Source organism: Cucurbita pepo, chromosome LG19 (assembly GCF_002806865.2).
Source record: "Cucurbita pepo subsp. pepo cultivar mu-cu-16 chromosome LG19, ASM280686v2, whole genome shotgun sequence".
NCBI lineage: Eukaryota > Viridiplantae > Streptophyta > Magnoliopsida > Cucurbitales > Cucurbitaceae > Cucurbita > Cucurbita pepo.
In genome coordinates, this window is record NC_036656.1 from 70,014 (window position 1) to 137,497 (window position 67,484).

A 67,484-nucleotide genomic window follows, 5' to 3' on the forward strand; every position below is an offset into this window, starting at 1 on the left:
GAGCTCAAGTGGTAGTCACTTGCCTAGGATTTTGCAAAAAGATCAAGAGTTCAGGGTTCATTTTTATCTCATTTTATTTTATTTTAATCATTACAAGTGGGTAGTTTTATATAGTACGGCATGTTTTGGTTGGCAATGTTGTTTTGAGGCCGGACACAGATCCTTTTCAATCAGTAATCCGGAGCTATATGATGTGTATATGTCTTTCTTCCTCTTTTTCTTTTTAAACGTAAAACTGTATATAGCTGCTTGATTTATCATTTGTCCACCTTCTGCATATATAGGTTCTTGCAGATAAGTATGGCAATGTTGTTCATTTTGGAGAGCGTGATTGCAGCATTCAGGTTTGCTTAGCCTTATTATTTCATATTTTTCTTTTCTTTTTAAGATCGCTGAGCTTGTTTCAAGATTTGTGTGCACTTATCTAAATCCAAACAGTTCATTCATTCATTGATAAGAACAAGAATGTATTTGGAGTAAGCACACCAAAAATTCCTGTAACTGGGAAATAAGAAGAAAATTTAAATTATGTTTATGAAAAAGGTTTCTTAATGGAACTTGGGGAAACTTCGAATTAAAAGAGAGTGAGAATGCCGAACTTCTTCCTTTCTAGAGGAGTTAAGGAAAGGTCTTCGATTTATTTCACTTGAATTTGGGAAGAGAATATTGATGTATTTCTTCTATATTATAAACCAAATGTAAGTTCTTATATGGAGGAAAGACCCACCACCAGTAAAGAAAATTTCTTTTAGATATATATGACAAATATACAAACAATACATATCTAATATTACAAAATATAAAGAAAATTCAACCCTCCCTCAAGCTAGTTTGTAGGTGTCTTCCAGATTCAGGTTGTTGAGAAGTTTTTCGAATTGTCCTTTTGAAGGGCCTTTACTTAACTTATTAGTCCTTTGTTCTATCGTCAGAAGATAAGATATGCATATTATACCTGCGTCAATCTTCTCCTTTATGAATTGCTTGTATCATGTAGAACTGGATTATGACTACGCCTTGTTATCACAATAAACCTGTATAGGTGTCTCTTGAGATATTTTCAGTTCTTCAAGGATCCTATTAATCCATATAGCTTCCAAATTCCATGTACTAAAGCTCTAACTGAATGTATGTTGTACGTGAATGTACCTCTGACTTGCATGAAGATCCTGAGTTTACAAATATGACCAAGTTTGAAATAAGAAGATTATTACTTGATTGTACTCTGCAGAAAGTTTATATATAAATTATTTCACTATTGTAGAGACGGAACCAGAAGCTTCTAGAGGAGGCACCATCTCCTGCCTTGACCCCGGAGTTGAGGAAAGCTATGGGTGATGCAGCAGTTGCAGCTGCTGCCTCTATAGGTTACATTGGGGTTGGGACGATCGAGTTTCTGTTGGATGAAAGAGGCTCCTTCTACTTCATGGAAATGAACACTCGGATCCAGGTTAAATTGAAATCTTATTCTATAGACCAATATATCTGTTAGTACAATGAGATGACATGCCTTTTTTTTTTTCTTTTCTTTTTTTATGGGTTATTGATTACAACAGGTGGAGCATCCTGTGACAGAAATGATATCCTCAGTTGACTTGATTGAGGAACAAATTCGCGTAGCTATGGGAGAAAAACTTCGATACAAACAGGTAGGCAAAAGGATATTTTGTAAGTGAAGGTTTGTTTAAGAATGGCTTGTCAACCTTTGGTCTATGGTTATCTACAGGAAGATATTGTGCTTCGCGGACACTCAATCGAATGCCGCATCAATGCAGAAGATGCCTTTAAAGGGTTTCGACCTGGACCAGGTATGATGCTACAATGATGTACTACAGGTTATCCAAGCTCTTCTGGTACCCGCTTAGTGCATGTGTTGCTTGATTGCACCATATTCTTGATCGTGTCTTTTGAAAATATATTCTAGATTGGCAGTCTGTCAGCTGACTTTCTGATTTTAACTTTGAAAATGAAAATTTGATGAAGCAATAAGGTTCGAAGGTAATTATAGGCATGATTTTCCTCTCAATTGACAGGGAGAATTACAGCATACTTGCCGTCAGGAGGACCATTTGTTAGGATGGATAGCCATGTTTATACTGATTATGTAGTGCCTCCAAGCTATGATTCTCTTCTCGGAAAGGTTTGTCTGATTATTCCTTTTAATTTCCGAACTTTTTTTTGCCTGATATTTGCTCTCGATTTGAGCTTATGTTATTTGTAGCTTTAGACTTGGACGACACGGAGGGCTCCTTATATACGCATGCTTCTAGGAGATCAGTGTTTGTGCATAGAAGAAGAGGGCATTTATTTTATGATATATTGTCCGGCTTAGTTAGGCTTCGCCTTCTATATCATAGATACAGATCTTTACTAAAACCGAATAGATGTTTTAAAATCACACGAATGTTTTGGGTTGGGTTGGGTTCTCCGTTTGAAATATAATCTTATTTACCCAGAGGTTAGGCAGGCTTGATTTTTCAGGCCATGTTCATAGAATATTTGAAAATTTGTCATGTATATTTGAATAGTCAGCTAAGTAGTTTACTAATGTGTTGGTGGTTATTATTATAGCTTATTGTTTGGGCTCCAACAAGAGAGAAGGCAATTGAGCGCATGAAAAGGGCTCTTGATGATACTATTATTACCGGTAATGGAACCAAGTTTGTTATTAATTTTATTATTTATTTTTGGTGTGTACTAAGAGGAATAGGTTTTTGATGGACATTAATTAGTGGTGCTGAATCTATTGGTGTTATTTATTGTACAGGTGTTCCTACAACCATTGACTACCACAAGCTGATTCTTGATGTAGAGGTAAAGAAAAATTTGGATTCTGCATTTGTAAATTTATTGGAAATTTTGTTAGTTTTGAACTTCAATGCCATTTTGCGATCAAATGATTTTCCTCATTTGCGTTGATTTAGCACTCACTAAATAAATAAGAAATGCTAACTAGCCAGGGGTATTAATGGGTTAAGTTTGGTTTTATGACCAATAGTAGATTTCTATAACTTGAACAACCCTCGTCAAGTTATGAATCCAACTCAAATCAATCCATAACATTTCATCAGGTTTCAAATACAACTTTAACTAGGAGTTTTAAGAAAAGTTGACTACCTGAAAAGTTTGAACAACCAACCTAATCCATACGATTTGGATTAGAAGAAAGAAAGAAAAAAAAAACCTTGGTGGGAGTTTTCTTTGGTCTTAGTTCGAACAACCAAAAAAATTATAAAACTAATGATTATATTTAACACGGGTTTGGTCGGGTTGGATGGGTTTCACTTGGTAGACCCGACCCAAGGATCGTATCAGCGGATCCAGTTTAGAAAAATTGAATTGAATCGTCATAGTTTGGGCATGGTTGGTAGAGTTTCTGGATTGTCAAATTTTTGAATGCCTCTGCTAACTAGGATTACTGCCATTGCGTTGCATTGTGTTGCAGGATTTCAAAAATGGGAAGGTGGATACTGCGTTTATTCCTAAACACGAGCAGGAATTAGCTGCGGTAAGCTGTAATTTTTTGAAGGTTTAATTAGTTTTCAATTAAATAATATGAATACTTAAATCCTCTTTTTTCTACTCGTGTGTTTGTGTTTGAGCAGCCTCATAAAATGGTGGTAGCCAACGTAGTTGCTTGAAAAAAATGATTCTTCTCAGCTCAGTTCAAGTTTATTTATGGTTGTTAGAAGCTTTTATTGGTCAGATTTTGGTATTAGTAGAAGGAGTTGCTCCACTTTTTGTTATTATTATATATAAAAAAAAACCAACCGTTCCTCGTGGGTGCTGTATGTGGGATTTTTGTTTGTGTATTATTCCTCTTTAGTTTGGTACTAGAAAAAGGTTGTTGGTTCTAAAATAGTATTTATAAGATACACCCATTCAGTGCCCTGTTTAAACACAAATTAATGCAGTTTTAATTGGAATAATTATTTGGTAGTAGAATTGAAATTGATTTTATGCATGAAGCACACACACACTGTGTGGGCTCTGGAGTTGATGTATCAAAATGATTGCATGCGTAAATTGTTTATGATACACATAATATATGGGCAATTACATAAGACTTCTAACCTTACTTGCAATCAAGGTTGAAAAGGAGAAGGATCCAATTCATATGCACAGGCTAGTGCCATACACATGCAAATGAATCACATTTGAATTGAAAAATACTCAAAATATTAATACTAATTTTCTTTTTCATAAAATATATATTTTTTAATATTTTAAAAAGCCTTTTAAGAATATTTTAAAAAGTTAAGTATGAGATGTACACAAAATAAATAAATAAAGTAGTAACCAAATCTTTGGAATTGACCATCTGAAACACGGGAAAGCCTCTTTCTTTTTCTTTCTTTCTTCGATTTCATTTTCCTGTCTCCCGGTAATAGGAATTGTGGGTAACCCGGTAATACGAATTGTGGGTAATAGGCTATGTATATTACACAGAAAACCAATAATCCGCCACTCCAAAAACACCGAAGGTGGGTTATAAGCTTTTGTGGGTAATAGGCTATGTATATTACACAGAAATTCAATAATCCGCCACACCAAAAAGAGCGATGGGTAGCCACTCCAAAAAGAGGATCTTGCACACCGGAATGGAGGTCGTGTCATCCCGATTGTACATGCGTCCAACTGCCTGATTCCTTGCGTTAGCTGTCTGATGAGATGGGTCTCAGTGCTAACATTTTCAGCAAGTTAGAGTCGTTCTCTAAGGGTTAAGATAATTAATTGAAGTACTAGTTGTGAATAGTATTCTATTTATCTCATCCTGTTGAGTAGTCCTCTAACGGTAATGTGTGATCCTGTCTCCTTCAGCACTTGATCAGAGTAGTAGGGCGTTGTAAGAAAAACGCCTGTGATCCTAACTACCTTATCTGAAGTCCGGCGTAAATAGAGGTCACCACAGGTCTATCTTTCCGTGTTTCACTGGTCTATCTTTCAGTGTTTCGTCTATTGTGGGATAATTTCATTAGTTTGATATAACTAATGCACCTTTTCCCGAGACAGGATCGTGTTCTATATTGAATGATACTAGAGCCCGAGGACAATTATTTGTTGTTATTTGTACTTTTTATGTTTTTTGAGTAAATTTAGTCGTCTCCCATTTTCAGCTAGTTGAGTGGTGCTGAAGGGGTTAAGAGACTTATTGAGTGTTTCAACGAGTTTGTGTAAGTGTGCGTGATGAGGTATTTGAGTAGTATTTTTTGCTTTGTTGTTGGTGTTTTTCAAGGCCTATGTGTTGAGAAAGTAGTACTCTTGTAAAAGAAGAGTCGTACTCTAAAGGGTAACATATTTTTGGTGCAGTACTCACAAGTGTGAACCACAGGCTCTGACCATGGCGTCTCTCCCAACGGCAGCTGCAATCGCTAATGTTACAAAAACTGCCACCAATGCCCGTTTGCTCTTCTTCTCCTCTTCCTTCTCTTCTTCACTCTCCCATAAATTCGCCCATTCTCGCCCTTTCTTTGCTCTACGCCCATATCTTCATAAGGATAAGGTCCCCTCCATTCAACAAACCAGAGGAACAATCTCGAGAAGTGGTGCGCGGTTTCCATTCTCATTTTGCACTGCCTCATCGACTGAGCCTGCCACTAGCGACGCCCCCATTGCATCGTCTTCATCATCGTCGGATAAGGACGATGGTAATGACAACGATGATCCGGAAAAGAAGATCAAGGATGCGGCCGACATGCTCGATATTAGGGTTGGCCGAATCATTAAGGCTTGGAGACATCAGGAGGCTGATTCTCTTTATGTAGAAGAGGTTGATGTTGGTGAACCCGAGCCGAGGCTTATTTGCAGTGGCCTTGTTAAATATATCCCTCTCGATCAACTTCTGGTACTTAAACTTTGCCCTTTTCTAAGTCTTCAGATGGCCGTTTCAGTGAACTAATGATGAATAGATGCAATTTCTGATTGAGAAACGAAAAAAAAAAAAAAAATGAAAATCGTGGGTACTTTGCTAAAACAGAAACTCTCCTCATTTCTAATTCAACAGCAAAACTTGATACTCGGTGTAGAGATGCCTATGTAGTGTATATTCATTTTGTTTCTTGACTTATATATTCATTTCCTTGGCATGTAGTTCATTGGAGTCTTTTCTTTTTCCTCCTCTCTTGTAAGCTGTTTTATTTTTCAACATTGAAGAGGAAACAATCTTCCTCTTTGGACAATAAGAAATGGAAAATTTCGGAACTCCTTCATATAGCAAACATTAGATATCAGTTTCTAGAGTAGAAAAGCTAGAGGAAAAACAACAGCTCCCTCATTTTTGTACTTCAGCTTTATCATCTTACTGAAATTTCATTTTTTTCAAAAGGATTTCAAAAGGGTTATGAAGAATTTCAATGCTCATAAAGCGTGTAAATGAATTCCCCCTCTGCTATATTTATGGTTTTTTTTTTAATTGGTCTTGAAAACTCGTAAGATTGGATGGATTATAGATTAAATGGGTCTGTCACAGATAATATTGTTAAATTTGTATCAAGTTTTTATTTTATATATGGTTATTGATATCCTTTTCCCGCGTTTGATGCAAAAATAACCAACAAAAAGGATAGAAGAGTTGTTGTCCTCGCAAATTTGAAGCCAAGAAATATGCGGGGCATCAAGTCATCTGGAATGCTAATGGCTGCTTCTGATTCATTGCACGAGAACGTTGAGCTTCTTTTGCCCCCTGAAGACTCTATTCCAGGTGAAAGAATATGGTTTGGATCTGAAGATGACAAAGAAAAACAACCCGATGCTGCTACGGCCAACCAGGTATAGAATTTTTTTATTTGTTTTTATTATTTTTTTTAAATTGAATCCTGCAAGTCTGAAAATGCCATTTTATAGTGTACATATTTCAGTGCGTAGTCTAGCATAAACCTCACTGAGAAATCTACGACCCTTAATTACCTAAATTATTTTAACTCTGGATTTCAAAACCATTACATGGAGGCTTTCCATCTCTGCATGTGGTAGATTTCTTTTTTCTTTTATTTTAAAAGGAAACAAAAAATTTCATGTGGTTGATAACTAGTGTGTTTATCGTAGCTGTGCTTTACATCTTCTCTGTATTCATGTCTGATGTGCTCCGACTTTTTATGACCCTGTTGTTATATCAGAGAGTTCTACCTACTACACTAAACATTTTGTTTTGAACTAAGAAAGAGAACTTTCATGAGAATAGATGAAAGTGTAGAAATTCACTGAAGACACCAAAAGGCTTGAAAGCTGCCCCCACAATTTATCAACAAACTCATATATGAGTAATAAAAATATACCATTTCCAAATAAAAATAACAATTACGAGTGTCCCCTATTGTTCACAGTAATAAAAGAATTATCTCTATTGGCAAGGTAAGTGGAAGCCAAAAGTGAGGCAACGTGTTGAATAGGATTCCAAATCTCTCATCCAAGAAAGTATTGGCCTTAAAACCATATCATGGTGATGCTGTTGATATCCATCCCGCAAGTCTTGGAATATGATTAGACTAGCCACCACATTGAACCATAAGACTTTAGCTTGTCCACCAAAATTTCCTTGCATAAGCTAAAGCTAACCATCTGAGGCAGTATTCACGAAAGACATACGACAGATTGAAGACGTTGAGGAGCTTATTCCAGCTTGTTGCTGCAAAAGAGCAAAAGAAGAACAAGTGCTTTCCATCTCCCCAATCTGATTCTATAATGCACTAATTCATTGTTTCCCTCACTCGTGATGAGATCACATATTGTCATAAAAAAAAAAGAAAAAAAAAGTTTGTGATCTTCTTGTAATTCGGTTGGAGGAGAACTTGCATCTTAACGACATTCTCTTGTCTGAGTTATCCTATTTAGCTCCTTAACACTCCTAGTTTTATAACCAAGACGCCTTTAACTAATTACCGGTATTCCATTATTATTAACATACCGATCTTTCCCACAGAGCCCACAGCATACCATACTAGTACTCTGACAAGATAATCACCTGGGCTTATTAAATTTAGTTGTCAAGAAGCTCACAAGATTTTATTGTTCTTAGTGAAATCTTCTCTACATGCAGCCACCACGGAGTTCTAATCTATTTCCTCAACCCCTGGTTGTGTAGTTTATTCTTGTAGCTGATGTATAGTTTATTCTTGTAGTTGATGTATAGTATGCACATATATTTTTGTTACAATTATAAACACCTCTTGTGACGAATCAACAATAAGCTGTATAATTTGTGCTGCTGTGTTTCATTATATATGGACGGATGTAATGTGGAGAATGGAGATTATTGTTGCGAAATTAATTCCACAGATTCAGAAGAAGAAAATATGGGAAATGGTGCAGCCTCATCTGAAGACAGATGCTTCTTGCACTGCTGTGTTGGGTCCCCATCCGATGCGGACCTCCGCCGGCCTGGTCACCGCTACCTCCCTAAAACACGCAAACATCTCTTGACTCTATCACTTCCATTCATCTCTGGTAAGATTACATTAGTACTATTGTTTTATTTCGATGTTTCGTGCTTTGGGACAAGTACTTGAAAAGAGTGCTTTCGGCTCTTTTGTAGTTGTGTTTGATGGTAATAAAACCATACCATCTTTCTCATGTTATTCTTTTTTGAAAACTGGGCTTGTTTCAAGGCCTAGCCAGCAATATTTATTTTCACCCAAAGATTTGATCACACGAGCACTGAGTAGACGTTACTAAGAGCTTTGCAAGTCTTAGCCAGCAATATTTATGTAACGTTATTGGATTAAAGATAGATAAGAAATCAAGCATTTGTATAATGGGAGAAGGTATCCTACCCTTTTGTTTTTCTTTGTAATACAACCCTTTTCAGGCTTTAAACATTTTGCTTAACAAGTAGAATGTTTCCCTGTTCTTTCTGATTACATGATATCTTTGGACCTTTTAGGTCACATTTACTAGAAGAGAATAAGCATAAGAATAAAAGAATGAGGTGATTTTCAGTTCTTTCTAAACATCTCATCAACCCATTTTCATCTCTCATTTTGTTCATGAATTGCTCAATAACCTTAATTAAAAAAAAAAAAAAATCATTTCTAGATGTGTCTTTTTTCACAAAATTGGGTGATTTTATTTCTAAAGTAATATCAATTAAAATTTCAAAATATAATTCATTTTTATTAATAAACATAAAAATAAAAATTGAATAAAGAAAAGTTCATGATTTACTACATTAAGTTCAAGTTGCATAGGATCATTTTGTAAAATACTCATCAATCTTTCTCCAATAATAGATTTATGAAGAAAAATTAAATATTTTTTTTTATATAAGCGCATAATATAAGGTATCCCAAACAAAACATATATGTTCGATCAAATCATCTATAATAATTACAAAGTAGTATTATATCACCCCATATAAGATCCATTTTTAATTCCATTTAGTAAATGGAAATTAATGGCATAAAAATACTTTTATAGCTCGAGAGATGTTTGTAAAATATTACAAAATTTATCATTATTTACTACTAATTTAATCTATATGTTGAATTTAATATTACATCAAATTATACTTATAGTCACTAAATTTGTGTCTTTAAGGGTCCTTAAAAGACTACTAGAAAACTAACTTAAAGACCAGGGGCCGCTTGGGATATTTAGCTACTTACCACAGTTTTAACATAAAATTTTGCAATTGTTTTAAAAGTTGTGGTCTTGAAGTCCTTCAATTTAGAGTGAAGCGTGGGCCAAACTCCTCTTCCACCTTCCGATCATCTCTCGTCCCTGTCATGAAATTTCCGTTAATCATACTCAACATTCAGCAATTGCAGAACATGGATAATGTTGCATATTCCCAAGTTTAGCCATAACACTCAAATAATCTCCAATAGAGCTCATTGTGCACCTGACTTCCTTCCTAGATGTAATATTTGTATATTAATTAGACAATTTTTAAAGTTGAGATGCCAAATAAAACCTTTTTTTTTACCTTGCGAGGTGGGATGGCATGTTCATTGTCCTTGATAAGTACAGCCTTGAAGCCCAATGGAAGTAGTACGTCCTCGTACCTATCAATATTCAATAGACCATGTAGTTATGAGCCAGGTTTATGGAAGAGCCACACAGACATACGAGGGTAAGAAACATATATTTTTTTTCTTCAGGGAAACTTGAGATAATATCATTTCAGAGGAACCATTTATAAATGAAAAACGGAAGATAAGATGCACTCCTGAACAGAAAGACAATGAAGATTACAAAAACACACTTCAACTTGTCCCCCATCGGGCTCTAAAAGAAGCAGAAAGCAGGATAAGAAAAAACAATCGATTCCACCAATTGATCTCTCACCGCAAACCCACTTAAGACCTTTCACAGAAAATATTTCTCTCATCTTCAGTATCACCCCATGGATAAGGATGCTTCCATCGGCCACCTACAACTAACTCATCTTCATTTTAATAATGGTTAAAAATAGGTACAAAACAAGGAAAGATAAGGAGCCTGATCTCTAGTATTTATAACCATGAATTCTTTTTCAAAGACAAAGGAGTGAGATTCTAAATGGAAAAAATGGAAAACATCTAGATAAATATTTGAACTGAAAGGAGAAATTAAACAAGTAGGAAAAGAAATTCCAAGTGAAGGTTGAGAATTACTCTGAAACTGAAACTTTGTACGGTGGTCCACCAATATGGTTATCAATCTGCCAGCCAAAAAATTGTATTTAAAACATGAAATAAAGGAAAGAATCATAAACAGATATACAAAATAAAATCAAACAAATGACTGTTTACTTAATGACGAGAAAATGTGTCGTAACATTTTTACAATTTTGTTAAAAGAAAATTATTGTAATAGAAATGACAAGGCAGTCCAAGAAAAAGAATTATACAGAAAGATAGAGAAGACAAAAGTGCCCTAAAGTTACAAAATGTCATAGAAAAGAAAATTCAACTTTAGAAGAGAAACTTCCAGTGAAATATGAGGTGAAATTTTGCGTTCTAGGCTTGTAAAAATAATCCATAGAACATAAAAGGAAAGAATGTAAGAGAATATTTGTGTTTAAGTAAAGAGGATTACTGGAAACATTAGTGTTATAAGCTCTCCATTTGGTTTTAATAGCATCTGCATCTGTTGTCCCCAAGCTACTCTCATGGCAGGTTCAATAGCAGAAAAGAACCTGCACGGCTTCCAATAATCATCATGTAGGATTCTTCCAAGAAAAAATAAGCTTGTCATTAACTCTAACTTACGTATAATCAAAAATGAGATCAAACAATTCCTTAGGTCTCCAACTGAAAAAATCTTCCTTTAAGAAGCTAAAGTATCTAATCTTTGGCGATGAGGAAGATAGCTGCAGTTTGTAAGGGAAAAACAAAAAAGAAAAAGAAAAAAAAGTAGAAATGAGATTACTTTCAAGTGTAACAGAGAGTCTGGAGGGAACACCTCAGTTCAGATAATATAAGCAGAATGCAAGTGTGTAATCTCCATTATTTGATATCCATTCATGAAAGGAAATATTTGATGCACACTCTCAGTATTCTTATAACATCATTTTTCACGTGGACGAAATGAATTACCCAAAGATCTAAGAAAAGTGAAAAACTATCACCACATCTTGATTATATATACCCATTCGATTGAACTTCTGAAATTTGTTATATATCCCGCATACATAGCATACTTGAAAAGCCTCCTGAACGGATATGTGGTAGGAATACAAAGCATGCTTGGAGTTGAATTCTTCAAGCTTCTCATCCGGAATACTTTGGTAAGAACGCCAGAAATTTGATGCTAGATGGAACATAGTTTAGTACCACTATGCAATTGGGCATTCTTAGATATGAAATGACGATCTATCTTTATGTGCTTCGTTCTATCATGATGTAGAAGATTCCTTATTATGTTCATTGTTGCTTGACTATCACAAAACATTTCGAATGAACTCCGAGTTTCAACTTGAGTTCTTTAAAAAAACTTCTAAATCCACATCCCTTCACAAGTTTCCAAAGCTAGAGCTCGATATGCAGCCTTTGCACTGCTTCTTGCTACAATTGCTTACATTTTGCTTCTCCTAAGTGACTTTTTTGTCCCAAACACGAGCAACCTCAGCTTGAACTTTGATCTATGAAAAACATGTTGAACTGCTGTGATGCACGTTTCCCAAAAAATGAATGAATTGAACTCTAAAAATGAATGTAAATGTAACCAATGTTTAGGTCACTATACTATGCTCTATTCATGATTTATTCACATACATGATTTTTATGCGGTTATACGGGGATGATTAGGGGTTCATTAGCTAGCCCCTAATCGTAAACCTGACTTGATTGTCAGGGGTCTGGATAACTATAGAACTGACTTATGATTTTATGATTGTACTCTATGGGGATTATTAAGGAGTTTGCCACTTAATTTCCTCTTAATGAACCTGTCACGAGCGGCAAAAGTCCGCAGTAGTACCTTGAAAGTTGGCTGAACATTATTCATACATGAGATGTTTATACAATTATACGGGGACGGTTGAGGGTTCGCCAACTAAGCCATAGTTGTAAACCTGACTCAATTGTTAGGGGTCCGGATAACTATTGAATTGACTTATGATTCATGACGGTACTTTGTGGAAATTATTAAAGAGCTTGCCAATTAATTTCCTCTTAGTGAACCCATCATAGCGGTAAAGGTTCTTAGTAGTACCTTGAGAGTTGGCTAAACTTTAGAAGAAATAAACCTTATGAAAACTTATAACTGAGTTTGCGCCTCGAGGTTCCACGATATATATGATGATGATGAAAGAGAGTAAAAGACCTAGAGAGCTCAAGAGAAATTTGAGGGTTGGAGGTCTAAATTGGATCAAGAACTAAGAACTTGAATTATCTTCGCTAAATTACCTCAAGTTGAGCTTGGGTGGAACAAACTAACCAAGAGTGTAACGTAGGAAGAACTTATTATTAGGAACAAACTTAACAAGCTCTTAAGACAACTTAAAAATGAATAATGAACTACTAGCAAGCTACTTACTGAGTATTTTTATACTCAACCTTACTACCTCAATTTTCTTTTCAGGTGGAGCCTGATGTAGTGGTCGAGATGGAGGCACATGTGGGCTATCGACTATAGGGCGTTTGTCACATTTGAGCCTAGAGGAGTTACTCAATCCGCCTTTTCATAATCCTTTATCTGCCTCTTCGTGAGAAAGAAAGGTTTTTGTGGGAAGCTGGGGTGTGCACTTACGGTGGGAACTTTGGAGTGAGAGAACTTCAGAGGTATGGTGTCTAGCAAGGTTTAATGTTTCCCCTTGGGCGTCAATCTTTTTTGTAATAACTCTTTAGGTCTTGTCTTACTTGATTGAAGTCCCTTCCATTAATGGAACTTTCTTTTGTGGGCTCATTTTTTTTTAATATCCCCTTCTTTCTTTTCTTTTTCATTTGGGTCTACTCTAAAAAAAACAAAAAAGATCGTAAATTATGATAAATGTGACTAAATGACTCTTGGACACTCATGCCAACCCTAAACTCAATTTTAAGGTAGCCTAAGTACTTAACCATTGTAAAGTGATAAGCTCACGAGATTAAAGTATGACGGTATGGCGGCCTATTTTCTTACATGAAATCTGATACAATTAAACGGGAATGTACTCCTTGTTTTGAGAAATATGATAAACCCCAATAAAGATGAGAAGTTGTGTTTTATACGCCCTAATGAAAGTCCATAATGTGCGGGTGGGAGATGAAAATTACTCAATTTCAATAGCTTATGCCACAATTTCAACCCGCCATAACCTTTTCCATTCCAAACCAAATTAAGCATATGATATATTGTTTAAAAAGTTTTCAAACATGCTTTACACGTAAGCTTCATATGCAAGAGGCAAGTTAATGAAAAGTAATTTGCAAGTAAAAAAAAAATTGTAGCACAATGGTTCACGTTTCAGGAAAATAACTCAATATACTTGACCAATGTGCACGAAATTTTGCAGAGACTTCATTCTTATTATACCTAAAATACAAGCAAAGTTTCATAGCATTACGAAGGATATAAAAATGATTTCATTAAATAATTCTAAACATTCGAAGTTTAATTTTAAAGAATAAATCATAAACAAAACTAAATCCCCTTTCAACTTGGATCTGATATCAATATTGGAATATTAGAGAAAAGGTAACCAATTATAGTATAGCGAAATCCGCAAAAATCCAATATAACAATTGGAGAATAATCATGAACGAAAAATTCCCACTAAACCTAAGTTCTTCAATTCAGAGATGCAATTATGAATTCAGGTGACTTGGGGAAAAGATTGAAGACAAATAAGGTAGCAGAAGCTACCAGGGAAATGCTAACTAAACAATATACTATAACTAACATTTAAGTATAATAAAAGTTAGAATAAAATAAACCTCGAATAATTAATAGAACAGATAAGAAGAAATATCAGCTAAGGTTCCAAAACTACATTCACAATATAGTTCTCGTACAAAAGTTCCCAAAAGTCCTAAATTTCCCTTTGTTTTTTCATTATGTTGGCTCTGGAAAGAAGCTAAATGCAGAAATATAATATTATTACCTCTCTTGCCTTTTGTATGGCATTGTTTGATATGTCCAATCCAATAACATAGCGTTCAGAGCTTGCCATTTGTACAACATCATAGCCCTGTCATATTAAAAACTTTGATGTTTTCTATAAAAGAAATAGCATGATTCTAGCTAATTGCTATGCACAAAGGGAAACATCGCCCTTATCCTCAGGCTAGGTTCAGAGATAAGGAATGAATTATAGAATGTAAATAATTTAAAGTTTCCGTGTAATGAAATCTCTCCAAAATATATTCCTCTGTTAATCTCTTGAAAAGAAAGCTTAATACATTTGAATGCCTCGTTTCAGTTTCTACTTGTTAATTGGTTCAAGCTACAAGTTTGTTTTGGTTTTGAATCAGCCGAGGATCCTACTTTTTAGGGAAGTTGCTGATATGTTTAGTTGTCAATTGAAGTTGCTACTTTTTTGAAATTAAGAGTAAGTTTCTACTTTTGTAGAGTTGGCTAACAATTCTTGCCACCTGGGTTGATCGAAGTTATCCGTTTTCACCACGAAGTGGGATCCCAAAAGATATTGTCTCCAAACTCTAAGGCAATGGACAACGGTGAACATTTCATTTTTAGAGACAGTGTACCTCCTTTCTGCATCGTTGAACTTCCAACTTTCATAGGTGATGGGGTGACCTTGGATAAGGACACCCAGCAAAGTCGCATCCCCCTATAGTACGTTTTGAGGCGATTCAGGTCTGACAAATTTAGATGTGATTTTGCCGAATAGTCAAACAAATTCAGGGGAGGAGTTGACAACTAGTCACACCCCCATATAGTACATTGTGAGGCGAATCAGGTCTAGCATGCCTAGACATGATTTTGCAAATAGTCATACAAACAGAAAATACAATGGCAAGACAATACAACATGAAATTAAATAAAGGGTTCGGTGTGGCATGCAGCCACAGACAACACGCCCTGGACGAGCATGACCGTGACACTCGGCCCCTCACTTCCTCTATAAAATTATATCAACCCCCTTCAACCTGCTAACTTTTTTACTCTTTCACTGATCACTCCTTCATGTTCAAATGTCACTTGAACCAAAGGTATTATTAGCTCTCTCACCACTAAGGATTCTATCTCCTTTCCAATTGTTAATGTTATTAAATCTAATGAAGCATTTGAAATTAGTCTCAGTAGTGAGGAATCTGAAGCACATTTAGTTGACATACAAAATGATGAATTTTAGGTTGAAGACTCTTTTGTAGAAGCATTTAAAAGTCCTTCTTTGGTTTTGATAAAAGCAATACACTTGAAGTTTCACAATCACTAGCATCATCCGTTTTTATTGTTCAACAACGAGAATTACTTCTTGGTAATCTAGTGTTTTGTCTTGTTTCCTTGAAGACTGTTTTCAATTTCAATTCTTTATTAATTTTGGAGTTCCGAGGTGGGTCATTTTTGTAAAGCCTTTTTCTGAGAGATTATAGGGATGTTTATTTGGTGGTTTGGATTTTTGTACTCTTGGGTGTATTTGAGTTGGTTTTGAGTTATTAGATGTCTTTTCTCCTTTTGGAACAAATGTGCATAAATAAATGTTCTTAGTTGCAATATATCTTCCTTCCCCGTCAGTCTCTTTTGCTCGGAGCTAAGTGTTTTTAGCGTTTATTTCAATACTTCGATTGGATAATTATTTTAGGCTCTTTATTGAAGAGGATTTAGTATTACTTGACTTGTTTTTTATACACTTATTTGTAATCCCTCTTAGTTGTTCTTTTCCACTCTTCTGCGGAGTTTTGTGTCTTTTAAGCATTAGTCTCATTATTTCAACAAAAAGTTTTCGTTTGTTACAAAAAAAAAAAAATAATAATAATAATAATAAATAAATAAAATAAAATAAAATTATAAAAAAAACGAAATGACATACACTTCCACATCCAGGCACAAGGGCACGACCATTTGGAAGATCTCCCATTGCACAGAGATGACTAATTACAGGAGTTGGTTGTCCCAGGTCCCATGGTGTCAGCCCTTGCTCCCAGCATGTCTCCCAACCACCTAATTAGTAAACCTTCAGAGCATGAGCACAATGGATGCAAGAATGAAAATATCAAAGTCGATATCGAGATTTCAATTTATGGATATATCAATAAAATATCAATATTGACAAATATTCTAGTAAACCAGTACATATGTATTATGGAGAGAGAGAGAGAGAAACAGCCGAATTTTATTGATAAATGAAATGATTAAGGGGAAAACCCCAAACACCCAATAAACAGCATTAAATAAACTAAATCCATGAAGACTTCAAAAGATGATTGAGTATCACCAAAGACCCTTCCATTCCTTTCACACCATAAAGACTAAAAGAAAACAGTTGAAGGACAGCCACAAAACTTTCGCAACTGCTTTGGATGGATGTCCTATGAAAACAAGGATAATAAATCTTGAATGCTTCAAGGCATAATCGTATTTCAACCAAAACCACCCAAACAAAAGTCCAATCTTGTAAAGCAAAAGTGCAAGAGCCAAATAGAGATATTCATAGGTTCTTTACACTCCCTATAAAATTATAAAGTGCCTTTAGATTAATAATTAAGTAATTTACCCTCCATAGAGATATTAATAGATGTTTTGCATGAAGTGTTTGTGGTGGTTAAAAAGTCATTAAAAGGTTGTTGTCTCTTGCATGTATCTTCAAATTTAATGGGTATTTTGCTTAAAGTGCCGTTGGTGCAAGTTGATTCTTTTAATTTTGTTTAGTTGGTTATGGCAGAATTTTTACTACGGTCCTTTGTGTCACTATCCATGGAGCGATTATGCCCCAAGAAAGTCATCAAGGACGACGACTAGTTAAGTGTGGGAGAATATCACAACCATACTATGAAGATAGTAGGTTGTGACTCTCACATCGAGACAAGCAAATCAACGACCCTCAAGTGGCGCCCATCCGGCCATGTGAAGGCCAAGACAGACGAGTGCCATGATGCAACCGAGGAGGACGGTGCATCATCTAACACACCAAAGAGATGTGCATTGAAGTCAAGTTGAGGCATAAGTAAGACAGAGGCAACGATGTCAACATGAAGGACAAAAATAGGCTTGATAAAGGGTCGGGTAGGACTCCGGGCCTTAACCTCGAAATTCGGGGTTCCATAAGGAGTTTGGGCATGTGGCTCTAGAGTTAACTCCGTCCATATGAAATATGAAAGTTCACCAAATATGGTGTCAATTGGACACTGGACGGATGCTCCACGATACCGTATGACTGTCCGCCAAAATCATGTCTACATCTGCTAGATTAGAAATGCCTCAAAATGTACCTTAGGGGGAGGCATGGTGTTAGTTTTCCACCTCCCCTAGGCATTGTGGCTTAAGCGAGCTACCCTATAGCACATACGTGTATCACAATGAGGGCGAGAATTGCGAGACGAGTGTCTCAGGCGACTTTCTTTGAAATTGGTCTTTCAAGGATAGTGTCGGATGGCACAAGTGAGCTGACATGCACACCAAGCATTTGTTGGAGGTTGGTATATGTACTCGCTATCTAGTATAGAGTCCATAAATGATATGACATGGACACGGGAGGGTCCAATGCCCCGATAGAGTCCGGATGGATGGACGTTCGGGAGGTCCTGATAATATGAATGACACATGGGCCTGTTCTTGATGGGCAAGACCGAGTGAGCTATGATAAGACCGAGTGAGCTATGATAAGACCGAGTGAGCTATGATGGCCGATGACATCCCGGGACTTGGGATGGCATCATGACATGAAGGCAGTATCAATCGGGAACTAAGATGAGAATTGAGATGCAACGTTACATATGAGAGACTTTGGCCTCAAGTAGAGGCAACGTCAAGCCAGATGATTTGGCCTAGTGTAGAAGCAAGTCGGTGGGGTAGCAAAAGATTGAGCATGCATGCACGGGCGGCATGTGTGGCTGAACAAGCTTGAATTCCACACAAGTTATATTCAGTTGGTGAAGAAAAACCTCTTCTAAGGTCCAACGAAGCCACAAAGGCAGGCGAAAAATGTATATAAGGTTGAGTTCCTCTCTAGGTTAGTCGTGAGCGTGTCAAGATCACGAAACTGCAAGGTTGAAAATGTACGACCCTGACACTTTGCAGGAAGAGTTGGGGGTGGTTGAAGATTAATTAATGTTGTTTCTTTGTTTTAGGTTGAGCTTTGAAAAGGTGTTTGGTTGAAGATCAATCAATGTTGTTTCTTTGCTTTGGGTTGAGCTTCCAAAAGATGTTTGGTTTGAAGAGTTCTAAAGTCGAACAATTCTATAACAATTATTGACTGCTTAAGCTATTCAAAAGAGTTCTAAAGTCAAGCAAATATTATCAATCGTTTCATCCAATCCCAAAACCAATCAACGAAAATTCCTGAAATGGAACCGAAAAAAATCCGATTCAAATTATGTGCTTGTCCCTGAGTTACACTATTCATCCCGCAAACGGCAGTATATCACATAGACGAATCTTCAGGGCCAAAACATGACTGAACAGGTATAAGTAGAATAGGAAATGAGTTGAAATTCAGCATTACCAGTGTGGTCGTCGCGGATAACTTTCGAAAACTTATCGACGCGCGATTGATGATTGGAATTCGAAGCGTTATGTTCAGAATTATGTTGGCCCATCCTCAATTTCGTTGGCAAACGTCGATGGCTTTGCAATGGAGCAGCTCCAAGTATTGAAGGCAATTTCCTAATGCCGACGATCATACCTTCTTTCAATCTTTGCCTAATGGAAATATTATATATATATATATATAATTAATATAAATATCAAATTAGTTAAAAAAAAAAAAAAAAAAAAAAATTTAAAAATACTCCTCCAAATGTTTCAAAAATTTAGTTAAATTTTTTTTTTCTTTTAAAAAATGCCTACTGTTTTTAAAATTTTCAAAAACTCCTTTTTAACATTTTTTAAAAAATCTTAAAAAATACCAAAATCATGAATACTTTTAAAATTTTATAAAAAAAAAAAAATTAAAAGTTTTAAGTGTATGTATTTTTATCTAAAAAACAATGGTAAGGGTATTTAATTTTTTTTTTTTTTTTTAAAGATTCTTGAAATACCAGTTTACACATTTTTAAAATAAAATAAAAAAATTAGAAATATTTTTATTAATTTAGGCCAATATAAATGCTAAATTTTTTCGAACTCTATGAGATTCGAAGCTCTCCATTTTTGTTAAACTAAAAGAAATTAGAACGGTACAAGTCTATTACACTTATATATGTATATAACTTGATCATACTTATAATACACTGCGTTCCATCTCTTCTACCTACTTACACTCAAAGAAGTTCGATCAGCCACGTGTCTAGTATGTGTTCTATCATGCTAGAAATGTCGAGATCACCGAAAGGATAGATTTTTTTTTTAATCTTTCCTTTCATTTTGTTGTCACTTATCAATCTTGTTATATTTTACTTTTGAAAGACTACCTGAGAAGTGCAATATTTGAAACAATGAACACTCTTCTAAAGGATCCCTTGGTGACAAACTCCTCAAAATAACAAATGTTAGGAGTAGAGATGGAGAAACAAGAACACAAAAATTGGGCGACAAGTAGAATGATTCAAGTGAAGCAACAAAAATGATTGAGAGTGAAATTTGAAGATGAATGAGCTCATAAATTATGCAATTACTTGTTCATCTGTGCTTCCTCAGAGACGATGGCCTTCCAGTTCTTGACGACTGACCAGCCACAGCAGCATAAGCTCTGAGTTTCTTCAGAATCATCCTCTCGCTCTCACATAGCATCCAAGAATGATATAACTTCCTATCTTGTACGCTACATACCATCTCGACGTCTTTTTCTAAACATCTTGAACCGTATAAGCTTTCCCGCATATCTGCAAGCGACACGAGAGCTCTGCGAACGTCTTTAGTCAGCAATACATCCCGGGTAAGTTTTGAATCTTCAACCCAGATGGTGTTTCCTTTTTGATACAACATAACGCCACTATAATTCCCTGATACTGATGTAGTCATATCAAAGTGATTAAATGCAACCTCTGGTAGCAACATTATGTAAATTAATATCAGTAGTTCAGTTTGTGGTTCCCCATCGTATGATATCTCAAAATATTCAGTGTCTTCATTGCCACAACCACAGTACTCCAACTTTCTCCATAGTGATACTCTTACTCTACTGTATCGCCTCGAAAATCGAGATGAACTCCAATCAGTAACCAGCTTCAAATCAATGTTAACGATATCATAGGGATTATCTGCTTCTGTAAATCCGTATCGGTGTAGCAAAGCAGCGTTACCGAGCAAACCATATGTATTGAACACCTAATGTCCAGCAGAAGAAACAAAAAAGTTATTCCAAACCCCTTCAACTGAACGTTTTCATGGCAACCACAGAGGTCGACAAGATTTGGTTACGAGTGAAGAGAAAAATCTCTCATTTAACGAAACGAAAAACTAACCTCATTACCAGCTTTGACATTCTTCACCATGATCATCTCAAGCGTGGTGGGATCACCTCCGAGTTCCGAAGAGCTTGAGTCAGTATCACATGCATTGTTTAGCTCAGTTAGAAGAGAATCTGGTTCTTCTTTGTCCGGAGGAGAATTCCAGCATTTGGACTCATCGTCATATGGATGTACATCGTTTAGGCCAGAAGTACTATTATCAGACTCGACATCAGAAGACACCAAGGTAAAGTGTACATCCTCAGCATTCGTCTTGTGGTTAAACCTAGGTTTCAATGAATTGAATGAGAGATGATAAACACCGAGTTCTTAATTCAAACTGAATCATGATGATTATTCAAGTTCAAATTCCAATTTATTCCTTGAGCATCATACTTATTCTAATATAGATTTTATATTTATAAATACGAGAAAATTTCAAGTTCTAGTCCTCAATGAATCTACCAACACTCACCAATTTCAAAATAATAATAATAAAACTAAATAAATAAATAAAATCTAACCAAAATTTCATCCTTCTTCAAAACAATTTCATAGAGCCTTTGATCATGTAGTCCATTGAACACATGTCAGAATATTTTTCTTTTTACTGATTCTTCAAACAAAAACCTAACATAATGTAAACATCATGAAACTTAAATTTAAAGTCCAATTTGATTAAATTAAAAGTTTGAGGTAAAAATTGACCCACTATACCAAATTCAAGAAGTTTGTCTTCAAATATTTTCTTTTGATCATGGATGTTCCCAAAAAATTCTTAACTTTTATACCATAGTTAAATTGGACACTGGCAGACTAAAGATTTTGTAAATATATATATATATATATATATGAAAAATTAACCAGAAGATCAAAATATAATATTATAAAAGTTAAGACAAACAAAATATTCAAACTAAAGTGAAAAACACATAATACGTAAGTTTAAGGATCAATAATTCAACAGGTATAAATAATTCATAACAGGTGCCTAAATCCTAAGCATCTCCAATACCTAATTCGAGACGAGACAAAGACACATGACAAGAAAAATGAGATGAAAAAACAAGTCCTTGATAGGACTCAAAGCTCCTCCACCACTTTTAGGTAGATCCTTTTGAGAAACAAGTCCTTGACAGGACTCGAAGCAACTCTATTTGCTACTATTTAGTTTAGAAAAAATAGTTACCATTTGGCCAGACTTTCGATAAGCTTAGTACCTCTCCCGCACTCTAGAGGCCATATATAATGCATAGAATTGAAAATGGTAAGTATATATATTGATAACAAATTAAAAGAAGGATTAACTTACAGATCTGCCAAAGGGACCATCCCAAACCCATGAAAGTCATCAATCTCGAAAGATCTAGAAGAAATGAGGCTCCTCACGGAAAAATATTGTTCAACGCCGAAAAATTCTGGACTGAACATCAAAGGTGCAGACATCATAAGAGGCACGATATTCTCTTTCCAGTCCTCAAACATAAGGGTCTTGTCTTCTTTTACCGTCTGCCTAAAAGTGTAAGAAAAATCATCTACATAGATTACACTTAAAAGTCACTGCATCATCGCTTTATCATAAGTAGAAATAACAAAATAGTGAACCTACTTGAAGGCAGGAAGTAAACACAAAACCATATGACCTCAAGTATTTTCCTTCACTAATTGAAAGACCATTATGAATAGAATTTTTTTACAGATTTTTGTATATACAGCACATAATGTAAATAAAAACTATTGGGACTTCTGAATCTTGTCACATACATCCCTCTCTCTCCAGCTGATAGATCTCCTAGGAAGGATAGCCCTATCCCTCTTCAGTTCTTGAACACATAGGAATATACCCTTCTGTGTCAAAAATACACGTTTAAATAAAATACCAACAGCTCCTTTCATCACCTTCTTGTAGCCCGATGAAGCAAGAACTTGATTGTTGAAATCTTCTTGATATCAAGAAGGCCTACGACAGCATTAATTGAAGCTTCCTGGATAAAAATTTTGTATGCCAAAGGTTCTGGTTCACAGCAGTGTTTTCAAAACACAAAGCGCAACCCGGAATGACAAGTCTCTTAATTGCCTCACAATTTTTTGAAAATGGGAAGTATGGTAATGCTGCTGACACACTTACAGTCCTTAGCTTTCAGTTTCCAACAAGTTTTACTCNCCCCCCCCCCCCCCCCCCCAACCAGCTCCTTATAATCCTACTTTCACCATGATATATTCCTCCCCGACCTCAAGGCACCCTCCTTGTCTAACCAATCCGAGAACTTAATTATAACCAAGATCTCTAGTTTCTTAATTCTTGTGCGTACAAAGCACTATAGAGTGTAAACAACCCGATTATTATTAATGGGAAGCCCAGAGGTAGATTTGAGGCCCAAGCAATTCTTGGCACCACATTTCTGAGTTAATTACAAAGTCGATGGATCATATACATTCCAAGACTAAAGAGAAGTGTCATAATATAATCATCCTCGTGAATTAGATGTACAATAGCTGCGAAGGAATCCATCAGAACCTTAAAACTAATTCTATGTTCGCACACAATTCCATACATAAACTCCCTAACAGAGCAGAGATTAAAATAGAAGCCGAGAAAAAAGAACTGGACGTACCTTGTGTAGCTCAGTTCCACAAAGAAACTGGTCCACATCTTCCAGAGACCAGAGCAAGGGTAATAACTCTTTGTCGGGCAGAAGCTGGAGATAGCCAGCCCAATTAGAGTTCTCCCCTAAACTTCTCTCATACATAAGAGCAACCGAAAGCCCCAAATAGCCACCCAAACCGGCTTCTTCTATGATCGGACAGGCACTGCTGGTCTTGACGGTGAGGCAAGCAAGTTTAGGAATGGTTGCAACAACATCCCCTTCCCGCAAATCGCACAAGGCTTTGACGGCAATTCCATCGCCGCAGCTATCCGTGAATTCGAGAGCGTCGCTGTATTGAATGCCTTGGGATGCCATCCATCGCTTGAAAGCTCTCAATCGCCTGAGATTTAAAAATGAAAAGGAAAGGGCGGAATGAGAAGAGATTTGAAACTTGATGAGAAGAGAGGAAGAAAGGTGATGAGTTAGAGAACCTGGAAGTCATTGGAGGAAGAAACTGGTGAGTGGCACTTCAGTTGAGGATGAAGGTCGGCCGTTCCCGTTGGTTAGGTTTAACAGTTTTTATAGGGAGTAGACTCTTAACCTAAATATTCAAGGAGTGACTAAATNTTTTTTTTAAAACTCTTCGAGTCCTTTTTTTAATTTGTTTTAACATCATCATTCATATGAATTACATTAACATTTAATAAGTTTCGTACTTAAAAATATATGTTAGGACGTTACAGCGCTTGATGACGTGCGATATGAGTGACTATCTTTCACAATCGAAATCTTTTTATGTTGGAGTACTTTTTGTAGTTGAAGCTATATCGTGTTATGTGAAGCTATCTCGCAGTGATGCATTCTTCAAGTATATTTTTAATTCATCATGTTACTCATCAATTTGGAATGGTAGCTAGAAGAAATATTTAACCCCACTATTTTCTAACCTTCTATATGTCTTTTTCATAATTATCGCACTATTTTATAACCTTCTATATGTCTTCTCCATAATATATCACGTTAATCTTCTAGACTTGTGTTTTAACTCAGGTTCTTTAATGGTTCAATGATAGCCTTATTCATTCAATTTTCTGATTCATTGAATCGCCTTATATACAAGATCAAGTTCAATTTTTTGATTCATTGAATAGCCTTATATACAAGATTACATGAAAAGATTAGGAGTATAAGAAATTTGGTTGTCAAGCTTATGTTCAAAGTGGGAGTCAAACTCGACAAGATACTCTAGCAAGACAATTGCAGCGGGTTGAAGAAGCGCACTATATCTACTAAATGGACACTTTAATCCAACAATATGAAACTATTTATATACCACAAAAGCCATAAAATGATGCCAATATCTTTAGCAACTCACACAATATCATGGAATTGGAAGTTAAGTGAAGACTTGTTTGATCAAACATGAACACCATCACCAGATATTGATTTTGTTTTTTTTTTTGTTTTTTTTTTTTGTCTCTTCTCATTTGTTTTTGTTTTTTTTGGTTTTTTTGTCCTTCCGTGGGTGTCATATAAATCCCAAGTTTCGCCTATCAGTTGAACATATACACAAGAATAACAAAACCAGGAAGCAAATCTAATCACTGATTTTGGCCCAACTTCTCACCACATCTACACATTCACTACCCCCCCTCCCTCCTCCTAACAACAAATCAATCAACTCTTCATCCTTCTCTCCCTTACCCTCCTCCCCAACAAAAACCCAAACCCAAAACCAAAACTATTTACAAATTAAAAATCTCAATTAACATACCCTAGTCTAGATAGAGTATCCGTCTCCATTTCTCCATTCGTATTCATCGCAACAATCGAGCTTCTGCATTTATAACATACAAATTTCCCTGGGACATTGTCCGAGTCTTGAATCCCTGAGCATCTCGTATGCCACCAAATGTTGCACAAGTCGCAAGCTAGCATTCTCTCCCCATCGTCGTCCTTGGCTCCGCAACTGCAGTCCACAGTCCACCTTTCCAATCCCCTCTCCATTCGGAACCTGTTCAGCGCCATTTTCCCTTGACATCTTCCTCTCACACGTACTGATTCGGTTTGTCCGAATAATAGCTTGACCTGGGTGGAATCATCTACACCGCCATGGTCCACTATCTCTTCTACTTGAAATCTTTTGAACATCAAGTATACATCTTGGAAAGCTTTTGATGCTTCAAGCTTCAGGTCAGACATGGTTGCATTAGATGGAAGTACAACTAGTTCCGGAGGAGGTCTTGAGGAATTGTCTTTCGAGTCTTCCACAACTTCAACCTCACATGAGAGGCATATCGAAAAAGGATTCAACTTGGTCAGTAGCTTCTCAGGTTTATAATCTTTTACAAACTGCTTGCAGTCTATCAGCTTCACGGCTGAGCTCACCGCTGCATCCCTTGTTGCCTGGGGCCCATAGTTTACCATAGAGTGTGGATGAAGCATGGCATCGTACAAAAACCTTAAGTCCAACAGAAGATTTTCTTCAGATGGGAAGCTAGAGAGGGAGGACACGGTGCAATCAGTGGCTGTATTCGATGAAACATTGCCCGGTTCGAGCCTGCATAACAAAGATACCCCTTGAGAGACCACACACACTATGGACAGAGCCTTCCAACAAAGTACACTTGTAACAACATGGAAAAAATCATAAACGAAAGTGCATTTCATTTACCTGTATTCAAAAGCACCTGATTGAGGATTGCGATGAGAATTAACAACCATCCCATCAGATGATACTTTACCCCCAAGATTCTTAAGGCAATAATCAAGAAGTTCAGGGGGACCTGCTTTGCACACAGCACCTCTAAGGGTGCGCCAACTTACCCAATTTGATCCAGATACTGCATGCAGCACTTTCAACATTGCTTCTTCAACACGTGTAACATCACTTCTAGTCCACGAGCACAAGACCCTCGACTGCTGCTTTTCATCCGTTACATCATTAATGGTTGACGATGACTTACGAATGTTATGAATTAAGCTCATCAGAAACCTGAAGAGATCTCTCACATTAACAAGCTTACGCTCTGACAAAGACTGATAATATGAAATTATGTCCTGAAGTTGAGAACGAGGCTTCCGTCCTTGTGATGTAACGATTGAGAGAGGAAGGCTGGAGAGGGTTTCAACAGCCATTTTGTAGGCATCAAGAGTCACTCCAAAACTACCAGCACCAAATTCATAACCCCACTCGCCATACCATGGATGGCCCTTGGTGATAGCATGAAGCATCCGGTACTCGAGCCCATACTTCTTAGACACATCCATCACACTTACCTTTCTGCTCAAAGACAATAAAAAGAAAATTCACTCATTCCATGTACCCATAACACAAATAAATCAACTAAACTCATCAGGAAGAATATGCCACTTTCACCTTTTCAGCACTGAAAAAGGAAAGGGTGTTGACATATCCTCCCCAAAGAAAAAACCTATAGAACTTAAGGTCTCTTTCAAGCAGTTTGGTTCATCCATCATGCATAATTTGTTAATTACACAGGTTTCAAACATAATAAATCATTTCGAGTCAGATCTCCACCAGCCTAAATGTTAAATTCAGAATGCTTTTTCCATATACAGCTTAAATGTTAGCAAACATGAGCATTCAGAGATCAACAAAAGCAAGACACTGACAAGTAAATTTGAGAACTGACTCAAAAACGATGTTCTTTAAACAAAATTTGAAAAGGATTCACTATAGTGAAAGTGATGCCTTACCTCACTCCAAGCATTTTACAAAATCGATCCCAAAAATCCATGATATGGCATCCTGATAAGTGCCTTGAACCACCCTCTCTTCCATTGACTCTGAGAAGGTGTCCATAACCATTTGAGTGAACCACAGCATGTAAAAGATGAGTATTGTTCTCTAACTGCTGGTACACCCAGTCTTCAACATCATCTGTGCTTGTTACATGATTGCACGACTTGCATCTAGAAACCCAATATAACCAAAAACTCATCAAAATCGTGAGAAAAAAACAAAAGCAGAAATAATGCTTAGACTAAGAGGGCCAAAATAATTAATCGCTAGAGAGGGAAAAAGCTGGTTGTATGGCTATTGGCCATCATCCAACTATAACAATTTTATTTCTTCGCAACACAAAATAAACAGGAACTGAATGCAAACAGAAGCAAATGAATGTTGGGCAGTATTTATTCTGTAATACTATCTTAATGGAAAGGAAAGAAAAATTAGTAGAGCAGTGATCTGATCCCAGAAATATCAATCCACTTTTGCACACATTAATATGACTAATAGATTAGAGTTTATTTTCTAAATTACATAATGAAGGCAAAGGATTTTGTAGATTATCCAGCAGAAACGCTTATAGGCGATGATTTGTCCATATCTAAGCTCAATTCTAGTCTCAAAATCATGATAACCACTCAAAACCCATTGAGATAAAAAGGAAGAACGAAGGTAACAATTGATAGAAAATCTGGATTGATCAGTCCAGAACAACCATAAACCAGGGAAAGGAGTGTGGTTAATGAGCTCACTTGGACTCGGAGAGATGCAAGACGTCTCCACAGCACATACATGGCTTATGATATCCTCCAATGGAGCTTCCATTAGCTTTTATTATGAAATGGTATCGTTTGGCACACACAGGATGTGCACTCCACCCTAATCATTGGCATACAGTTACAAACAACAAACAATTCACATCAAACATCATACATCATACATCAAACATCAAACAAAACACACTCTTGGGCGTTCTCGAAAAGTAATCACAAGGGTATCACAACCCAAATCCTTACAACTAAAATGTATTAAACTCAAACTGTTCCAAACTTAAAAACAGTAAACGAAATGGGGCCAGAGGAGAGTTGAATGAAATAATTTTGTATACAGAAGGAAAAGAGGAACACGCAACTATGGATTTGGTCACATTTTCCGAGATGTGGGGCGCTGTATCCACAAACAAACAAGCCTCAATTTCCATGAAAATGACCCACATCTATTCCTATCTTCTCTCTGTTAAAGAAAAAAGATTCCTCCGCCCACCCACTTTACATGAAGAATCTCTCCTTACGGTGTTGTAATTCGAACTTATCATAGTCAATAACTAGACTTAGACCATACAGTAAAAAATCAATAACAAGAAATTAAAAAGAAAAAAGAAAAAGAAGATCATGATCATAGTCACTCATCACCCACTGCGACACCGTACTCCCAAAGTTCCGAAATAGCTGTCACTCATGACTCGGACATTGACATAATATCCAATTTTCTCTACCCGCCACGTGTAACGCATCGAAGGGTTGTTTGAACACCATCAAATCAAGGCCCGCACATGAAAAGGAAATGAGTTCTCCCCCCATATCAAAATCTCGTAATTATCGCGAGATATTGAAAAAGTGACCGGCGGGAGACGAGAAACAAAGCGGAGGAGGCGAAAAAAAGAAGAGAGACGAGGAGTGGAAGGGGACTCACCAACAACACGGCACTGGTCGCAGTAGACGGATCTGGATCTGGCGACGTCCTCCTCGACAATATCGAGATAAACAACGGCGGGTTGAGAATCGGAGCCGTCGAGGAGGTCGCCGACGCGGAAGAGGATCTGCCAGGTGAGGAGGTGAGGGAAGAGGGAAGAAGGGGGAGGAGGGAGGGCGTGGTTGGTGAGGAAGGTGTGGACGTTGGTCCGGAAGGGGCCGGTGAAGAGGTGGTCGTGGTCGGAATCATGATCGGTGGCGGAGGTGGACATGGAGGAGGGAGGGAAAGAGAGGAAGTCGAAGAGATCAGCAGTAACACGTCTCTTCATTCTCTTGAGGGGACGGGCGTTAACGACCATAGCTGAGAGGTGGGGATGAAAAAGAGGCTGAATCCAAGGAAGAAGAGAGAAACAGACGGCGGAGATTAGGGTTAGACTCAGAGATCGGGGGAGGAAGGTTCAACAACGATAGCGGTTTAGGGTTTTTTTCTTCGCCCCTTTCGGTTCGGGTTCTTCGAATCTTTTCCTTTTTTTTTTTTTTTTCTTTTTTTTTTTTCTTTTTTTTTTTTAATTCATAAAAATATATATATTCAGTGAGTGTGTTGTGTTGTGTTGCGTTGCGTTGCGTTGGTCGTTCGAGAGGGTTCCAGTGGAAACCAGTGGAAAGGGGAGAGAGATTTTAATGGAGAGAGTTTCTCAGAGAGAGAGAGAGAGAGAGAGAGAGAGAGAGAGAGAGAGAGAGAGAGAGAGATTTTAATGGAGAGGGAGAGAGGGCTTTCTTTTAATAAAGGAAGGTGCGGTCCTCAATCCTTTTCTTTTTCTTTTTTTTTTTTCTTTTCTTTTCTTACTTTTACTTTAATCTTCCAGTCCTTATATTATCATTACATTTATTTCTATGACTAGATCGTTTAGATTCTTAAATAGGAGTTAACAACGCAGAACTCCTAATGAACTTTTCGAGGAGTGGATTGATTCTTTATTGGTTGTGCCCATTTGAACCCTCGTGTTAATTTTGTAACTGGTTCGTGGGATTCATGTCTATCACACTTTGGTTCATGATAAAATACTTGAACTATGGTTGGGTTGTCAATTTTCAGACAAAGATAACACAATTGACTTTCGCTTTAAAAATTAGCTTGCATTCGTGGGATTCATGTCTATCACACTTTGGTTCATGATAAAATACTTGAACTATGGTTGGGTTGTCAATTTTCAGACAAAGATAACACAATTGACTTTCGCTCTAAAAATTAGCTTGCAAGGCTACACATGTTTCGATGCTTAAGTTAACACGGAGAATTTGGGTATGTTAAGAGATTTGAGAATGAGAAACATTATATCTTATTAAGGTTGAAAGAATGGTATTTATGAATCTTTTAGGAGTATTCCAAATCTCGTTGGGATTTAGATTTTAAAAAACGACACGATCAGTTCACATGAGTCAGGTCGACCAAGTCCAGATACATTTTCCTACAAACCATTATGGATTAATTTGATTGGCGCCTCTCCCTAACTAAAACTTGATTAGTTAAAACAGTTGGAACAATCCCAAGATTATAACTCAACAAAATAATAACAATAATAACTTCCCCTCTCCATATTCAACCGTAATAGCTCACCTAAATTGATATCTACACTTGATACCCATACACTCCAAAACAGGGCCATAAGTGAATATCAGAGGCAGATTTCATAATTTTATTTCGAAGACAGAAGATATCACTAACCAATGCAGAAGGGCTTAAAACATGAATCCTTTATAAGAACTGGGCAATCAGAAACAAAACCTTGAAAAATACTTACTAAAATGCCTCTTCACTTGCCTCACTGGATTCTACATTCTATAAAATGTAATGTTACATGTAAGCACTCACAGTTAATTAGTTTTCTTGTCGTCGTCTTTAATGGCATTCGCATTTGTTGCTTCGTCGCTTCCATTTTCTTCACCGCCGAAACCGAATTCATTTATACGTTTCTTGTCGACTGGGTATTTCCATCTCTGATATAGATAGATAAGAAATATGATATCTGCAGTGCAACCAATTTACAGCCATCAGATATCTCTTCCATATATACTATTTCATGATGACGAGGACAACAACAACAAAAAAGGACTTCGATTGAGAAACTTCTCACCGTCTCGGAACACCGAAAGCCTGTGTAGGGTTGGCATTTTTATGACAAAAGCAAATAGATCGTCAATGATGGTATTAAGGAACTTGTATGTCATCTGTCTCCAGGGGAGATGGGCCACAGACTTGAGCTTGTAGTTTATGAACAACTGAGGGCACATCATAATGAAGCCTGCAAAGAATCCAAATTCAATAATCAAAACTATTCAGTGGTTTTCAACACAGTTCTTCCAATATTGATTACTGAAACTAACCATACATATTCGCACACAGATTTCAACTTTAAAAAAGTTATATCCTGTTTAGAGAAAAAAGTTGCATCTCACCATCATGAAAACCAACAACTTCCATATTTCCAAATGGAATAATTTATGTGCAAAGTTGGCAACAAAAAAAAAAGGACAAAAAGTTCAGTATATGACAGTATAATAAACACATAAGTGAGAAAACCAAAACGTACAATCTCAGTAGAAATCTATGGCAGATCCACTAATATGCACCTAAATGCTCGAGGATGAAATATCTTACAAGCAATTTGTTTGTTTTCACCAAAACATAATATTTTGTGCATAAATACGTGATGCATTCTCTTCGCACAAACCAAAATACCACAGTTACACCAGGACAAGTAACCTCTGGCAATAAGAAAAAAATATATAATGCGTTTTTTAATAAAGGAATCAGGTTTATGAGTAAAATCACACATCAGATAAGATTAAGAGCATAGTAAGTGAGAAAGCATGCATAAAAGCACTTAAAGTGACTTACCGAACATGTATACACAGCTTGTAAGTGAAGAGAGAATCCAAGAATACCAGCTCTTATGTTGTTCATACATGAGTGAATAAACAGATGAGCAAGCAGCAAGAAAGAAAAGCACATAGGACAAATACTTCATTGCAAGATCATCGTACTCCTTGGTCTTATTTCCTGAATATGACTCACGATCACGGAATCTCAACATAGGTATCCTTCCACTCCTATCAATCTGAAAAGAAAGAAAAAATGATAATGAGAGAAGATAGGTACTTGCACTATGTTATGAAAAAGGCATGCACAACATTTATACTATTATGGATAGAAAAGGGACTCATTTACAGAAATAAGAGAGAATGAATAATAGACGAATGAAATCATCAGCAAAAGAAAGCTACTAAAATAAACTCTTTTTTTTTTCTTTTGGTATCTGAGAGTGTGTGGACCCATTTGCAAATACAGAGCACAACCACTCAACTCTAATACCCTACTACTATGCCATGGCATACCTTTTACCAAGGTTGATAAAAACCCATGATACATGGTATCATTTCTGTGGGAACGGAATATAGGCTTCTTGATTCGAAGCATAACTTCAAACTCAAATGAAGGAAAATATATCTTATTTCCTGCATATGACTTGGGATCAAATCTCAACATCGATATCCTTCCACTCCCATCAATCTGGAATGAAAGGAAAATGATAATGAGAGGAGATACATAGTTGCACCGCTATGATAAGAAGATTTAGTTACTTCTAAAATGAGGTTTATCTCAACAATCTCTATCATCTTGTCAAATGGGCTACAGTTAAACACCTTTGAAGGAAGGTGCTTTGGGAATCTATGATATCAAATAAAAGAATAATAGCTTACCATGAAAAGAATTCGTTCAGGAGGAAGGTAAATGCTACAAAGTATGGACCATATCACTTCGATTTGAAGCAAGATACAAAGTCTTTAAATTCATCTAAAGGTCCTTGGAGATGCATTAATAACGTGAAGCAACTCATCTACATTTTTTTTCCAAAGGTAGGAAAGGGGGACAACTTCTTCATGGAATGTCCTTCGGATTTCCTCTAAGAAATACTATTTCCACTTTAAGAAGCATTAAACCTAACAATCAATGTTTCTAACAGCCTAGCTCTGATACCATGTAACTAGGTATGAGAGAAAAAGTAACTTTCTGATATACTATTTGAGTGGAGAATATAAATATTTATACAAAAGGGATTCCAATCTTAGATCCAAAAAATCAGCAATTAGCCTTATCGTAGGAAGGAATTGCAGCTGTAAATGTCAAGAAAATAATATTCCTAATTTACAGCTTGATTTGCTACATATTCTGATTCTCCCAATCTTTAGTGTCCACCTGATGTAAAGGCAAGTTGCCTTATTTCCATTTTAAATTCTGATTCCCATCAGTTCATTTCCCATTAAAAGAAAATGGCAGGTACAACTAACTAAACTAATAAACAGAGTCGAACAAAAGAACTAAGCAACCATAAAAGGAAGCCTAAGGATTTGCACCACATAAAGTCTGCAATAAGGAGTGCATGAAGAGAGAAATTCGCAAACATGAAAGCATGCTGTTTATTAAGATGCTATGCCATTATATACAAACATATGGATGTATATTATTAAAAAAAAAAAAAAAAATCTGTGAGCAATGAAGAAATTAAACAGAATAGCTACCTCAATATGCATAGCTTTTCCTATTTTCCAAAACTCAATACAGCAACCAATGCCAGAACTTGCAAGTATCATCCAAGAAGTATCATTATCAAGTAGATACAAGAAGATAATCAGTTGAGATATAAAGCTGACAATGACAGACTTTGCAGAGAGTCCTTCCATAGACTTATTTTTGTTCCAAAATTGTATATCTGAAGTACAAATCAATAACATAAGTTAGCAAAGCCCATATGTTGTTTCTCAAGATTATAAACAACTAACTCGTTAAAAAAATAGCGACCAAACATTTATTTACCATTCTTGAAGGCGAGCATATCAAAAACCGAATGAAGTAATGAGACAACCATAGTAACTGCCAGGAGATAGAGATTTCCTTCCAAGAACACCCTCTGAAACATAATTCACAAAACACCATTTGGATAAAAATTGGGCGGAGAAAAATAGTATTTCATTGCATTAATTATCTAACCATTGACGTTTAAGCAACACACTTCTTTTTCAAGTTTTTGAAATAGAAAAGACAGATGCTATCATTCATACTAATAAGAACAAAATGTATTTCTCAAGAAAAATTAGAATATCGGCAACATTATGGAAGCAATGGATAACTAGGAGTCTAACTCAACCAGAAGCTAAGAGATAAATAAAATACTTACGGGAATCCAGAAAACCAAGAATGAGATAAATGAAGAAACTCTTTGATTATAACAGCCAAAGAGCCCAAGTAATACACACAATCACCAACCTTATCGATTCCTCCCCCACATAATGGAAATGTGTGGAAAAGTGTGTGTGTGTGTGTGTGAGAGAGAGAGAGAGAGAGAACAACAAAGTAGACATGCAACACCCATGATGTCATAATATAGGTCTTTTTTTGGTTAATTCAGTCCTTATAGCTTCCTTTTTTATACAAGTTTCAACTTAAATCTTCCAGGCAAAAAATATATATTCGTCTGCGAGAGTTATCATGTTGGAATTTATTTATATTTAAGTAGAATTTTTAAGCTTCAGACAGTTCAGAGTATTCTAGTCCTAAATATCGCATAGATTCCAGTCCTGAAACTGTGATGGTTAGAACCAATCTTTTTTTTAGAATATTCTCTCACATGGTCACATGTCGGGAAGGGAGATTCTACCTTACCCTTTAATCGCAAAAATCATCTCTTTTCCCCCTAACATCTCAAACAAATACCACTCCCCAGAATTAAAGAATACTTAAGAAAGAAACCAAGTTCAAAGAGAGTCAGTACCTTCAACTCATCTGCCTCACCTTCAAGCATGCTTCCATAGCTACGGTGAATCTGGAATGACTGATCGATCTGGAGGAATAACTGCCACTTGGTCATGCTTATGGGAGCAACTTCCAGGTTAAGTACCAGCTCGTCCACTGTCCCGTTAATTTGAACCAACTTATCTCTAAGTAGCCAAAAGTCATTGAAGAAAATGGTTGGATAGTAGTTTCCTGTAGTGGGCTCAACATTCAAGTCTACTTAAGTCAAGAAAGTCAATGCTAAATTTGCTGTTTCAATTCCTACGCCTGGCATGTCAAATGATATCTATCCATCAGCATTAACATGATGTTCCAGCCTACTGTTATGCCAATTCAGCAATTACCAGGATAATAAAGAGAAGAAAGACAGAGAGTATAATATTTATTGTGCTCAGAGCTTTTGAGAAGAGGAAAAGAAGTGAGACCGAGAATGCAACCATCGTTGTGGCAATAGGGTCAATCATTCAGAACAAACAAACCTTCCTCATGCAAAGAATACTAAATCAATAGCATTAAACCATGAAAAATCACCTCTTGCTACACAACAATGTAATTTTACACAATTACTCAATTAATCGTTGGCAACATGAGACGAGAAATAATTATATAAACAGGGTAATTTAAAGGAATACGCTTCAAAATACTGATCAAAGGTAACTCAAATCTCCAGCAAGCCATTGCAATTTCCACTTTTTCTCTATATTTCATTGATTTATTCAATATAGGGTTTCTTTTATTAAAAAGAAAAAAATTCATTGATGTATGAAATTTGTAGAAGAAAAAGAAAAAAAAAAAAAGGAGAAACCATGGTACAAAAGGCTCTCCCAGTTGGTTAAGAGAGAAGCATAACTAAATGAAACAAAGAAATTATAATTTGTATTTCAGTGCACCTCAACTTTAAAAACACTGATCCCATTTACTCTTGAAAAAATGCCATAAAAAATCCATCAAGACCCTTACTCCCATCACAACTAGAGATTAATCTTTTAATCTTCTCCGGGGATAAGAATCTGTTCAAGGAGCTTCATATCTTCAACCCTTATATAGTGTCAATCAAACCCACCAACAAACATCTCCAGAAATAATTTTTTATGAAGAAACCAACTTTCATTAACAATAAATGAAGGAAACATTCCCAAAAAAAATTCTGAGAGCATAATAACTATTTACTTTCATGTTCACGAATCATGGTTACACTAAAAGGTGTACTGGTGATGATTTAAACTCATTGCCAAAAAACAAAAAAACAAAAAAACAAAACTTTGTAATTGGTTTATCTTATTGCTTTGTGGTATATAGTTTTCTTTCTTAAAAGAAATTAAGCTTTCACTTTTTTTCTTTTCTATGAATAGCCCAACATTCACTGAGAAAAAAAAAAGAGAATATAAGGCAAACAAAATGAAAGCCCGCAAAAGGGAGCCAAACTACAAAAAGGAACTTCAATCAACCACTTTCATATTTCTTTTGTTACTTTACCACCTTGGAGATACCAAGAAAAAAAACCATATTCATGAAGATGGACAAAGGAACATAAAAGGATACAAGGAGAAATATTTGGTGGGACGCCATTATGAGCATATCTGCAAAAAAAAGAAAATTCTTAAGCATTAGTAGATCTGGAACGAGACTAATGCACCACATAAGGAGATAAAGATGAAAACATGAGGTCACAGTTATTTTATATATATACGTGTGTGTGTATATATATATATATATATATATATATATCAAGGGACAAGAAATAGACGTTAGCAACGCTTCATGCCACTGACAGTAGTTACAGAAATAGATAGATATGCTGAAAGATCCATCATAGTAGATTAGGTCCCAAGAGAACTATCACAGTAGATCCCACGTATTTGATTTATCAAAAGTAAAGTACAAAGAATATTTATCATAAAAGCAAAAAATTAAATTTTACAAGAAATTGATAAAAGAAAAAAAAGATACGAAACATCAAATTTTTCATAACTTTATTGCTCTAGAAACTTGCAGAGATTAAAGACTAAAATATTGTAAACATACCGGGTAAAATCATCGACTAGATTAACAGTAACATTTGGTTTCCAATAGGAAACCCACTCCACAGGACCGTCATCTTTCAGATCAACTTGGTCATCATCAATAACCTTGAGCAACAAAAAGTGACATTTGTTTCGAATAAGAATGATATTTCTTGAACATTGATCAAGTATTGATTACCATCAAATGAAATCTGTAAAGAAAAATAGAGCAAAACAGAACAGAACAGAAATGCTAGTGCAATTTGAATCATTGGATAGATAATGGAAAATACACACTAAAACTATGATCCCCATACACAATTATTTCATGTCATTCTACTAAACTCAGACCTTAAATATCCTGGTGCCCATAAGGAGCGTTTGTAATATATCTGACCCCTATCAGAGGTACTTCTGTAGCAAATTAAATGCCAAAAGCATCAATATGCCATGAAAGTATTTAGTTATACACTTGAACTATATAAGCCCAACCAATCCAATCAACGTGCTTCTCTCCCTGTCACGTACAGTATACGCATCAAAAACAGAAAGTGTGACTACAATCTTTCTGCAGATTCTAGAGAATCGTCTTTTGGTTTATAAAGGTGACTTGGGAGAAAGAATTGTACATGATGATGACAATCTTAATAATAAATGTGATTCTCCTCAAAAGAAGACCATTGTAATCATAGAAAACCCCGTTCAAACAAAACAACAGGCACATAAAGCATCTGATCGCTCAAGGGTGTGTGGCCTAATTAGAATCTCTTTGCATGACTTTTATATCAGTGAACAAAAGTTATCAAAACACACTACTCAACTACAAAGGAATCACCTCTTTCAGAGTTTCACCAGTATCAGAACCTTCAGAACTACCCAATAAACTCCTCCTTTTACCTGCTTTTGACTTGGGAAAATACATCACGATAGCTGAAATGAATAGAAGTACACATCCTCAAGAGCTGATATATTATGCATTGCTTGATCATAGATGAAACAGAAAAATCTGACGCTCAAGATAACAAGGAGAAAAATTTGATCTTACGATGTGCCCTTCCAAATGTAGCAAGAGGCTGAAACTCTGGGTCATTGGGGTCTGGAGTGTATCCTGACCGTGCAAAGAAGACATGTGCATACAAGGTTCCATTTTGTTTCAAAGCCTATAAGAAGAGCTATTTCCTCAAAACCCTCCGACATCATGAATGAAAAACGGGACTAAAAAAAACAATATACAGATGTTTCTGTAATAAGTTCAACAGTACCTCAGATGGATAGTACTTGAATGAAAGAGACCTGCTACTTTCTTGCCCCCAAACAGCATAAGGTATACCATTCTCATGCCAAACAAGCGCACCTTCATCTCCAAAGTCATTAAACCTTTCATGCTCAGAAAGATACACCCACATATCCTAAAGGAAATTAATGCAACTGGTAACAGGATCTATCATTAAAAGTAAAAATTAGACAAAAATAATCCACATTTGTCCTACGATGTTAAGAACAGTTAAGTTTTATTATTTACAGCAATAACAGCTTAAATATCAAATCAGGAAACTCCCAGTTCACCAAGAATAATATTCAACAATTGCCTTCGAACCACCATGGTGGCTACTAGAGGTCATTCAGACTAGAGAAGAAAAAGAAGTAAAGAAAGAGGGAATGAGTTCGAACTCCAAGGTGGCTGTCGAACTAAAATATAAAAACTCTATGAGTTTCCTAGTACGATTAGGTGGTCGTCACATTAGAATAAAAAAAAATGAAATGCCTTCGTTTTTTAACATACACGTTCGTATACATATGAATTGAGTGCAACGAAAATGAACTTCCAATCACTTCAATCTTCAACGATAACCATCGGGAAACATAAGTAACCGACTATAATTTCTAGAGTGAAAAAGCTATTCCATACTCTTCTCAGCATCCAGCAGGCTCAGTTCGAATTTCCGAGAAAAGCATCCAGCATACAAACAAAATATAAATATTCTCAAGGAAATCAAATCCAAAATTGTTCAAACCGTTACTCGCAATACAGAACAGGGAGAACAACAAGTACAACGGAATCATCAAACATTCAATTCAATTCCATTATTCAACGACACATTTAACAATCCAAGTGCATACTTACCAGCGGTTCACCCTTCTGAAAGAGATTGGACATTAGAATAGCAGGATCAGAGGGCTTCTTGGGAGCAAAGAATTTAGAAGCGAAGTACCAAAAGACTGCGATCCTTATGATTCCAGTAAGAGACTGAGCGAAGCCTCCTTGTTGCTGTTGCTGTTGCTGTCCGCCTGCTCTTGGTGCTACTGCTGCTCCTCCTCCTCCGCCGGGAACCCCCACTACCGCCGGCGTCGCCATTTCTTCTTCCTGCAAATCTAAGATAGGCGCAAAGGGAGAAATTGGTGGTAGAGTTTAGAAGAAGCTTTGGTATTTATACGTAGAAAGCAAAGATTTTATTCCCCTCTTCTTGGAGAATTGCTTTTGGAGGTGAAGGATGCCATGAGATGGCCACGTCACCCACAAAATATAAATATCTCAACTCCATCTATATACATATATCTATATTTTGCCATTTGGACACCATATTTCTTTTTCTTTTTTTTTTTTCTTTTTTTCTTTTTTTTTTCCTGCATATCAGCTTAGATTTGTTTTAAAAAAATTGCTTTAAATTTTAAAAAATGATTTAAAATTTTAAAATGTTTCAAATATATCTTTCCATTTACAAATTTTCATTAATACTCTCATATTTTTTAAAAAAATTAAAAAATATTTTTATCATTAGTGCCACGCTTAAAAATACTCATAAACTTTCAAAAATAACATTAAAAAGTTTGGATATAATCTATGAGATATCAATGACGATTTTCGTCTATATATTGATAGTAAGAATAATTTGAACTTTATTTTCAAAGGTAATGCTAATTTTTTTTTTTTTTAACGTAATGATATTTCGTTTCAAAACAAGGTACAGACTGTTTCCATTGTAATTATATTTTTTATAATTTTTGGAAAGTTTAAGGATATTAGGTGTTTTTATTAGTTTAGCTTCATTTCTTAATGTGTTCTTATGCTTATTTGAGTATAGTTTTGGAGAGCAAAAATGAACTCAATTTATCGATAATTGACTTGTAAAAGGAGTAAAGTTGATGATGATAATAAAATCTCGATTGTAGTTGTTGAACACAACTCTCTGTAGGAAACACTCGCACTCTTTATTAAGACCAATCGAGAGGAGAATACTACTCGGTAGAATACTTTTGGATTTCTTGGATGATTAACCTAGGTAGGGTGGACGGTATTTATACTAGAGCCTATTCAATCTAGACCTAACAAATCTAAATCTTTTTCCTAAAATATAAAATCTCTCCTAAAATAAATATACAATGGGCTAGCACAATTCTTAACCTATAATAAAATTTGTGAATTTGACAAAATCTACTTTAAAGGGTGTTTCGGGTGCATAAGAGTTTAATATGAAGTTATTCCTATTGTGTTTGAAGTGTCCAGTCGTTTAGCTTAGAGTCGTGTAATCTAATACGAAAGTACGATAAAACTCGAGTACAGTCATGGCTCGGGCACACCGAGGGAAAGCTTAAGCTTCTTCGAAAAAAACGAATAAAAATTAAAAACAATCGATTCCCTTTAATTTTATTTCATGGTTTGTGACTTGTTTTTTTAGGAGATTCCAAAGGAAATAATGAAAGTAACTCTGGTTGGGCAGAGCCATGCATGGACCTTGGAGATGGATGCAAATAAAATCTCTTCTCTCTCGTTGCCTTCTCTTCTTCAATGCTGTTCAGCTCCTTCTCCCCGTCCCCAATCGACAGCTTCGACATGATCTTCGACGGTGTCCCGACTGGGCTCGTAATGAAGCTAGGATGATCAGCTCTCGGTGGTGTCCCGATCGGGCTCGTAATGAAGCTAGGAGGCTTGAAATGGGAAAGAGATGGTTTCACAATTTGTAGCTTTGGTCTTGTCAAATGCCTCCTTTCATGCAGTTTGGATGTTGAGGTCGGCCTCTTTGATCCCGCGGCCTTCGACGATGGCAGCGTGTAGCTTTCCGATGGCCCGGTTAGACGTTGCACGATCTCTCGAAACGCGGTCGTGTCGGTTTGGACGAACGTCGTCAAAGGCTTGCACTTGACAGGAGTTTGGGTGCCTGGCTTCTCCATTACGATGATGCCTTGCAGCATTGTTTTGAGAGAGAGAAGAAGAAAGGAAGGATTGTAATTCCCATATGACATTACAACTCATACGACAGTTAGAACAAACAAACTGTGAAATCAAAATTCCATTACAACTCATATTGTTTGTTTTTTTTCATAAGGAAATGCTATTTTTGACCAAATCCTAATTTTGGTCTTGGGTCTATGATGTTCGGCTCGTAGTATGGTTCGATTTCATATCCGGTCGAGTGTCGGCTTCCTTGACTCATCTTCCTCGTGCGAACCACCGCCATTTACCATCGTTCTATTTCGTTGTCATTCGTCTCCATTTCGCCACTGTTCGACTGTCACACTATATGAACAAGTTTTCTCCTCTCCTAGTCATATTCAAATTCAATACAAGCCCGTAGTGTGCTTCAATTTGATTTGTTTTCCTCGTGTGAACCACCGCCATCTACCATCGTTTGATTTCGTTGTCATTCGTCTCCACTTCACTACCATTCGACTATCGCACTACATGAACAAAGTCTTGTGTAGGCAATAAAAGGTACGAAGAAACAATCTCCTAGTCTTTTCCTCCTCTATCAAAAAAGTTATCTTCGAATCATTTTTGGAAGTGATCATGTTGAATGTAACTGTCCAATCCCACCGCTAACAGATATTGTCATTTTTGGACTAAGAGAGGTTTCCACACCCTCATAAACAATGTTTCGTTTTCGTCCTCACACCAAAATAAGCAGATGAATGTTGAAGAGAGATAGAAACAGGTAAAGAAACACAAAAACAAGTCCAACTACATTCAATTATTGAGTAGCACAATAAGAAGTGACAATAGAGAGAGAAATTATAGCTTTTAGAGTTTGCAGACCTTTAACCAACAATATATGAACACATTAAGAACTTACTCTTTAAGTCTGCTATGCGGAGGAGGGTGGAGGAGAGCCATAATTATTCAGCACTACTGTACACATAACAACGACCAACCTTAACAATATAATAACAACACCACATACTCTATGTTATGCTCTGTTTCTAAGTGATCAAGAATTCTCCACTCGCATGCACTTCTTTCACCCTCTTATCGTACTCGTCTTCTTCGTCGTCGTCGTCCTCCTCCTCCTCCTCTTCCACCTCTCCCTTCCCTTCTTCGTCTTCCTCTTCCGTTCCCCATCCAAACCCCTTCACGGTCGTTGACGATGGGGGCGGGTTCCTTGCCTCCCCCACGATCTTCATGATTTCTTCCTCCGTTTGAAGCGAGAAGCTCGGGTGGCTACCCCTTTGGTAATAGATGGCTTGGGCTGATTCTGTCAGTTCCCTTGGCAAGTTCTTTAAGAACCATGGGTGACTCTTTATCTCTTTTAGTGAGATTCTCTGTCGTATCAAGTTCAAAACATCATAATGAAATCAAGACGAGCGAGAAACTCATATTTAGGCGTTGAACTAAACGTAGGATTCGAGGATATATGAACTCGAAAAAGATATCACTTGAAAGATCTAGAATTTTATCCTCGTGCTAGAACCTATTAAGGATGGTCTAAGGTAGAGAATTTGTATGGGGTGTCGACGTTTGAGGACAAAAGTGAAGCGTGTTTTGTTCTCACTCTACATTGAAGACAATAAACTAGCTGCAAGAAACCCTTTTTGGCTCGTTTCCCACGAGACTTCGAGCTGAGAATAATCACTCTACGAGCTAGGAAATAGGACAAACTTCAGATATTTCAAGCAGTTTCACCAAATTTAGAGAGACAAAGATGGGTCTTGTGTTTTGGCATCAAATTTCAATAAGAATTGCATGTTATAGAGCTCATTAAGACCGATCGAGCTCGCTCCTACGCTACTATTGTACCATTTCACAAGATTCAGAATGTCAAACAAAACTAATGATATGAAGTGAAAGGCGATAATTTTATATAGAACTCGAAAATAAGGTAATGATAAGAATATATAATTTTGTGACAGAAAAATACCCTTGATGGATTCGGGACAAAGATGCGAGACAGTAGGTGTCGACAATCTTGAGATATGTGAACGTAGTCGGGTATTTTGTACTGTACAGCCATTATTCGCTGCAGGATAACGAAAAAAAAGTGAGAAAGATGATCACTTTACTAACATTACCATGCAGCAGGGCAAGAGATGAACCTGAATGGTTTTCCTGAAGTTTCTAGGATCATCCTGATCTTCAAAAGGGTATGCACCAACCAACATAACATAGAGAGTCACTCCACATGACCATACATCTGCCAACTACACACGACGAAACAGAAGATCGAGTCATTTCAGTGTTTGAACAAACAGAATCCGTTTCCAAATCATTCTAATGATACCGATAACCATACTATCTCGATGCACAATGCGAGCCATGATTAACAATCAAATCTTTGTGCTCAAATAAATGGAAAACAGAACTCGATTATCCCCAAAAAGGAAGGTGTTTCTTGATATAAACGACCGTGAAAACGTGAATGTATCTTGAAAGGTCAAGGAAATTGGAAAAATATGCACGTACGAACCTTTCCATCATACTCTCGTCGAGAAAGAACCTCTGGTGCTATGTACGCCGGAGTACCAACAGTTGATTTCGGTCTTGAATGCAACAGCGATGACTACAGAAGAAACGAACAATACGACAGCATAAGTACAGAGAAAAAATGAATCAAAGAGCATGTTAACGAGAAATGATCGAATAAATTTCTCATCTTCAAACACCTTGGAGTAGCCGAAATCACAGATCTTCAAGCGTGGAGCCGGGCTGCCATCTAAAAGGGTATTCTCTAGCTTTAAATCTCTATGACATATTTGCTGCAACGCATCGTGTCAAGTAAGATATGGTATAGAATTTTTAAACAAGAAACCATATGAGGCTTAGTTTGCTTTTAATTCTACCATTGAATGGCAATAATTGACTCCAGAAATCAGCTGCTGGAAGAAATATCTTGCCTGTAAAAAAAGATAAGAGAATTACATGAGCTCACAAAGCTAGCAATTCTTCTATTATACTCGTAGTCCACCCCACTATTTCTAGGAAGGCCTTGCTCACCCCAAAGGTCAATTCCGAGAGATATCAAAGATTTTAAGCCATGAAGTTTTCGAGCCTTCGGCTTGAACCTACAAATTGGAGGGTCTCTCTAAACATGGCTTACGGATATTGTCCTCTTTAGGCTTTTCCTTTCAGGTTTTCCCTCAAGGTTTTTAAAACGCGTCTGTTAGGGAGAGCTTTCCACACCCTTATAAAGAATGTTTTGTTCCCCTCACCAACCGATGTGGGGTCTCACAATCCACCCCCTTGGGGGCCCAGCATCCTCACTGGCACACCACCCGGTGTCTGGCTCTGATACCATTTGCAACAGTCCAAGCCTACCACTAGCAGATATTGTCCTCTTTGGACTCTCCCTTTCAGGCTTCCCCTCAAGGTTTTTAAAACACATATGCTAGGGAGAGGCTTCCACACCCTTATAAGGAATGCTTCGCTCCCCTCTCCAACCAATGTGGTGCCTCAAAATCCACCCCCTTTGGGGGCCTAGCATCCTCACTGGCACACCGCCTAGAGTATTGCTATGATACCATTTGTAACAACCCAAGCCCACCACTAGCAGATATTGTCCTCTTTGGACTCTCCCTCTTAGGCTTCCCCTCAAGGTTTTTAAAACACATATGCTAGAGAGAGGCTTCCACACCCTTAAGGAATGCTTCATTCCCCTCTCCAGCCAATGTGGTGCCTCAAAATCCACCCCTTTTGAGGGCCTAGCATCCTCACTGGCACACAGCCTAGTGTCTCGCTATGATACCATTTGTAACAGCCCAAGCCCACCACTAGCAGGTATTGTCCTCTTTGGACTTTCCCAAACGAGCTTCTCCTCAAGATTTTTAAAACCCGTCTGCTAAGGAGAGGTTTCCACACCCTTATAAGGAATGCTTCGTTACCCTCTCCATCCGATGTGGGTCTCACAATCCACCCCCTTGGGAGTCCAGCATCCTCGCTGGCACACCGCCTGGTGTCTGGCTCTAATATAGTTTGCAACAGCCCAACCCCATTGCTAGCAGATAACGTCCTCTTTGGACGTTCCCTTTCAGGCTTCCCCTCAAGATTTCTAAAACACGTCTGCTAGGGAGAGATTTCCACACCCTTATAACGAATGTTTCGTTCTCCTCCCCAACCAACATGAGATCTCACATCACCCCAAGGAAACCCCTCAGAAATAAAGCTAGTAACTCCTAGTGCATGGGAGAGAGAGAGAGTAGATAATAGACCTCATCTTCACTAAAACGTCCAGCATTGCAAATCCTTTCAAAAAGCTCTCCTCCAGCAGCATATTCCATCACTATAGCCAAATGCGTTGGCGTCAAAACAACCTGCAAATCATAAACCAACTTCAAATCTATTTCTTAATCCAAAACTTGATGCATTTAATAGTGCAACAGCTTCGTCAACACTTCACCAATTGCATGATATTAGATTACAGAAACCTCAAAAAACATAAGAACTTGCCTCCTTGAAACGAATGATATTGGGATGCCGAAGCGATCGATGGTTAATAATCTCTCTAGCCACATTCTCATCTATCTGTCAATACAACAAAGCATCAAAACCCCCAATTAAGCCATCCATATGATAAACAAGGCTAATCTCAAAGCAACAACGAATGAATTGAATCAAGAACAGAATGAACCTTATGACCACGTTCTATGTACTTCATGGCGACAAGCTCTTTGGTCTCCTTGTGCCTCAAAAGCCTAGCAACCCCAAAATTCCCAGCACCCAAATCCTTAACAACTTCATATTTATCCATTTCTACGCAGAATCAAACAGCGTCCACAAACCCACAAGAAGAAAACAGAACAAAAATCAATAGCAATATAAAGAAAGGGTTTCTAAGCTCATTCGATTCAAAATACCAAATGGGGTTTCGCGATCAGATCTGAAATATACGAAAAAGGGTGTAATACTTATAGAAACTTAAAGAAGTGGAAAGAAAGCACGTGGAATTGGGCTTACAAACACGAAGAAAGCGATTGAATAGAGGGTATGGGAATCCACAAGCACCAGCTAGAATCCAATCACTGCCTCTTCAATTGAAATCCCACCTCGTTTTTCCTTTTGATACTCACTTTTTTGGGGTTCTTTAATATGGGAAGTGTGTTCGGATCTGTAAAAACGCCGTTTGGTGAGGAGAGAAGATGTGGGGGTACCCTTTGAATTTTGGGGTTTTTTTTTTTTGTTTTCTTTTTGAGGGTTCACACTTGTTCTAATTCTAATATCCCCTTCCTCATCACCACCGTTCCATTCCTTGACCTGTGACGGCAGTGCGAGGAGCTCTTTTTTCTAAAGAAATTTGCAAAAAGGCAGCCGTGGAATATGATAGCAAGTGGGTGATTCATTGCTTGATTGATTTCATTTGAAGCTAACTTTTTTGGATTATCAATTTAATTCTTTGGGTCTCTCTTGCCGAGAGTCAACAAACTCATCCTGGCTTGGCTTGGCTTGTAGTAGATGAATTTTAAAGGATAAGCTTCACTTTAAATTTAGTTTAGTTATTTATTATGAAGACCTAATGGAAGATATTTGGAAAGGGAAACTTTACTTTATGATGGTTTTTTTTTATAATAAGAAATATGTAATGTTGTGGGTGAGATTCTTTGAACATTAATAATTATCGAAGTGGGTTCGAACGATTCAATTAGGTGGGTCCTAATCAATGAAATGAGACAAGAAGCACTTGATTTAGAAGACGACAACTCAACCAATGTGACTAGGTGGATTGTAGCCTAATTATGTAAACCCGAAACCTGCCTAGTAAACCTAGTTCGATACGGTGAGACCCCATGAGCTAATCTAGAGGTTGAAGGATCCATACCAAACCAAATAGGTTTCCATACCAAACCAAACGATCACTTGACCAAATTATAATTCGCCTAGACTCGTTTTGTATTTGAATTGCCTCAATCAAGTACAAGTACAAGGCTCAAAATCACACTAGATCAAATAAAGCAACACATAAAGTGTGTTTAGTTTATAACTGTAACACAAAATTGGAATTCATAAAAGTCTACTTTATCATATACGTAATATAGTTTTATAAGGCTACTCGACCCTACTTTATTTTTAATTTAAAATTTTAAATATATAAATATTAAATATACCAAGAAATTAAAGGGGATGGAGTAGGACTTGGATCACATTTTCGATCCATTCCATACTTTAAAATTTTGAGAACTAAATTAAAATAAAATGGAAAAGTATTTATAAGATTTAAAAAGTGAGGAGGAATATGGGAGATGAATTATGAGAGCAATGGACAGTTGGTGCCATAATTCAAAAATGATAAGCTCAAAATTCACACTTTCTTCCAAACAGGCAACGTGGTGGCCATGCCATCACCATTTGAATGTGGTATGGAAACTCTCTATTTGGGCCTTTCCTAAATCTCCCTCGCCCGACATAAAAATAAGGTTACAATTCAATCCAACCTAACCTTAATTTACTTTTAAAACTATCATTAAAAATATTTAACGTTTGTAATTGATACCAATGAGGTGATTTATAAATATCCAATCGAAAACTCTAGATTGGTCCAAAAGATCTCTTCAATCCAATCGAATACAACCGGTGTACATACACACTTATTTCTATCGGTATCTCTAGATGTTATTTGCAGTTTGGTTAGTTACAGAGATGATAGAAAAATGGAAAAATAGGACAACAAAAAGTGGATAAAATAAGGGAGATATTGTGAAAGTTAGTGTTGAAAAAGAAACATAGAGGAAATGAATAAATATTTGAAAAATAGTGATAATGACCCTATATGTCCAACTTGTGTCCAAATTGATTTGAATACAACATTCCAATTTTATCCTAAATTTGGAATAAACCCAAATTTTGGTTTGACGGCCCATTTTAAACATTAGGGCCCAAAATTTTGATTTGATTATGAGCCCATTAAAAGCTTTCCCCTAAAAAAATAATATCAGGCTCACATATTTTCAAAAATAAATTACAAATTTAGTACAATTTAATTTAATTTAATCTATTTAAGAGATAGGACTCCTACCTTGTGATTTGAGAAAACCTCATAAAGAGTTCATATAATTTAAAACCATATATAACAAAGGGAGGACAATAATAATAATAATAATAATAATAATAATAATAATAATAAGGAGAAGAAGAATGTAGGAATGGAAAGGATTATCAAAGAGATTTGGTCTTGAAGCGGTAGAGGAGTTTCTTCTTCTTGGAGGTGGGATTGTGTAGGGACAGGACCAGCTTACCAGGCTCAGAGGTCTTAAAGGTATTTGAAACAACAGGATCAGACGCTGCTACTACTCTTCTAGGCTTCTCGATTATGACTGTGTACCCTCCTCCGCCTCCTCCTCCGCCTCCTCCTCCGCCTCCTCCTCCGCCTCCCCCCTCTTGGCTCGGCACAAACTCTGCGCCGTACCTCACTTCCCATCCCACCACTCTAACCTCCCACGTAACCACGCATCCCTAGTAAACACACACACACACACACACATCCAAAATTAATTCAAGTATCCAATGTGATGTGGAACACAGAATACGAGATATGATGCTATACTCTTCTGTTTTCTTACAACCAGACCTGAAGAAAAGGGTAAAAAAAAAAAACAAAACACAACAGGGAATTTCCAACACCCCTTTAAAATAAAGACTCTGAGCCCTCACTCCTCATGCCCCATTTCGTCTGCCATTTCCAGAGAATCCAATGAACAAATGCACATCTTTTAACACAAATATCCCTTTTTTTTTTTTCTTTTCTTTTTTGATCCAAAACAAATTTATTGTTTACCCTACCTACAATTTTCCCATTTAATTACTCATCCGAACAAAAAAAAAATACCTTTAATCTTCACTCTTTCTTGGAATTTAAGGAAAAGAGAAAAGAAAAGACCAACCTGAGTGACTGGGTATTCCACAGTGTGTTTGGCCGAGGGTTTCATCGTAATTTCAGTCACGCTATCACATGTCTCGAACTCCCCATCTTTGCTCATTCCTCCATACTTCACTGGCAGCTCTTGCGCTGTTACGTATCTGTGTGTGTATTATCAACTCAGTATTTTATCCAAATGTTATTGTAAAATTTAAATTTTGTATTCTCTTCTCTTCCCCAAGAGACTTCCAAACAAAAGAATTCAGAGTTACACCCATTTCGAATCTTCCCACGTTCCCCAATTACAATAAAATATACATATATTGCATAGAAAAACTTAAAGCTCATTTTTCATATACATCGAATCAGAGAATTTAAGAACATTGTCCCTAAATTTAAGGTCAGTAATCGTTTTTACAATTTACAGAAACAAAAAGCTGTAATCAATCCAAATAAGAAGGTACCTGAGAAGGGTCTCTGCAGATTTAGAAGGTCCAGCAAACACAAACTTGCTCTTGCTTCTTTGTGTCATAAATGGACTAATCATTCTATTCACAGCCAAATACCACCAAGGAACATTGATAAACACCTACCCAAATTCAAACCAAAACCAGAATAAAAATCATGAACTATAATCACATCATCATAATCATAACAACATTTGTAGTTGGATTTAGGAAAATTGATTAAAACAAAACCTACCCAGATTCAAAACCAAATCCAAAATCAGAATAGAAAATCATCAACTAATCACATGATAATAATCATAACAATAATTATAGTTGGATTAAGAACCTGTCTGGCAACGAATTCTGGGTAGTTATCTTGAAAGATCTGAACGGCGTCTTTGGTTGCTTGTCTAAGCTCCCATTTTCCCAGCCCTGGTGAGTTCTTGAGATCGTTAACATGAACAATCGTGCAGACTCCACCAGGAGTGAAATCCAGTTTCCGAATGCTTTTTTCCAGAAACTGAATTCTCCACCGGAGAAATTTCTGCCGTTTCTCCTCATCGGAAAATGTCTTCTGATAAAGCTCTCTGTTCTGGAACTCACCGTACACATTGTAACAAACTGGATGTCCTTCTTTGTCTGATCCATGCATAAACGCTACTTTCTCCAAATCGGTTCCTAAATCTTCTTCTAACAGTTCATCGATTTTGAAATCCTTTCTCCATTGGATTGTGTTCTTGATCATCGCGAACGATTCTTTCACTTTGAAATCCCTTGCTCTGAGGAATTTCAGCAATACGACGTCGCTTCTTTCGTCCGCCAGTAGCGGTATCCCCCAAATTGAAACCTCCTCCGGCGCCGCCGAAGTTGGCTCAGAGTTGGCTGCGTTTTTGTCTACGCCTTCCTCCGATGGTGCTGTGGCGGAGACGGCGACGGCAACGACAGTCTCTTCAATTGCCTCGACTGTCTTTGCTCCGTCGTCGTCCACGGCGGTTTCCGTTTTCACTGCGACCAGCACTTTCTCAGCCGCAGGAGGCGTCGTTTCATTTGATTTCTCGGTATTTTCTGCTTCCTTATCTTCATTCGTTTCGGAGACTTTAGCTTCGGACTTCAGTGGCTCTTCTTCATCGGAGAGCTTCAGAGCATCATCAATCGGTTCCTCCGTCTTCTCCACCACGGCCTCCAATACAGTATCTTCAACTTTGGCCGTCAATGACGGTGGAGGAGAAGTGAACTCGAACTTGTTAAGCGCTTCCTGAATAAGCTGCTTAAACTCCTCCAAAGCCTTCTTCTCGGAATCCGAAAGATCGGCAACTTTAGTGCTCTCTTCCTTAAAAGAATCAACATCAGCTGTGAGTTTCACACCATCGCCGGACTTCAAAACGTCAGCCTCCGTGGCAGTAGCAACGTCGCCTTGAGGCAGAGTAGCAGCATTGAATGGCTCTTTTTCCACCGGTTCCGGTAGCAGTGGAAGGTCCTTCCTATCAGCCTTCTCAGCAAGAGGAACATCGGTGAGAAGAACTTCTTGGTCAGCCATGGTGGTGGGGAAAGGGAAAGGGAAAGAAATGGAGAAAGTAGAAAAAGGGTTTTAGGGTTGATAGAGAAATGGATATGGCGGTGGTGATGGCGGAGATCGTGGGGATTCAGAGAGGGAATTTTAAAGAGTGGGTTAGGAGCTGCGGCGATATGTAACATTCATCATTTGAAACGCAAATAAATAAATAAATAAATAAATAATTAAGAATACAAAGTTAATAAATTTTTATTAATTTTATGTTAGAACTTTATTATTTATCTAATTAAAGATTATTTTTATTTATTTAAATATATAAATTTGTATTTGTAAATGGGAGGACGGTAAGGGTGGGGCCCAGTAGCGAGGGAATTCTTTTTTCATTTTTTTTAATTTTTTTAATTTTTTTAATTTTTTAAATTTAAAATCAATGAGATGTTTCGTAGGCTGTCATATGGAAGAGACCACAAGCTTTAGGCATAATGATGCGGTGCCGTTTTACAGAAATCTGCAGTCCCCTTTTACAAAGCCATTCTCCTTTTTCCTTTTATTTATTTAATTATTTTATTTATTTAGGCGTGGGCCGAAAATGATGATGGCCCAACATCAAAATATATGGACAACTGGATAAACTAAATAAATATTATATTAAATAATAATAATAAAAGATATTAATAGAACCTATTTTGTATTTATTATAAATAATATTTAATTCAAATCGTTGATGTGGAGACACGAGAGTGTCATACAATACAATGAGTTTGTATAAAGTCACATTAAATATTGTATCAAAAAAATTAATATTTTACAAGATAATCTTTAATCTTTAATGAGTCATGAACTTTTTTATTTTACGGGTGACCCTAGATTGACTCGTAAAATTAGATTAAATAAATAAATAGAAAGTTGGGTCATAATGCCCGGCGCCAAGTTGATTTTTTGTGGAATTTTCCCCATTTGGTTTGTAGGGTCGTTAACACAGCAGCGCAACAGATCGATAACAATGGCAGCAACGGAAAAACAGACAAACCTTTGGAGGTGAGGAATTCATAAATAACCCCCAAATCTCTCACTTCTTCATTTACCCCGACAATCAATCATCATCCCTCTGACTAAAATTCCATTGCGGTTTGAATTTCGTCTTCCTCTGTTTGTTCGCTCGACAGGGTTGTGGCCGACTCGCCGGAGACGGAACCTATCGTTTTCGGCTGTTGCGACGCTCAACAATGCAGTGGCCACAACCTGTCGAGTATTCTACACTAGGTAGGTTCGATGATCACATGTTGGTATGTTACAATAGCAATATAACCCACGAAGGTTCTCTATGGCGGGCCGAGAATCCTGTCGCTACAACTCTCCCTGTATTTGCTCTCCAACTTTGCCTTATTATTTTCTTCTCTCGTGCCCTCATTTTCCTCTTGAGACCCCTGCGCCAACCGCCCATTGTAGCTGAGATTCTTGTAAGTTTCGTTTGATGTTCATGTTTTCATTATGCCCACTACGTGTTTGATGAAATTCCTGTGAGAAAAGTTGACTTCTGTTTGTTCGTTTGTTTGTTTGTTTGTTTCTGGTGAAGGCTGGGGTGTTGCTGGGGCCGTCCCTACTGGGGCTGACCGATTTTTTTGTGAAATACATATTTGCTTTGAAGAGCTTGTTGCCATTGGAAACTGTAGCGAATTTGAGCTTGGTTTATTACATATTTCTGGTTGGATTGGAGCTGGACATGGCCCCAATTGTGCGTGCTGGAGGGAAGTCCATTGGCATTGCTGTGCTTGGTCTTCTTCTTCCAATTCCTATTGGGATTGGCTTGCATCACTTGATCAACAGCAACCAGAAAAAACCTAAGATGGGAAATGCCACCGCCCATGGGCCTTTGTTTTGGGGCATTTCCTTAGCCACCACCAACTTCCCAGACCTGTCGCGGATCCTCTCCGACGTTAAGCTTCTGCATTCCGAGATCGGTAGGACTGCTTTATCTGCCGCTATTATCACAGACCTCTGCTCTTGGGTGCTTCTTGTGATCACCATGTCAATAAGCAATGTAGGCAAATACTACGCAGTTTCTTCCACGTTTGTTTTCGTCTGTATGTGCCTTTTCCTCTTCCGCCCTGCACTCAAGTGGCTCGTTCGCGTTAGCAGCAAGGATGGGAACTACAATGAGTTCCATATCTGCTTTGTCATGACGGGCGTCGTGGCGTGCGGGTTGATTACCGACGCATGTGGCTCGCATTCGATCGTGGGGGCATTCATGTGGGGAGTTATCATGCCCAAGGGTGAGCTGAAGGACTTGATCATGGGGAAGGTGGAAGATTTGGTTAAATCAATTATGATGCCTACGTTTTTCTTGGTGACTGGCCTCCGAGTGGATTTTAATAGCATTTGTAAAGACTCGGATTGGGTGTTGGTGATGTTGATCGTGTTCTTGGCTACCTCGGCCAAAATTGTGAGCACTTTCCTTGTGGCTATCTTTTGCAACATGCCACCGCGAGAAGGCTTGACTCTTGGCTCACTCATGAATACCAAAGGCTTGCTTGCCTTGATAATCATCAGCGCCGGACGAGATATGCAGGTGATCAAACGATAAGCTTTGTAAACGAATAATGAATCTAAATTGACTGAAGTTTTCTGTGGTTTGCTAGGCTTTGGGTGCTCTCACTTTCACGGTGATGATCATGTCTTTCTGGGTAATGACGGCTCTGATTGGACCAACCTTGGCTTTTACCTACAAATCAGTCAAGACATCGAGGAAAAATAGGTACAGAACCATTCAAAGCATCAAACCAGAGGCAGAGTTCCGAGTGGTTGCTTGTGTGCACTCCACCCGCAATGTGTATGGCATCATCCATCTCCTTGGAGCTTCCAACCCCACCAAGCAATCGCCCCTCTTAGTGTTCGCTATTCACCTGGTCGAGCTTGCCGGTCGTGCCACAGCAATGTTGATCGTCCATGGCCAATGCAAAGCCAGCTCTGCCAAAGCCAAGGTCCAGACCGACCACATTATCAATGCGTTCGATAAGTTTGAGAACATGAGCAATGGTGTCACTGTCCATTCCCTCACGGCGGTGTCGCCATATGCCACAATGCACGACGACATCTGTGGCATTGCGGCGGAGAAGCGCGTCCACTTGATCATACTCCCATTTCACAAGCAGCCCACCCTGGATGGCGGATTGGAAGATGGGAACCCCTCAATTGGGCTTGTCAACAACAATGTGATGATGAATGCCCCTTGCTCAGTCGCTGTCCTTGTTGATCGTGGCCTCTCCGCCACCAGCCTCACCGACTCCAGTCGTTCCAGCCGCCTGCAACAAAGCTTTGCCCTGTTCTTCATTGGTGGCCCCGACGACAGAGAAGCTCTGGCTTACGCATGGCGAATGTCGGAGCATCCAGGCATCCTGGTAACCGTCGTAAGATTCCTCCCTGGAGACGAAGTCAAAGAAATGAGCATAACAGACTTCCCTGGAGAAGAAAACGTCGAGATTCTTACAGCCATAGCAGGAGCAGAGAAGGAGAAGGTGATTGACAACGATTATATACAAAACTTCCTGCTGCAAATCTCAAGCAACCCATCAATCGGATACGCAGAAGTGGCGGTGAACAATGGGGATGAAACGCTCAAGGCAATCAGCACACTGGAAAACGAGTTCAATCTGTACATTGTTGGAAGGGGCAGAGGGATGGTGTCTCCACTAGTGTCGGGGCTGTCGGAGTGGAGCGACTCACCAGAGCTGGGGGTGCTGGGGGATGCGCTGGTGACGTCGAGCTTTGCGACAAATGTGTCACTGCTGGTTGTGCAACAGGGGTGTATGGATGCGGAGGAGAGGGGCGAGAAGTTTAACGATGCGTTCATGGCGGAGCAGTATGGAGCGCAGGGGGCGTGGCAGTCGCCAATGATTAATAATAATGGGGATGGAGAGTTTGGTCTGTTTGTGAACCAGAAGGAGAATCAAGTGAATGAGGAGGAAGACGAGGAGAAGGGGAAGGGGAAGGGGAAGGAAGGCCATTATCAACCAAATGGAGCCATGGTTTACCCGACTAAATTGTGAAGCAAATTGTTGGGGTCTTAGCTTAACTTCACTCATCAAACCATACTATTCTCCTTCTTGTTCCTTCTCTTCTTAATTTTGTTTAGTCAATTATTCTTTGGTTAAATGAATGAAGTTCTAAATGTTTTAGTTATCTTATTTTAATAATCTTGAAACATGAAAATCAAGCTTTAGTCGAGCTGAATTCGAGCTTTTCTAAATTCATTAGACTACGAGTGCGAGAGATGCACGTTTCGAGGTGTCCTTAGATCGGCTTGATGCCGAGATGGGTTTGGACTTTTGCCCAATTTGCCTTTTCATTTGTGCCCAATCTCACCCATGAGAAAACCTTTGTTCGGCCTCTGTTATTTTCTATCTTTTTAGTTTTAATCCTTGTGTCTAACTGTGAGATTTCATATAGTTTAGAGAGGAAACGAAACATTCCTTATAAAAGTGTGGAACCTCTCCCTAGTAGATGTGTTTTAAAACCGTGAAGTTGACGGCAATATGTTTGTTCCTCAATAAAAATAGTGAGGTCAACGTCGAACTAGCTTCCGATCTATGCTCCCCTTTAGATATGAGGTCTCCTACACCTCATTTGAAGTAGGGACGATTGTGAAAAAATAGAAGGTTTGTTCTTAAGTCTCTTGTGGGTAGTCGTACTCGAACCCTCCCTCATCCAAGGTAGCTTCATCACTAGAAGGATGATTGTTGTATCCCGGTCCATCTTTTCCATCATCTCGCTCATCTTTGAGATCGAGTGCATTTTTTCTGTTGAGTTCTTTATGCTTTTCGTTATTATTTTCATTTTTCTTTTTGAGTTTGTGGTTGAAAATATTACTCTTGATAATCAACTCACATTTTTTGTCCATTCCGGGCAGATACCGCAGGTAAAATGGACACCTCTAGTTTGCCCGACATTCGGGCACGCCGAACAAGGCCCATAAGGAGGAAAATTTAACAATGGGCCTGGCCCAAATAGAGAGATGCTAATTCTCTATAATTTGAGGGTTTTATTTTATTCTATTCCATGTGTTTGTTCTTTAATTTTGAACCACACTTTGTTTCTTACCTTTTGCTGTTAAAATAGATGGAATCTTAGTATACAAAAGCTTTAAGCTTATAATTATTATAAACTCACAAACAAATCTCTAAATTCTCCAATTTAATTGGCACCCAAAACTTATTTAATGCAAATAAAAATAAATTACGAAACAACGCGTGCTCGTGTGTTGAGGGATGCGAGCCATTGGTGTGCTCAAGCTTAGACATGTACACATCGTTGTGGAATTCATCTATACCATAGAGCAACGTGCAGATATTCTCACTATGGTCCTAGCAAGCTCGGAGCGAAAAATTTCGAGTCATTAAACTTGACTTGTTCAATACCAAACATTAAACATCGTGTTGGAATTATGACATGTGTCGGTGACGTGATGCAAGGTTAACAAACCCTTCGTAATGATATTAAATGGATTGATTTGATCACATGGCCTTCAACAATTATATATAACATATGATTTTGATTAAAAAATGTATTCATGAACCTACAAGTAATTAGAATATTGAAAACAAATCTCTTGTGATTTCAGTCCATTTGGTATGGGGAGGTCTTTTGGGTGACCCATTAGGGTTCCCAAAGGACACTTGAAATCACCCTTATCCTTTTAGGTTATGTATAATATATAAAATAGTGTCCTTGTTGTTCGATCACGATGTTGTGTACGAGGACTATAAACGGGTCCCCAACTATTTTTTAGCCGTGAATTTGTCTAGTTGGCAGGTGCGAGGTCGCTCTCCTCGTACTTGTGATTATTGTATTGCATGGAAACTACTAGAGACGCTTACTAATCACTATAAGTGAATTATCTAGACTGACAGGGTCCGTATACCTACACCGAAGTTGGTAGCCATGGGGTCATGCCTTACGTGATATGAACTCACATGGTTCGTCACTCTTTACATGTATATGGTGTGATTCCATTAGGATCGTGTAATAGCCCAAACCCACTGTTAGCATATATTGCCCACTTCAGTCTCACGGTTCTAAAACGCGTCTGTTAGGGAGAGGTTTCCACACCCTTGTAAGGAATACTTTGTTCCCCTCTCCAACCAAGGTCGGATCTCACAATCTACCCTCTTTGGGAGGATGTTGACTCATCACTCTGTGTCTAGCTCGAATATCATTTGTAAAAGTCCAAACCCACTGCTAGTAGATGTTGTCTGCTTTAGTCCGTTATGTATCACCGTCAGCCTCAGGATTTTGAAACGCGTCTGCTAGAGAGAAGTTTCCACGCTCTTATAAGGAATGATTCGTTTCCCTCTTCAACTAATGTGGGACCTCACTGTTCGTGTCCTACATAATGAAAGCACACATCTAGAATAATTTTACGCAAGTATTGGATTTTACTAAGGTCGTGTCCTACCGATATAATACTCGGGATGAAGATGGTGATTAAGGTGAAGTAAAATGATTGATTTTCCCCTTCCACGTAGGGTTAAGAGAATGATGGGAACATCTTTCCCTTAAAATCAGCATTAACTCTTGCACTAACCTTTCTCTCTCAAACTCTTAAATTACCAATAATTACAATTTACAATGAAAGATTGCCTCCAATCCCAAGAATTCAACTCCCTTTTTTTTTTTACTTTAACCTTATCTTATCATTACAACCTTTTTCTTTTGGTAATTTGATGGCTTCCCAAACACTGGTTTTCGTAAAAAAATGTTTTGTTCTTCTCCTCAACAGATGTGCGATCTCATAATTCACCTTTTTCAGAGCTCAACGTTCTCGTTGGTACTCATTTCTCTCTCCAATCGACGTAGAATCTCATAATTCACCTTCCTTCGAGGCCCAACGTCCTCGCTGGCACTTGTTCCTGTCTCCAAACAATATAGAATCTCACAATTCACTCTCCTTCGGAGCTCAGAATCCTCGTTGACACACAGCTCAGTGACTGACTTTGATACCACTTGTAACAGCCCAAGCTCACTATTATAGATATTGTCTGCTTTGACCCGTTATGTATTGTCATCAGCCTCATAGTTTTAAAACACGTCTATTAGGAAGAGGTTTCCACACTCTTATAAAGAATGTTTCGTTCTCCTCTCCAATCGATGTGGAATCTCACACACGGTAGGGCTCATTTGTTCAATTTTTTATGAAGTAGCGTATTTCAAAAGAGGGGCCAAAGAAATATTCTAATGTGGACGATCAACTTACTATAGAAATTGAAAACATAATTTAAATAATCAAATTGAAAATACCCTATGTTTTGACTCAATAAATAATAAATAATAAATAAGAGGGTGAAGGTTTATATTTATAGTTAAATAAATGCAATTTAATAAACCTAATTAATTAATTAATTAATTTTTTGAGTTGAAATAATTATAAAATAATTATTTAAACAAAACTTGCCCTTTTTCTATAATTAAAGAAATAACGGTATTCAAAATTCACACTCTGGTTTACAATAATTAAGACCAAAAAAAGTCTACCTTTTTTTATTAATTTTATTTTTTTATTTTTCAGATAATTGTACTTTTCAAACTTTAAACAATATACCAAAAAAAAAAATAATAAAATAAAATAAAATAAAATGTTTATTATCCGCTATTTATATATTTTTTTAAAAAATTAAAAATTAAGTTTCATTTTGAAATTTAATTAAAAATTCAAATGTTTTATTAAAGAAGATGAAATTCGGAAAAAATACCAAAAATTAAGAACCAATATTAATATATATATATATATAATATATATATATATATATATTTATTTATCTATCTATTTTTAAAAAAATATATAGACCATATAAATATTATTTTTACGTATTTTGTTATCGGTTATTTATATATGTTTTTAAAAATCATACAAAATTTTGAAAATTAAAAATTAGGTTTTATTGTTGAAATTTAACTAAAAATTCAAATATTTTATTAAATAAGATGAAATTCGAGAAAATACCCAAAAAAATTAAAAATCAATATTAGAATATATATTTATTTATCTATTTTTAAAAAAATATATCGAGACTAAAATAAAATATACCATATAAATATTATTTTGACATATTTATATATGTTTTTAAAAATCAAACAAAATTTTTAAAATTAAAAATTAGGTTTTATTTTTAAAATATAACTAAAAACTCAAATATTTTATTAAAGAAGATGAAATTCGAGAAAATACCAAAAATTAAGAACAATANAAATAAAGGAAGGAGAGAGGATGGTGAGTTGGACAACAATTAAGAGAGCAGCCAATTATAAGGTTGAATTAATTATTGTATATTATATAGTTTCCATAAGATATGATTTGGCATTCAGATCTTTTGGGAATATTTACCAATTATTTATATAACATTTCATCAACTTGTCCCTTTTATTAATACTTTTTTTATTATTATTATTTTATTCATTTTCAGATTTGGATAATAATGGAATAATCATTCACAACCCTATACTTAGTTGTCACTACATTTATAAACTTTGTTTAATTAGATGCATTTAATTTGCCCTCTACTTTTAAACACCTCATTTTAAGCCATCTTATATTACAACCCTTCAATATATGAGGAAGAACGAGAATTCTCGGTCACTAAACTCTTCCTCATTTTTATATTACAATGTCAACACGAGCGTAATTCTGTTTGTCAACTCTTTTTCTTTTTTTTTTTTAGTATGACAAATGGGTGTGAGAAGTTTGAAGCTCCGAGATCAAAATAATAGTCCATCATGTATTGTCATCAGTCTCACGGTTTTAAAACACATCTACTTTGACCAGTGTCTTGCACTATTCGGTGACTAGCTCTAATACCATTTGTACACCTCAAGCCTACTGCTTGTAAATATTGTCTGATTTGGTCCAATCTACTATAGAAAGAGTCTAGCCCTACTCTGACCAGTATCTCGCACTGTTCGGTGATTGGCTCTGATACCATTTCTAACATCTCAAGCCCACTACTTGTAAATATTGTCTGCTTTGGTCCAATCTACTATAGAAAGAGTCTAGCCCTACTTTTACCAGTGTCTTGCACCATCTAGTGACTGACTCTGATAACATTTGTAACAGTCAAAGTCCACCGCCAGTAGATATTTTCCGTTTTAGCTCGTTATGTATTGTTGTCAACCTCACGGTTTTAAAACACATCTACTATGGAAAGGGTCTAGCCCTACTCTAACCAGTATCTCGCACTGTTCGGTGATTGGCTCTGATACCATTTCTAACACCTCAAGCCCACTACTTGTAAATATTGTCTGCTTTGGTCCAATCTACTATAGAAAGAGTCTAGCCCTACTTTTACCAGTGTCTTGCACCATCTAGTGACTGACTCTGATAACATTTGTAACAGTCAAAGTCCACCGCCAGTAGATATTGTCCGTTTTAGCTCGTTATGTATTGTTGTCAACCTCACGGTTTTAAAACACATCTACTATGGAAATGGTCTAGCCCTACTCTGACTAGTGTCTCGCACTGTTCAGTGATTGGCTCTAATACTATTTGTAACACCTCAAGCCCACCGCTTGTAAATATTGTCTGCTTTGGTCCAATCTACTATAGAAAGAGTCTAACCCTACTTTTACCAGTGTCTTGCACCATTGGTCTGATAACATTTGTAACAGTCAAAGTCCACCGCTAGTAGATATTGTCCGTTTTAGCTCGTTATATATTGTTGTCAACCTCATGATTTTAAAACGCATATGTTAGCGAGAGGTTTCTACACTCTTATAAGGAATATTTCGTTTCACCCCAAATTTTGAATCCTAGACATGAGACGTTACATAATAATATTTATAATAAATAATTAATTTTTGTTTATTGATGGAGTTGGTTCAACAAGCTAATTAGGTAGGGCTTTACATTTATGAATAGATTTAATTTTTAAAAATTAAAATACAATATAAATGTCAACAACTACCCAACTTATCCTTTCAATAGGTGCGAAAATATTAGCTTTTTCGATGTTTTAACGACCCATAAATTTTTAAAAAAATTATGATTTGACTTTTATATTTATTTTGTTATTATACGACTTTTAGTTTGATAGTCATTAAAATCTTATTATACGGCTAACATGCCCCAAAATGTAGTATAGGGAATGCGACTAGTCGTCAAATTCTTCATACCCTTAGTTATATGTTATTTCAGCCGTTGTTTTCAAATGTATTTCATCGCTCACGTTTTTTAAAACATTTCTCGCAAACATGACTCGAGACTCGAACATACGCGGATATTGTCTGCGAAATCCAAATTTCTTACGGCTGACTTGTTCGCTAGGTTAGAACAAGTGTCACACAACCGCTTTTTCGTTGCTGCATGAGTGCGACTGTAACACTTGACACCTAATTGATTAAAAAATTCAAATTATTTTAGAGTGTTGTTGTAGGCACGATATTCAATACATTAGATAGCTTAATTATACTATTAATTAAATCCATCACTAATTGAACTTCCGTAAACATACGAGACGCAACCTCCTAATTCGTTCAACTTTGAATCTTATTCGCATCATTTTAATGATGGGGGAGGAGAGTTCTTATCCTATACGGCACGAACTCAATAAATCATGTCATACATGCAGGGTGTAACCGCAACATGTACCCGTAACGTATAGGGCACGACCCTAATAGATCATCTCATATACATGCCGAGAATGACCTTATATGTGGGTTCATATGGTTCGATGAAAAAAGGGTATAGAGAGAGAGAAAAGGGGACCATGTATGAAAGAGAAAGCCCTAAGACAAGGAAAAATTTGGGACCATATTATGTTTGCTAAAAAGCCAAAGCCAATGGGTACTATGCCTTTCAATATTGTCTTGTGGCAGACCCCATGTGGTTGGGTCTTACGTGGCCTATTCTCCCCACTAAAACTTCTCAAATTTACATTATAACAAAGCTAGCTTTTTCAAATGGTCACTTTTTCGTTAAAATTCTAAAAGTAACGGAATTTAAGTTCATATAGAAACTTAACGCTCAACTAGCTACAACAACTGAGCCCATTTTGAATCAGGTGCACCACCTAGGGTGCGAGCCACCCCGAACCATGGTATGAATGTAAGTAAATGTGTATGAAATGGTAGGGACAAAGGTGGTGATGATGAAAGAATGAAAGTAGAACGTGCAAAGGTTCCCTAAGAGGTGGACAAAGCCTATTACAATCTTACAATTGTAGGGTTGTGATCTTGGGATCTTCTCCGAGATTTCCGACTATTTCAATTTTAAGATTCGTACCTAAATTATCCTTCTGCAGCTCGATACAGGGTTTGTTTTTCTGTTTCGAACGGTATGTGTTTTTATTTCTCGTGAGTTGAATAAGAGAGTCACAATGAAAATAATTGTTGGTAAATTTACTAGAGACGAAGACGATTTATTCAATATTATGGATGAATGGTTATGAAGGGACGGTTTCGTTTTTGTAAGTTGGTCTCGTCTATTGCTCTTTTCTTGTGTCTATTATAAGAGCTTAAGCCCACTGCTAGCCGATATTGTCTTCTTTGTGTTTTTCCTTTTAGGTTTCCCCTCAAGGTTTTAAAATGCTGGTTAGAGAGAGACATCCACACCCTTATAAAAAGGTTTTGTTCCTCTCTCCAATCTACATGAGATCTCACAATCCACCTCATACGGGACTCAACATCCTCGCTGGCAAATCGCCTAGGTTCCCCTCTCAATCGATATGGGATCTCACAATTCACCTTCTTACAGGACTCAGTGTGTTTACTGGCAAACCGTTTGGTATCCCACCCCCCTTCAGGGCTTAACGTCATCGCTGACACATTTCCTCGTATCTAACTCTAATATCATTTGTAACTGTCCAAGTCCGCAGATATTATCCTCTTTGGGCTTTTCTTTCCCGCTTCAACCGATGTGGGATCTCACACCTATTTTGTCATAGGAGGCTGAGTTTACTGCTACAACCTTCTATAAGTTTACGGTATAACCATGGATTGACAAATTTTGTTGATACAGGCAGTAACTATCAATTTTTCTTAGCCTTAACGATAATTTGATGTCGTTTTTACTCAAAGTCACAGGGAATAAATATTTTAAAATTTTATAAATTTGTAATTCAAAAGAAAAAGAAAATGAAAAAAAAAAAGAGAAAATAAAAGGGTTAAAGGGCAGGGTGGTCCATGGAGGGGAGCAGTAGGAGATCAGCCATCACGTTCAGAAAAAATGCAATGGAATGGGGTGAGTGGGGCCCAAACAAGAGACCCTTTTAACTTTATTTTTTAAAATATTTATATTTAAAAAAAAAATTAAAGCTTATTTTACAATTTTATAAAAAAAAAAAAAAAAAAAAAAAACCATAATTTTGACATATCACGATTCAAATTATTTGTTCAAATATAAAATAAAAAATAAATTTCCAAATATTATTATTAATTATTAAAAATAAAATGACTAATAATGGTTGGAAGTAATTAAATACATTAAAATAATTTTCGATAATAGTTATTTAAAGAAAAATAATAATGAATTGCATAGTCAAATATACTAATTATTTTATTTTACAGATATGTTTGAATATGTCAGAATAAAAAAAGTTTATTAAACTATTTTCTATCCATTAAAAAATATATATTATTCTATCAATATTTAAAGTGTGAGTATATATATATATATATATATATATATATATTATACATTTTCAAAATAAAATTTAAAATATCTTAAATTTTCATTTTTATTTAATTGATTCTTGACATTTTTTAAATTAAAAAAAATATAATTAATTTAGTATATTTAAATTAAATTTTATATTTAATTTTTAATTTTGGGTGGATCTAAATTATAATAAAATTGAAATTTATAATTTAACTAGCTTTTTTTTTTAAATAAAAATTTAATAATTAAAAAGGTAAAAGTTAAAATTTATTTCTTTTTTTAAAAAAACTTCCATTTTCTTTATATTTAATTCTTATATTTTAAATTTTCTATTTTAATAGCTAAATTTTATGTTAAATGTATATAGATATTTACATTAATATATGTATCTATGATTAATGAAAAAATAAATATAAAGTTTTAAAATTTTAAAAATGAAGATAAGTATAGGTTAAAAATTAAATGTTAGCATTATTAGATTTAATTTATAAAGGCAAATAATTCAAAAATTTCATTAATGACATTAATATCAATATTTTAGTTGAAAAATATTTAATATAAAATCTTAGTGGTCCATATAAAATCTGTCAAAGGATACACATTTATGTTTTATTCTTTATTTCTTTTATTTTCTATTTTTATGTTTTCAAATATTAATTTTTTTTTAATTTTCAAAAATATTCTATTTTATTTTTAAAAAAATCATAGAATTGTCAATAATTATTCTATAAGCTAAATAATCCCGAAATGAATTTTAAACCGTCCATCGAATTTAGTTGACTCGGGTCAAATTCTAGAAGTCGAGACATTGTTTTCAAAATATTTTTCAAATAATAATAAATAAAAAGTCAACATTTTCATTTAGTCATAAAAAAAAATAAATAAGTAAAAAAAAAATTAAAAATTAAAAAAAAAACCACTGTAATTTCAACTCATTCAAATTACTTTTTGACAAAGACATTCATTAAAGCATATCTTTCAATCAAATGAAATTTTCTTCCACTTTTTTTCTTACCCCGTTGTGGTAATTTTTTTTTACGGATAATAGTTACAGTAACGATAACATTTCTGACATGACCATATTATCTACTTAATTTCTATTATTTCGACTTATTTAATTTATTATTTTTTTTATTGATTAAAAAAAAAAATTAATTTCTGACATCAACTGTATCTCTTTAGAGGATTTGGGATGGCCCACACTCTCCCCTCTCTCTTTCCCTTCATTTCCTTTTCATTTCATAACTTTATACTTTGATCCAATAAAATAAAATAAAATAAAATAAAATAAAATAATTAAATAAATAAAAGAAAAGGAAATTTCCATCTTTATAAATTTATATTCCCTTCCAATGTCAATGCCAACCCTTTTTTGTGTAAATAAATCCCATCAAATCTTATACTCAAAAAAAGAAACAAAGAAAAATCTTTTTATTTTTTAAATTAATTAAATTATTTATCATCGTAAAAGTATAATGGAAAATTCAAATTTACAACTCATTAAATAAAAGACCTACACGCTTTTACCTATAATAGATTCGATTTTATTATTAAAAATTTGAATCTTTTAACTATCGAACTGTTCGACGTTTAAGACATCTTATCCTTTTCTTATGGTTGGATATTCAAATATTCACTTCAGATCTGTGGCGTTTATGTCTGAAAGAAATGTTTTTTTTTTTTATTGTTACGACCTAATATCCAACTCATACCCAAAAATAATTATAAAAAAAAATAAAACATTTGGGGTGAGTTTTCCTACCTTATTATAAGGAAAAATGGGTTTTTTATTTTGTGAAAGTATATGATGTTGGGAAAATATTGGGAGATTTGGTGAGGAAATCTGGTCGGATCTTGCTTTGTGGGATGTGGATTTTGGTGGGTCTTTGTTTGCAGTACAAAGCTATTCATCTCTTCTCCCACATTCTTCTCTTTCAAAACCCCACCTAAATCGACTCCTCCGCTTCCATTTCTCTCAAAAATCCCCTTCTTTTTCTCTGCCATGGGATCTTCTGTTGCTGCAATGGGCATGGTTTCCGACTCCAAATTCCATGTTCTTGCTGTTGATGACAGCGTCATCGATCGGAAATTGATTGAGCGTCTCCTTAAAACCTCCTCTTTTCAAGGTATGTGGATTGGATGAATCGAATCGTTTGTGAGTTCTTTTCGGATTTTGGGGGTTTTTATGAATTGATTTTGTGTTCCTTCTTCTTTGGCAGTAACTACGGTTGATTCTGGGAGTAAGGCTTTGGAGTTTTTGGGGTATGATCCTGGAAATAACTCGATTCCCTATGTTTCTCCTAACCACCACCACCACCACCACCATCATCATCACCATCATCATCATCAGGTTTGTTTTCAGTTTTGGGTTTTGATCTGGTTTTTTCTAAATGTTTTGGATTTCCTTTCAATTTGTTTTGGGGTTCTTGTTTGTTCACTTTTCTGTTGTGGGTTTCTTCAGGAAGTGGATGTGAATCTTGTTATTACTGATTACTGTATGCCTGGGATGACTGGCTATGATTTGTTGAAGAAGATCAAGGTATTTTGCCTCATAGTACCATTTCTGTTTTTGTACTGCACACCAAGTGTTTGTTAAAATGCCTCTGAGGAGAAATTTCCCTTTTCTGATGCCAAAAGTAGAATGTTTCCAATCTTGGTCCTTGTTGTATCATAGATTTTGAGATTTCCTTTGGTTTTTGGTAACATTATATCCAATGAACTACATATGGAATTATTACAAATTAGTTTCCAGTCAAACAGACTAAATCTAGGAAGTGTTTCTGAAGGATTTCCTCTGGGCTTGCAGGGGTCCAAGGCTCTGAGAAACATACCTGTTGTGATTATGTCATCTGAGAATGTACCTGCAAGAATCAATAGGTAAGAACAGAACAAAAAAAGAAAGAAATATGATGATGATGATGATGATGATGCAAGTGTGTCTTGAAGAGTAGATTTGGTTGAAATTCTGAGATTCTGGTTTTATGAGTGTTGTTGTTGAGGTTTGAATCTGATTGAAGGGTCGATTTTGATGATTGGAAACAGATGTTTAGAAGAAGGAGCAGAAGAGTTCTTCTTGAAACCGGTCCGACTTTCGGACGTCAACAGGCTTAAACCCCACATGTTGAAAACCAAACTCAAATGTGACAAACCAGAAAGAACAGAGGAAGATGAGCCTGATTCAGGAAGCCAACCCCAAGCACCAGAGCAACAACATCATGAACAACAACATGAACAACAACACGAACAACACGAACAAGAACAATTGCAATCGCAGCAGGTGCCAACACCGCTGCAAGATCAAGATCAAGATCGATTGCAATCAGTACCAGTGTTACCAAGCCCGCAACAGGAGCAAGAACAGCTGCAATTGCTCCCGCCAACGCCGCCGCAACAATCGAACAACAACAAGAGGAAGGCAATGGAAGATGGACTTTCACCAGATAGAACAAGGCCTAGATACAATGGTATTACAACCATGGTGTAGTGAATAATGGGAAATCTTTCCTTTCCTTTTCTTTTTTTTACATTTGATTTGATTTTTATCTCCTTCTTCCCATCCTGATGATGCTGGTTAATACAGGCTCTCAGTAGGAATGTAGAGATCAGAATGGTTTTCCTGTATACATATCTCTCATGGAAATATTCCCTTCCCAATTTTGTCAACCTAATCAAAATCATAACAAAAATTAAAAGACAAAGATCATGAGTTGTAGCTCTACATTTCATTCTTGTTTCTAACCTCATTCATTCCAGTTTACAAAAGCTTATAATCTTCTCATCTGATGGGAAGAACTGTGTAGGGCTGCTAGCATCTGACGGGTTAGCTACTTCGCGCTCTTGTATACGAGTATCATCGGGTCAGGTTATGTGTCTCTCGACGATTACTAATTCTAAGATATTTTGTTGTAGCATTTTAATATTCTAATTCTTGCTTCTAACTTTGTCGTTAATAAAAGTTTGAGTTCTATACATTATGTTCTTTATCATGTTACAAATTTAGTATTGTTTTTTTTTTATTTATTATAAATTATTAATCACA

The 67,484-nt window shown here is 36.5% G+C and overlaps 11 protein-coding genes and 1 long non-coding RNA gene across 15 annotated transcripts in view; 5 read left to right on the top strand and 7 right to left on the bottom strand.

The window, feature by feature from the left end:
- The window catches only part of LOC111781833 (biotin carboxylase 2, chloroplastic), a 9,801-nt gene extending 5,875 nt beyond the window's left edge, over positions 1–3,926 (top strand). Inside the window, exons 8-16 of the mRNA XM_023662544.1 lie at positions 285–344; positions 1,262–1,447; positions 1,554–1,646; positions 1,724–1,805; positions 2,031–2,137; positions 2,569–2,644; positions 2,765–2,811; positions 3,443–3,505; positions 3,603–3,926. Of these exons, the coding sequence (XP_023518312.1) occupies positions 285–344; positions 1,262–1,447; positions 1,554–1,646; positions 1,724–1,805; positions 2,031–2,137; positions 2,569–2,644; positions 2,765–2,811; positions 3,443–3,505; positions 3,603–3,638 (750 nt within the window). The 3' untranslated portion in view covers positions 3,639–3,926. The remainder of the gene's footprint in view (positions 1–284; positions 345–1,261; positions 1,448–1,553; positions 1,647–1,723; positions 1,806–2,030; positions 2,138–2,568; positions 2,645–2,764; positions 2,812–3,442; positions 3,506–3,602) is intronic.
- Positions 3,927–5,253: 1,327 nt separating this feature from the next.
- LOC111782240 (aminoacyl tRNA synthase complex-interacting multifunctional protein 1) lies at positions 5,254–8,820 on the top strand. Its single transcript, XM_023663073.1, has 3 exons — positions 5,254–5,842; positions 6,559–6,765; positions 8,272–8,820. The coding sequence occupies exons 1-3, from the start codon at positions 5,339–5,341 to the stop codon at positions 8,413–8,415; spliced, it is 855 nt and encodes a 284-aa protein (XP_023518841.1). The 5' UTR covers positions 5,254–5,338; the 3' UTR covers positions 8,416–8,820.
- A 597-nt stretch (positions 8,821–9,417) lies between these two features.
- Positions 9,418–19,209, bottom strand: LOC111781882 (probable thiol methyltransferase 2). Of its 2 annotated transcripts, XM_023662609.1 has the most exons (8): positions 19,019–19,209; positions 16,388–16,518; positions 14,498–14,584; positions 11,184–11,284; positions 11,011–11,110; positions 10,587–10,633; positions 9,917–9,995; positions 9,418–9,711 (listed from the first exon to the last, which is right to left on the bottom strand). In XM_023662609.1, the coding sequence occupies exons 1-8, from the start codon at positions 19,194–19,196 to the stop codon at positions 9,658–9,660; spliced, it is 777 nt and encodes a 258-aa protein (XP_023518377.1). In that variant the 5' UTR covers positions 19,197–19,209; the 3' UTR covers positions 9,418–9,657. The 2 variants fall into 2 exon arrangements, with proteins under 2 accessions (XP_023518377.1, XP_023518378.1); XM_023662610.1 differs by lacking the exon at positions 14,498–14,584.
- LOC111781884 lies at positions 9,978–14,125 on the top strand. The gene is made up of 2 exons (XR_002813033.1): positions 9,978–10,063; positions 12,997–14,125. It is a non-coding gene; the product is annotated as an uncharacterized LOC111781884 (long non-coding RNA).
- Positions 19,210–19,929: 720 nt separating the features above from the next.
- On the bottom strand, positions 19,930–24,074 carry LOC111782265 (ribosomal lysine N-methyltransferase 3). The gene is made up of 5 exons (XM_023663105.1): positions 23,983–24,074; positions 23,519–23,891; positions 22,216–22,412; positions 20,919–21,189; positions 19,930–20,781 (listed from the first exon to the last, which is right to left on the bottom strand). Exons 1-5 carry the CDS (start codon positions 23,991–23,993, stop codon positions 20,134–20,136), a joined length of 1,500 nt encoding a protein of 499 aa, XP_023518873.1. The 5' UTR covers positions 23,994–24,074; the 3' UTR covers positions 19,930–20,133.
- Positions 24,075–25,017: 943 nt separating this feature from the next.
- On the bottom strand, positions 25,018–29,864 carry LOC111781422 (PHD finger protein At1g33420-like). Its single transcript, XM_023661989.1, has 5 exons — positions 28,938–29,864; positions 27,998–28,124; positions 27,212–27,427; positions 26,166–26,774; positions 25,018–26,051 (listed from the first exon to the last, which is right to left on the bottom strand). Exons 1-5 carry the CDS (start codon positions 29,293–29,295, stop codon positions 25,253–25,255), a joined length of 2,109 nt encoding a protein of 702 aa, XP_023517757.1. The 5' UTR covers positions 29,296–29,864; the 3' UTR covers positions 25,018–25,252.
- Positions 29,865–30,602: 738 nt separating this feature from the next.
- LOC111781818 (cleft lip and palate transmembrane protein 1 homolog) lies at positions 30,603–39,260 on the bottom strand. Of its 2 annotated transcripts, none has more exons than XM_023662530.1 (12): positions 38,916–39,260; positions 38,053–38,199; positions 37,836–37,950; positions 37,626–37,720; positions 36,813–36,916; positions 36,330–36,367; positions 34,768–35,003; positions 33,813–33,906; positions 33,518–33,708; positions 31,836–32,055; positions 31,072–31,239; positions 30,603–30,963 (listed from the first exon to the last, which is right to left on the bottom strand). In XM_023662530.1, exons 1-12 carry the CDS (start codon positions 39,144–39,146, stop codon positions 30,812–30,814), a joined length of 1,791 nt encoding a protein of 596 aa, XP_023518298.1. In that variant the 5' UTR covers positions 39,147–39,260; the 3' UTR covers positions 30,603–30,811. The 2 variants fall into 2 exon arrangements, with proteins under 2 accessions (XP_023518298.1, XP_023518299.1); XM_023662531.1 differs by having other exon boundaries at positions 38,053–38,231; positions 38,916–39,021.
- A 1,181-nt stretch (positions 39,261–40,441) lies between these two features.
- LOC111781822 (VQ motif-containing protein 31) lies at positions 40,442–40,960 on the bottom strand. Its single transcript, XM_023662536.1, has one exon. It carries the CDS (start codon positions 40,958–40,960, stop codon positions 40,442–40,444), a length of 519 nt encoding a protein of 172 aa, XP_023518304.1.
- A 766-nt stretch (positions 40,961–41,726) lies between these two features.
- LOC111781820 (serine/threonine-protein kinase SRK2H) lies at positions 41,727–46,305 on the bottom strand. The gene is made up of 10 exons (XM_023662533.1): positions 45,951–46,305; positions 45,625–45,746; positions 45,444–45,518; positions 45,206–45,307; positions 43,841–43,894; positions 43,664–43,756; positions 43,468–43,560; positions 43,097–43,201; positions 42,922–43,020; positions 41,727–42,325 (listed from the first exon to the last, which is right to left on the bottom strand). The coding sequence occupies exons 2-10, from the start codon at positions 45,742–45,744 to the stop codon at positions 41,987–41,989; spliced, it is 1,080 nt and encodes a 359-aa protein (XP_023518301.1). The 5' UTR covers positions 45,745–45,746; positions 45,951–46,305; the 3' UTR covers positions 41,727–41,986.
- A 1,679-nt stretch (positions 46,306–47,984) lies between these two features.
- On the bottom strand, positions 47,985–50,979 carry LOC111781819 (patellin-3-like). The gene is made up of 4 exons (XM_023662532.1): positions 49,639–50,979; positions 49,308–49,432; positions 48,869–49,004; positions 47,985–48,440 (listed from the first exon to the last, which is right to left on the bottom strand). The coding sequence occupies exons 1-4, from the start codon at positions 50,827–50,829 to the stop codon at positions 48,144–48,146; spliced, it is 1,749 nt and encodes a 582-aa protein (XP_023518300.1). The 5' UTR covers positions 50,830–50,979; the 3' UTR covers positions 47,985–48,143.
- A 768-nt stretch (positions 50,980–51,747) lies between these two features.
- LOC111781817 (cation/H(+) antiporter 15-like) lies at positions 51,748–54,989 on the top strand. Its single transcript, XM_023662529.1, has 4 exons — positions 51,748–51,843; positions 51,972–52,265; positions 52,382–53,374; positions 53,445–54,989. Exons 2-4 carry the CDS (start codon positions 52,032–52,034, stop codon positions 54,849–54,851), a joined length of 2,634 nt encoding a protein of 877 aa, XP_023518297.1. The 5' UTR covers positions 51,748–51,843; positions 51,972–52,031; the 3' UTR covers positions 54,852–54,989.
- Positions 54,990–65,265: 10,276 nt separating this feature from the next.
- LOC111781821 (two-component response regulator ARR8-like) lies at positions 65,266–67,163 on the top strand. 2 transcript variants are annotated; one of them, XM_023662534.1, is made up of 5 exons: positions 65,266–65,571; positions 65,665–65,794; positions 65,903–65,984; positions 66,252–66,322; positions 66,488–67,163. In XM_023662534.1, the coding sequence occupies exons 1-5, from the start codon at positions 65,448–65,450 to the stop codon at positions 66,927–66,929; spliced, it is 849 nt and encodes a 282-aa protein (XP_023518302.1). In that variant the 5' UTR covers positions 65,266–65,447; the 3' UTR covers positions 66,930–67,163. The 2 variants fall into 2 exon arrangements, with proteins under 2 accessions (XP_023518302.1, XP_023518303.1); XM_023662535.1 differs by having other exon boundaries at positions 65,267–65,571; positions 65,665–65,795; positions 65,907–65,984.
- The last annotated feature ends 321 nt before the right edge of the window (positions 67,164–67,484 follow it).

What these genes read in the sequence shown, in the direction of transcription:
- LOC111782240 (XM_023663073.1), top strand. Translation starts at nt 5,339, where the DNA reads ATGGCGTCTCTCCCAACGGCAGCTGCAATCGCTAATGTTACAAAAACT. An exon ending in TCCCTCTCGATCAACTTCTG is followed by an intron (nt 5,843 to 6,558) that starts GTACTTAAACTT and finishes ACCAACAAAAAG; the next exon opens with GATAGAAGAGTTGTTGTCCT. An exon ending in ATGCTGCTACGGCCAACCAG is followed by an intron (nt 6,766 to 8,271) that starts GTATAGAATTTT and finishes TTAATTCCACAG; the next exon opens with ATTCAGAAGAAGAAAATATG.
- LOC111781882 (XM_023662609.1), bottom strand. Translation starts at nt 19,196, where the DNA reads ATGATCGTCGGCATTAGGAAATTGCCTTCAATACTTGGAGCTGCTCCA. An exon ending in TTGTGCCTGGATGTGGAAGT is followed by an intron (nt 14,585 to 16,387) that starts GTATGTCATTTC and finishes TTAATATGACAG; the next exon opens with GGCTATGATGTTGTACAAAT. An exon ending in GATCTCATTTTTGATTATAC is followed by an intron (nt 11,111 to 11,183) that starts GTAAGTTAGAGT and finishes GAAGCCGTGCAG; the next exon opens with GTTCTTTTCTGCTATTGAAC.
- LOC111782265 (XM_023663105.1), bottom strand. An exon ending in ATGGTCCCTTTGGCAGATCT is followed by an intron (nt 21,190 to 22,215) that starts GTAAGTTAATCC and finishes ATTGAAACCTAG; the next exon opens with GTTTAACCACAAGACGAATG. An exon ending in ATGTCAAAGCTGGTAATGAG is followed by an intron (nt 20,782 to 20,918) that starts GTTAGTTTTTCG and finishes GCTGGACATTAG; the next exon opens with GTGTTCAATACATATGGTTT.
- LOC111781422 (XM_023661989.1), bottom strand. Translation starts at nt 29,295, where the DNA reads ATGGTCGTTAACGCCCGTCCCCTCAAGAGAATGAAGAGACGTGTTACT. An exon ending in TTGCATCTCTCCGAGTCCAA is followed by an intron (nt 27,428 to 27,997) that starts GTGAGCTCATTA and finishes TTGGGTTTCTAG; the next exon opens with ATGCAAGTCGTGCAATCATG. An exon ending in TCAGGTGCTTTTGAATACAG is followed by an intron (nt 26,052 to 26,165) that starts GTAAATGAAATG and finishes TTTGTTATGCAG; the next exon opens with GCTCGAACCGGGCAATGTTT.
- LOC111781818 (XM_023662530.1), bottom strand. Translation starts at nt 39,146, where the DNA reads ATGGCGACGCCGGCGGTAGTGGGGGTTCCCGGCGGAGGAGGAGGAGCA. An exon ending in TACATTTGGAAGGGCACATC is followed by an intron (nt 37,721 to 37,835) that starts GTAAGATCAAAT and finishes TATTCATTTCAG; the next exon opens with CTATCGTGATGTATTTTCCC. An exon ending in CCCACCAAATATTTCTCCTT is followed by an intron (nt 35,004 to 36,329) that starts GTATCCTTTTAT and finishes TGACTTAAGTAG; the next exon opens with ACTTGAATGTTGAGCCCACT.
- LOC111781822 (XM_023662536.1), bottom strand. Translation starts at nt 40,960, where the DNA reads ATGGAGAAGCCAGGCACCCAAACTCCTGTCAAGTGCAAGCCTTTGACG.
- LOC111781820 (XM_023662533.1), bottom strand. Translation starts at nt 45,744, where the DNA reads ATGGATAAATATGAAGTTGTTAAGGATTTGGGTGCTGGGAATTTTGGG. An exon ending in GTGATTTCGGCTACTCCAAG is followed by an intron (nt 43,561 to 43,663) that starts GTGTTTGAAGAT and finishes TTTCTTCTGTAG; the next exon opens with TCATCGCTGTTGCATTCAAG. An exon ending in ACTTCAGGAAAACCATTCAG is followed by an intron (nt 43,021 to 43,096) that starts GTTCATCTCTTG and finishes GTTATCCTGCAG; the next exon opens with CGAATAATGGCTGTACAGTA.
- LOC111781819 (XM_023662532.1), bottom strand. Translation starts at nt 50,829, where the DNA reads ATGGCTGACCAAGAAGTTCTTCTCACCGATGTTCCTCTTGCTGAGAAG. An exon ending in TCTGCAGAGACCCTTCTCAG is followed by an intron (nt 49,005 to 49,307) that starts GTACCTTCTTAT and finishes ATACACACACAG; the next exon opens with ATACGTAACAGCGCAAGAGC. An exon ending in TGGAATACCCAGTCACTCAG is followed by an intron (nt 48,441 to 48,868) that starts GTTGGTCTTTTC and finishes TGTGTTTACTAG; the next exon opens with GGATGCGTGGTTACGTGGGA.
- LOC111781817 (XM_023662529.1), top strand. Translation starts at nt 52,032, where the DNA reads ATGCAGTGGCCACAACCTGTCGAGTATTCTACACTAGGTAGGTTCGAT. An exon ending in CCATTGTAGCTGAGATTCTT is followed by an intron (nt 52,266 to 52,381) that starts GTAAGTTTCGTT and finishes TTTCTGGTGAAG; the next exon opens with GCTGGGGTGTTGCTGGGGCC. An exon ending in GCGCCGGACGAGATATGCAG is followed by an intron (nt 53,375 to 53,444) that starts GTGATCAAACGA and finishes GTGGTTTGCTAG; the next exon opens with GCTTTGGGTGCTCTCACTTT.
- LOC111781821 (XM_023662534.1), top strand. Translation starts at nt 65,448, where the DNA reads ATGGGATCTTCTGTTGCTGCAATGGGCATGGTTTCCGACTCCAAATTC. An exon ending in TAAAACCTCCTCTTTTCAAG is followed by an intron (nt 65,572 to 65,664) that starts GTATGTGGATTG and finishes CTTCTTTGGCAG; the next exon opens with TAACTACGGTTGATTCTGGG. An exon ending in ATTTGTTGAAGAAGATCAAG is followed by an intron (nt 65,985 to 66,251) that starts GTATTTTGCCTC and finishes CTGGGCTTGCAG; the next exon opens with GGGTCCAAGGCTCTGAGAAA.